Here is a 72,089-nt window from a genome sequence, read left to right on the forward strand (position 1 = left end):
TGATGATGCTATGATTACATTGGTGATAGCAAGATAAAGGTGATATGACGATTAGATGGATAGAATTTAAGAAGACGGTAAATAAAATTAATGATGAAGACGAGGGGTATGATGTTATGATGATGAATGATTGTGGGGTTGAAGAAGAAGGAATAGAAACATTAAATAAAATTTGAATCTACTATGAATCAGAAACTGAAGAATGGTGCAATGGTTAGAAGCGAGTATGGTTAACCAGGTGGTCAGGAGATCGAAACCAGGAACCTGCGAAATTATTCCTTTATTTTTTAAAAGCTGCCTTAATTAGTTTAAGACTTCTGCTGGGCCACGAAACTTCTGTTGGGCTGTCAAGTTTTCTGTTGAGATTAGGCCGAAGTGTGCTGTTGGGCCAAGCTTGTTTATGAGTTAGTTGTAGTCCACCAAATACTCGAGTTGGGCTTTGCACTACCCATCAGCTATTGGGCCGAATCAGTTGGGTAAGATCTTGGTTGATCGAGCTGTTTTAATTACTTAAGATAGTAAATGAAGATTTTGATCATAATGATGCATGATAATGATGATGGCATGATAAATGATGTTACCATGATGATAATGATGTAATCCGTTATGATGAATTGATTAGTGGAAGTAATAGAAAAGAAAGAGAAACAAGAAATCGAGTTAAAGGATTTTAGGTCTTGAATTAAATTAGAAATAAAAGGAATGGTGGAATGGTTCAGAGTGTTTCTGGGTTTTGAGAGGTCGCGGGTTCGAGTCTTGTTGGGAACATTTCTTTTTACTCAAAATTTCAAGGGTATACACTCTTAACATTATTTCTATTATTATTATTATTATTACTAGTAATTATTATGATCATTATTATTATTTAATGTTATGATTATTATAATTACAAGTATTAATGTTATTAAGTGTTATCATTGTTATTATTATTACTAATATTAATATATGTATTATAATTATAATTATGATCATTATTATTATTAGTAACATTATTATTATTATTGAACATAATACAAAATTATTATTATAAATATTATTATTAGTATCATTTTATGAATTTTTAGTATTATTATTGTTATTATCCACAAAAGTACTAGTGACAATATCAATATTATTATTAATATGATTATTAGTAGGATTATAATCAAACTTATCATCATAATTAACAAATAGATATTTTTATAATTATTAAGGATTATGTATTATTATCAAAAATTAATATTTTCATGACCATTACTAGTAAATTAATCATTTATTTAAAAACTACTGATATTATCAATATTATGAGTTTGATTAATGAAAACTATCATTAATATATTTATTAATAGAATTATAAATAATATTATGATTTTTATTAACATTAGTATCAACACTATTATCATATTACCTTGGTATTATTAAAGTACTGTTTTAACTAACAAATAATATATATAAATATATACATATATTTATTTATTACATATAACATAACGAAACTTAATATTTTAATATATTTATAAAATGCATATAAATTATTAAAATAGGAATTATGTCACTATAATAATATATACCTTTGTTCAATTACAAGTATAGATATTAATAAATATATGGATGATATAAGTTCGTGAATCCGAGGCCAACCCTGCATTGTTCAATATCGTCATATGTATTTTTACTACAAAATACAGTATTGTGAGTTTTATTATTCCCTTTTTAAATGCTTTCGCAATATATATTTTTGGGACTGAGAATACATGCGCTGTTTTTATAACTGTTTTACGAAATAGACACAAGTAATTGAAACTACATTATATGGTTGAATGATCGAAATTGAATATGCCCCTTTTATTAAGTCTGGTAATCTAAGAATTAGAGAACAGACACCCTAATTGACGCGAACTCTAAAGATAGTTCTATCTAGCCCAACAAGCCCCATCCAAAGTACCGGATGCTTTAGTACTTTGAAATTTATATCATGTCCGAAGGAGGATCCCGGAATGATGGGGATATTCTTATATGCACACTGTGAATGTCGATTACCAGGTGTTCAATCCATATGAATGATATTTTTGTCTCTATGCATGGGACGTATATTTACGAGAAATAGAAATATGAAATCTTGTGGTCTATTAAAATTATGAAATGAATATTTATGTTAAACTAATGAACTCACCAACCTTTTGGTTGACACTTTAAGGCATGTTTATTCTCAGGTAGGAAAGAAATCTTCCGCTGTGCATTTGCTCATTTTAGAGATATTACTTGGAGTCACTCATGACATATTTCAAAAGACGTTGCATTCGAGTCGTTGAGTTCATCAAGATTATGATTAATACAATTATAGTAAAATATATTATGAAATAGTATGTGTATTGTCAATGCTTAACAAAATTATTATTAGTCATATACATAGAGACAAAAATATCATTCATATGGATTGAACACCTGGTAACCGACATTAACAATATGCATATAAGAATATCCCCATCATTCCGGGATCCTCCTTCGGACATGATATAAATTTCGAAGTACTAAAGCATCCGGTACTTTGGATGGGGCTTGTTGGGCCCGATAGATCTATCTTTAGAGTTCGCGTCAATTAGGGTGTCTGTTCCCTAATTCTTAGATTACCAGACTTAATAAAAAGGGGCATATTCGATTTCGATCATTCAACCATATAATGTAGTTTCGATTACTTGTGTCTATTTCGTAAAACAGTTATAAAAACAGCGCATGTATTATCAGTCCCAATAATATATATTGCAAAAGCATTTAAAAAGGAATTAATGAAACTCACGCATATAAATATTGTAAAACAGTTAATAAAGCATTTGCATGTATTCTCATCCCAAAAATGTAATGAGTAAAAAGGGAGCAAATGAAACTCACCTAATGTATTTTGTAGTAAAAATACATAGAACGACATTGAACAAGTATAGAGTTGGCCTCAGATTCACGAACCTATAACATTTGTATATTTATATTAAAACATATAATCGTAACTGAACAAATACAGTATATATATTTTACTATAATAATCAGGTTTCAAACAGTTAATGAGTGAAATAATTAAATATATTTAATCTAAAAATTTGGGATTTTTAGGAACACTTTTATACACTAACTGTTTAAGCAATGGACACGATATAACAACCTTATTAATTATATCGACATATAACAGTAAAGTAGTCCGTGATTTATCTGTATCTTTTCAAATCTCCTTTTCAACTACCACTATCATTGTTAATTGATATTTTATTAAAATTATTATTATTATTATTATATTATTAAGTTTAGGGATATATTTATATATATATCTTATGCATATACATTTAGACTATATATAATCAACCATACACCCTACCATAGCATCGGCTACCATCACCGCTCTCCGCCACCCTAACCCGTCACCGGTCACCCTGTAACAAACCTATCACCACCATACAATCGCCACCATCTTTACCTTCCCCTCACTCTCTCTTCTCTCTCTCTCTCCTATCACGGTCCAAGAAAACCCCCACAATCACCCTCGTTTATACTGCTATTTAATCACACAACCTAAAACCACCTCAAATCATAATCACGATCGGGAACCACCTTCGTTAAACCACCATGACACAACCCTCACTCTCTCTTCTCTCTCTCTCTCTCTATCACTGCTATTACGTTTCTGTTTTCTACAACACTCGTAAATCATCACCAAATCTCCACCATCCGAGTAAACATCTACTAAAACTGTCTTCACGTACACATTTAATTCAAACCCAAGTTTAACCACATTAGAGACTACCTGCTGCTGCATTTCTTCTGTTTCAATTTTCAAGTAAATTTAATGAAGACAATGATGGTACAAGGTTGAGAAGACGAATGATGATGCTATGATTACATTGGTGATAGCAAGATAAAGGTGATATGACGATTAGATGGATAGAATTTAAGAAGACGGTAAATAAAATTAATGATGAAGACGAGGGGTATGATGTTATGATGATGAATGATTGTGGGGTTGAAGAAGAAGGAATAGAAACATTAAATAAAATTTGAATCTACTATGAATCAGAAACTGAATAATGGGACGATTCACGAACAATTGGGTGTAAGTAAAAATGTGTTTGTATATATATATATATGTATATATGTATATAAATAAATGTAAACAAATGTATATATATTAATTTGATATAATAAAATATAATTTAAACATTATAATTAAATAGGTAAACAAAGTATGAAATAATACTTTTGCAATATATATTATTGGGACTGATAATACATGCGCTGTTTTTATAACTGTTTTACGAAATAGACACAAGTAATCGAAACTACATTATATGGTTGAATGATCGAAATCGAATATGCCCCTTTTTATTAAGTCTGGTAATCTAAGAATTAGGGAACAGACACCCTAATTGACGCGAACTCTAAAGATAGATCTATCGGGCCCAACAAGCCCCATCCAAAGTACCGGATGCTTTAGTACTTCGAAATTTATATCATGTCCGAAGGAGGATCCCGGAATGATGGGGATATTCTTATATGCATATTGTTAATGTCGGTTACCAGGTGTTCAATCCATATGAATGATATTTTTGTCTCTATGTATGGGACGTATGTTTATGAGAAATGAAAATCTTGTGGTCTATTAAAATGATGGAAATGATTATTTATGATAACCTAATGAACTCACCAACCTTTTGGTTGACACTTTAAAGCATGTTTATTCTCAGGTATGAAAGAAATCTTCCGCTGTGCATTTGCTCACTTTAAAGATATTACTTGGAGTCATTCATGTGTACTGGACTTTGTTTAAATGACTGGGTTGGGCCAATTCATGAGCTAAAAGAATTTGCTTCATGGACTGCTTAATTGGGCTTGCTGTTCAGTGTTCTAGTTGGACTGAAACCCTACTTTAACTAAATGATGAGGAGTAATTATCAGAAAAATCGAAAGTGGATAGATGGTGAGAAATGTTTGTGTTAAGCGAGAGGTCGCGGGTTCGAGTCCCCTCCCGGACAGCTTATTTCTTTTTAATGCTTCGAAGGTATAATTTGATATTATTATTATTATTATTATTATTATTATTATTATTATTATTATTATTATTATTATTATTATTATTATTATTATTATTATTATTATTATTATTATTATTATTATTATTAATTGTTGATATTGTAATTATCATAATTATTAATTTAAGTAGCAATCTTCGCCTATATTTCCACAATGGTCCTTCAAGTTTACACTTTTTAAGAGGTAAAAATTGTAAATATATAATTTAATTAAAATATAAGAAATTAATTCCACCGGAATTTATAACGGGCCCTATCTTCTCGCTGGGTGCGAGTTAAATTTTTCAGAGACCACCGTTCAATTAAATTATATATGCATATGTAAATTATGTATTGCAGGGTACTAATCTACATTCTATAATCTATTTTTTATCGAAAATCCTTCATCTGATCGTACGAAATGAATCCCAAAACCAGTTCGAGTCCCACAGATTTCGATAGCTATTCCGATAGTTATTCCGACAGCTATTCCAACCTGGATATTCACCTAAATTCCGAAAGCGGTGCCACCGGAATGAATCAATCAATCAGTCATCCCCAATTCATTTGATGAGTTCGTAGTCGACTTAAACAATGGAGACGCGAAGAAGGCGATCCCTTCCACCAACCGAATTCACCTCTTGACAATGAACCTGAAGCGGTTACCGGCGAACCTGTTCGAGACACCATTTTCAGTCTCATTTCCAGGGTAACTCGACAAGATTATATTCTATCCACAATTCCGAACCTTATTCATCTGCTCGTTCCGATCGACAATCATCCTAGAGTAATAAGTCAACGAACTTCGCGATCAAAAAAAAAAATCAATTCGGAGAATATGGTGCAAAATGTACCAGCTTCAGCAACATCAACGGCACCAACAGTACCATTAGTAACAGCACCAGTACCATCAACAACCCATGCTTCAATATCACTATCTGTACCTCAAGCATAATCATCGTTCTACATAAACTATCTACGTCCTTCATGGCGATTACGTAATCTCTAATGTTTTAGATATTATGTACTCTAGTTCTAATGGTAAACCAAATGAGTTTAATATCATATTAACTCATTAAATCCATGATTATATCTGAAGAAAATATATATGTATATGTATTTTCATAAAGATTGTAATTAAAAATTCTTTTGTACAAACTGTTAATGTTGAAAATATTTTAACGAGTAGGTAATACCCGAGGAATATTTAGATTTCACATTAATAAGTTACACTGTACATTTTTCGAATCTGATTCAACGGTCAATTACCATCCTACTTACATCCACAAATATATGAATCTGATTCACCACAGAATAACCATTTTCATTCAGTTTCATATTTAGATTTTAATCTATCAGAATCCAACAAGTGGCATAATGAAGAACACATTTGACGAAATAAAAATTTGATAGAAACAAACAAATTAACTATGAAAATTTTTGTTAAGAATCCACGCTAACTGTTTCCAGCTAACTGTTCCTAGCTAACTGATTATATTTTATTTATCTCAGTTTATTTATCGCAATTTAATTATCGCAATTTAATTATCGCAATTTAATTTATCGTCATTTAATTTCTGTTATTTATTTTACGCACTTTAAATATCGGGACACGTATACAAGGTTTTGACATATCATATCGACGCATCTATATATATTATTTGGAATCACCATAGACACTCTATATGCAGTAATGATCGAGTTCTCTATACAGGGTTGAGGTTGATTCTATAATAATATATATACTTTGAGTTGTGATGGAGTCTGAGACATGTACACGGGTCAAGATATGTATTAATTAATTCGAATATTATATATTAAACTATATATGAATTATTGGACTGTTAATTGTGGATTATCGACTGTGGACTAATGACATTGGACAATTAAAATGAATTAAAATATTGATTATAACATATGAAACTAAACAATTCTTCAAGTTTGCCACTTGATTTCATCTTAACCCTCGTTTGTATCTTGATGATTACAATCTGCGTTCAAACCTTTCATGATTCTTGAAAACACCTCAATCGAGAGGATGAACCAACCGCACTTCATCTACAGAAGAAAAGATCGATGCATATAGTTACGCACCTGAAAACATTCGGAACTTGAGTAAACGTTTAACACGTGTCTGTGTTAGCTCCTTTGGCATTGTTATTACCAAAAATAACATTGCAACTCTTTTTAAAATTAGCCAATTTTATCACAGCTTCAACAAATCAACTTCAACTTCTATTCGAATCAGCCTTACTATAATCGCGATATATAAGTTTGCTTGTCGTCATCGTTACCGGAGAACCGTTTATATTTCACCACATTAGCAGTAAAATTACCAGCAACTTCAATGAATTTGGACTTTCTGAAAAATCATTATATTCATTGAAACCCCATCTTGTATTCATCTATACCCTGTAACAATAATTGCCATACCAATTACCGGGAATCAACAATCAGTATTTCGAATCTCGTAGCATTTCTACATCAATAGTTATATGTATACATATAACAATTATCTCCTAGAATTACGATCTTCAATTCTGAAATTTTGAAAAGACACCCAGTTTACGAATCGATACTCTGAATGTTGAAAAAGCTGAATGAAGCAGCAGAAACTGTAAGCAACCGTAAACGACCTTAGTCGTCGGAAGTTTGATGATAAAGAATAATATGTTGGAAAAGCTCAGAAACATTGGAACTGGAAAACAGATTGAGCTACCCATGAAGGAGACCAAGGACAAATACAAGGACCAAACCCTATATTCAAGGGATACAGGTAATTCTGGATCCGTTGAAATCTTTAGAGAACATCTTGCTCCGAAGTCATGTTAAAATCTTGCGAAAAACCTTTCCCCATCAACCATTGAACTTAGAAATTCCAAAATATTATCATCAATATCTTCGATATTTCTGAGGATATTTTCATAAATATTCTCGTCCGAAATTATATACCTCTTCGTGCTTCCTATGTATCATTATATTGGAAACATTCAATAGAAAATTTAGTACCGAAAAGCAGATTATGCGAAACTATGAAGAAAGTCGTGGACAAATCACAAAGAATAAGTTTGACTTCAAAGAATCTAAATGATTCAATGTCTGCTAAAGTCTTTAGTGAACATCTTGCTCCTTACTCTAAACCCTTGCAGACAATAGTTTCTATCATCTATCAATATTAGAAATTCCAAGATATCATCGTATCTTTCATTATAAATATCCTCCATATTTCTGGAGATATTTTCATAACTATTTTTACCTAAAATCATTAATCTCTTCCTGATATCAGTGTTACATCATATAGAAACTGTTAGTTTCTATACTCTGTAAACTTTCGAGCTTAAAATATGAATGTTATTGAAGTAATGTTGGGAACTGATGCATGAGATAGTATAATATAATGACACTTGATCAACGTGATTATATTAAAGTAAGTCATGCTGAGTTTCTAAATGGAACATGATGATTCACAGATTATAACGTCATCGTGTGTCATGTTACATAACTCTTTCATTTTGATTAACTTCTGGACATATTGATAATGCTAAAAACGAACATATAATTCATAGCATTATTCCTCAAGAAAGACAAGCTTTTAGTTGCAATTGTTCTATTTACAAGTAATATTCGTTTAAATAATAAAAGGTGAAGATAAAAGACAGATTCGACGAATTGAAGACGCAAACGACCAAAAAGCTCAAAAGTACAAAATACAATCAACGAGGTTCCAATTATTGATAAGAAACGTCTCAAAATTACAAGAGTACAAGATTCAAAACAAAAAGTACAAGATATTAAATTGTACGCAAGGACGTTCGAAAATCCGGAACCGGGACCAGAGTCAACTCTCAACGCTCGACACAACGGACTAAAAATTACAAGTCAACTATGCACATAAATATAATATAATATTTAAATAATTCTTATAATTATTTAATATATTATATTTATTTATAAAACCGTCGGCAGAAGAAAACAACCAAATGTGAGCCTCCCCAGCTGGCCATGCGATCGCATGGCCTTGAAGAGCAAAGCTCATGCGATCGCATGAGCTCCTTTTTCAGTTCACTGGCCTATAAATTCGCAGTTTGGTGAACGTAAAATCCATCCTATCTTTCTCTTCTCCATTCATACGTAATATTTATATTTATAATTTATATTTTAATTTTAATTTTAATTATAATTCTAATAATAAGGGTATTTTAGCGAATGTTGTAAGGGTGTAAGTCGAAATTCTGTCCGTGTAACGCTACGCTATTTTTAATCATTGTAAGTTATGTTCAACCTTTTTAATTTAATGTCTCGTAGCTAAGTTATTATTATGCTTATTTAATCCGAAGTAATCATGATGTTGGGCTAATTACTAAATTTGGGTAATTGGGCTTTGTACCATAATTGGGGTTTGGATAAAAGAACGACACTTGTGGAAATTAGACTATGGGCTATTAATGGGCTTTATATTTGTTTAACTAAATGATAGTTTGTTAATGTCAATATAAAGATTTACAATTGGGCGTCCCTATAAATAACCATTTACACTCGATCGGACACGATGGGCAGGGTATTTATATGTACGAATAATCGTTCATTTAACCGGACACGAGAATGGATTAATAGCCACTAGAATAATTAAAACAGGGGTGAAATTATGTACAAGGACACTTGGTATAATTGATAACAAAATATTAAAACCTTGGGTTACACTCAGTCGACATCCTGGTGTAATTATTAAACAAATTATTAAAATCTTGTTACAGTTTAAGTCCCCAATTAGTTGGAATATTTAACTTCGGGTATAAGAATAATTTGACGAGGACACTCGCACTTTATATTTATGACTGATGGACTGTTATGGACAAAAACCAGACGGACATATTAAATAATCCAGGACAAAGGACAATTAACCCATGGGCATAAAACTAAAATCAACACGTCAAACATCATGATTACGGAAGTTTAAATAAGCATAATTCTTTTATTTCATATTTAATTTCCTTTATTTTATATTTAATTGCACTTCTAATTATCGCATTTTTATTTATTGTTATTGTATTTAATTGCACTTTTAATTATCGTACTTTTTAATTATCGCAAGTTTATTTTATCGCACTTTTATTATTCGCAATTTCATTATCGTTATTTACTTTACGCTTTAAATTAAGTCTTGTATTTTTTATATTTTACATTTGGTTTTAACTGCAACTAAAGTTTTAAAATCGACAAACCGGTCATTAAACGGTAAAAACCCCCCTTTATAATAATAATATTACATGTATATATATTTGTATTTTTATAAAAGTAAACTAATATAGCGTTAAGCTTTGTTTAAAGATTTTCCCTGTGGAACGAACTGGAGTTACTAAAAACTACACTACTGTACGATTAGGTACACTGCCTATAAGTATTGTAGCAAGGTTTAAGTATATCCATTCTATAAATAAATAAATATCTTGTGTAAAATTGTATCGTATTTAATAGTATTTCCTTGTAAAATTTAATAGTATTTTATATACACCTCGCGAAACATCAAGTTATTTTTGGCGCCGCTGCCGGGGACTCAATCTAGCTTAAAAGCCGGAAGCGCAACGCTAATATATATAAAAAAAAAGATTTTTATTTTTAGTACGCTTTTGTAAAAACACGTTTTAAATATTCAAAAATATTAAAAGAAAAACAAAAATATAAATATTTTTTTAGAGTTTGGTAAATATTTAAGTTTTATAAAGTTTCTTTATTTCTATTTCTTTTAGTTTGTAAAAATATAAGTTTTATTTAATTAATAAATATATTTTATATTTTACAGCAAAAACAGAAAAAAAAAAATTAAAAATCGAGTCCGGTACTGTAGCAGACCACTCTGTGGCCCGAAACCCTAGCCCATGCGATCGCATGGCCGGATTGTTTAGGACTCATGCGATCGCATGAGCCCATCTGACAAGCCAGACTGCAACTGCATTAATTACGGAGTTTATTTTAATTATTATTATTATTAAAACCCTAATTAGGGTTTATTAGTTAATTAATATATTAATTTAGTTTTATTTATTATTTGTATTATTTAGTTTAATTAGTTTAATTAAATTGTAAAATTAATAGTTTTATAAAATAAATAATATAAAAACAATATTTTTATAAAAATTGTAATTTTTACAACTTTTTGTATATTTTTATATTTTGTCCCTTTTTAATCGTTTTAGCGTAATATTTGTATTTTTAGCTCATATTTAGTTTTAAACTTAGTTTTTGCCATAGTTATTTTTACTTATAGATTTTTAGGCTTTGCCGTAAAATCCCTTAAGTGTTTTTCTTTAGAATAAGATTTAGGTACTTTAGAATTTTGCGACGCCCTTTTAAGTTTTAGTTTCTTTTTAAGTTATTTCCATTTGGGATATAGTTTTTCCTGTAAGCTTTAATATTTTTAGACGACTTTTACCTATGTATCAATTATCATTCCAATTAGTAATCTCAATTTGCGATTATAATTTTATGTTAGTTGTAGTAATAAGGTTAGGTTAGTCAAGTGTTTTTAAGTGTTATAAATTTCTTTTATTTTTCCGTCACCTTTTATTTTTCAACCATTTTTCTTTTTCGACCTTTTTTCGACACGCTCTTTTTCTTTCTTATTTCTCGCTATTCTAGTTTTAGGACATAGATTTTTATTCTACTTCTTATCTAAATTTCTTAAAATTACGAAAATTTATTTTAAGTGGTTAAATTGATAGACATCAAAATTTTCTGGTTCGTAGTAATAGTTGGATTTGTACGTGGACCGGGTTATTGGAGCCAAACAGTCCTCAATTATATTGAGACCAAACGAATCCTGCCCCTCTGCTGCATCTTTTGGCTATTCGAAACGTGGGCAAAATCAGAAAAGTCTATTGATTGGATAACTTATTATAATTTTTCTTTCCTTTTAAAAAACTAATAGGATATTCAGTGAATGCACCGAGCAAGACGTTCACCACCTTTTGTACGTTCACCACCTGTAACTAGATCAAGACATTTAGCAAATATTACTGCCGTTGATTTTTCTTTAGAATCGTCATCCATTCGACCAAGTACTCCAGTTCAAATTTCCGATAATCCATTTTTTGAACCCGACCTCACAATTGAGAATCCGGAGAATATTCAGGAACGATTCGTAGATCCTGAACCACTAAACTTTCCTCCGGAACCACCAATAATTCAAACAGAGATTGTTGAGGAACGAACCATTAAATCAGAATCCTCTAGTGATTCTGATTCAACAAATTCAATTATGGAGAATCTGGAACCTTTAAGTATGGAAGACCGAATGAGAGCTAAACGCACTAGCCAAGGTCACGCAATTACTCATCCAGACATTAATGCGCCAGATTATGAAATCAAAGGACAAATTCTACACATGGTGACTAATCAATGCCAATTTAGTGGTGCACCGAAGGAAGATCCAAATGAACATCTACGTACCTTTAATAGGATCTGCACACTATTTAAAATCCGAGAAGTTGAGGATGAACAGATATATCTCATGTTATTTCCCTGGACTTTAAAGGGAGAAGCCAAAGATTGGTTGGAATCGTTACCTGAAGGGGCGATTGATACATGGGATGTTTTAGTTGAAAAATTTCTTAAACAATTCTTTCCTGCATCTAAAGCCGTAAGACTTCAAGGAGAAATTGTTACGTTCACACAGAAACCAAATGAAACTCTATATGAGGCGTGGACAAGATTTGAAAAGTTATTAAGAGGATGTCCGCAACATGGTTTAGATACCTGTCAAATAGTACAAATATTCTACCAAGGATGCGACATCACTACCCGTATTATACACAGGTTCAAAACGTACTTACTATGGGTATATACTAATAGGAACTAGCATGGGATTCCACTCTTGATTATGTCATGTATGACTAATCAATTTTAACTTCTATCATGAGCTAGTCAACTAACTAGAACTCCTTTTAACCCCACTCACCACTCACCAATTACCACTCATCATTCACTCCATTTCACTTCCAATTCTCTCTCAACACACACACACTATTATGAACGTATTTTTCCAGTAGTTAATCATCATCTTCATCAAAAATCACTTCAAGAATCAAGCTATAATCATCATAGGAAGAACACTTCAAGAACACTTCAAAAATCCCTTCAAGTTTACTAATTTACTTCCAAGCTTTCTAATCCATTCCAAGTAATCATCTAAGATCAAGAAATCTTTGTTATATATAGTAGGTTATCTTTCTTATTCAAGGTAATATTCATATTCAAACTTTGATTCAATTTCTATAACTATAAACTATCTTAATTCGAGTAAAAATCTTACTTGAACTTGTTTTTGTGTCATGATCCTACTTCAAGAACTTTCAAGCCATCCAAGATCCTTTGAAGCTAGATCATTTCTTGTCACTTCCAGTAGGTTTACCTACTAAACTTGAGGTATTAATGATGTTCATAACATCATTCGATTCATATATATAAAACTATCTTATTCGAAGGTTTAAACTCGTAATCACTAGAACATAGTTTAGTTAATTCTAAACTTGTTCGCAAACAAAAGTTAATCCTTCTAACTTGACTTTTAAAATTAACTAAACACATGTTCTATATCTATATGATATGCTAACTTAATGATTTAAAACCTGGAAACACGAAAAACACCGTAAAACCGGATTTACGCCGTCGTAGTAACACCGCGGGCTGTTTTGGGTTAGTTAATTAAAAACTATGATAAACTTTGATTTAAAAGTTGTTATTCTGAGAAAATGATTTTTATTATGAACATGAAACTATATCCAAAAATTATGGTTAAACTCAAAGTGGAAGTATGTTTTCTAAAATGGTCATCTAGACGTCGTTCTTTCGACTGAAATGACTACCTTTACAAAAATGACTTGTAACTTATTTTTCCGACTATAAACCTATACTGTTTCTGTTTAGATTCATAAAATAGAGTTCAATATGAAACCATATCAATTTGATTCACTCAAAACGGATTTAAAATGAAGAAGTTATGGGTAAAACAAGATTGGATAATTTTTCTCATTTTAGCTACGTGAAAATTGGTAACAAATCTATTCCAACCATAACTTAATCAACTTGTATTGTATATTATGTAATCTTGAGATACCATAGACACGTATACAATGTTTCGACCTATCATGTCGACACATCTATATATATTTCGGAACAACCATAGACACTCTATATGTGAATGTTGGAGTTAGCTATACAGGGTTGAGGTTGATTCCAAAATATGTATAGTTTGAGTTGTGATCAATACTGAGATACGTATACACTGGGTCGTGGATTGATTCAAGATAATATTTATCGATTTATTTCTGTACATCTAACTGTGGACAACTAGTTGTAGGTTACTAACGAGGACAGCTGACTTAATAAACTTAAAACATCAAAATATATTAAAAGTGTTGTAAATATATTTTGAACATACTTTAATATACATGTATATATTGTTATAGGTTCGTAAATCAATAGTGGCCAAGTCTTACTTCTCGACGAAGTAAAAATCTGTGAAAGTGAGTTATAGTCCTACTTTTAAAATCTAATATTTTTGGGATGAGAATACATGCAGGTTTTATAAATGATTTACAAAATAGACACAAGTACGTGAAACTACATTCTATGGTTGAATTATCAAAATCGAATATGCCCCTTTTTATTAAGTCTGGTAATCTAAGAATTAGGGAACAGACACCCTAATTGACGCGAATCCTAAAGATAGATCTATTGAGCCTAACAAACCCCATCCAAAGTACCGGATGCTTTATTACTTCGAAATTTATATCATATCCGAAGGGTGTCCCAGAATGATGGGGATATTCTAATATGCATCTTGTTAATGTCGGTTACCAGGTGTTCACCATATGAATGATTTTTATCTCTATGTATGGGATGTGTATTGAAATATGAAATCTTGTGGTCTATTGTTACGATTTGATATATATAGGTTAAACCTATAACTCACCAACATTTTTGTTGACGTTTTAAGCATGTTTATTCTCAGGTGATTATTAAGAGCTTCCGCTGTCGCATACTTAAATAAGGACGGGATTTGGAGTCCATGCTTGTATGATATTGTGTAAAAACTGCATTCAAGAAACTTATTTTGTTGTAACATATTTGTATTGTAAATCATTATGTAATGGTCGTGTGTAAACACGATATTTTAGATTATCATTATTTGATAATCTACGTAAAGCTTTTTAAACCTTTATTGATGAAATAAAGGTTATGGTTTGTTTTAAAATGAATGCAGTCTTTGAAAAACGTCTCATATAGAGGTCAAAACCTCGCAACGAAATCAATTAATATGGAACGTTTTTAATCAATAAGAACAAGACATTTCATAAACGTGGTCTATGGTCCCAAAGACCAGGATTTTGAGCTAATTGGGTATTCAGATGCTGATTTTGCAGGTTGTAAAATAGACAGGAAAAGTACTACTGGTGGTTGCCAGTTACTGGGTGGTAGGCTAGTCAGCTGGACGAGCAAAAAGCAAAATACTGTGTCCACATCTACTGCTGAGGCAGAATACGTTTCTGCTGGTAGTTGTACTGCTCAAGTACTGTGGATGCAAAGCCAGCTGAAAGACTATGGTGTTCATGTTATAAAGACTCCAATCTACTGTGACAACACAAGTGCAATAGCTATCACCAACAATCCTATGATGCATTCAAGAACAAAGCACATTGGCGTTCGATATCACTTCATAAGGGATCATGTTCAAAAAGGAGATGTGGAGCTACATTTTATTTCAACAAAGCCCTTAGATGAGACGTATTTTGAGCTGGGTATGCTTGAACTTTAAATAAAAGACAATTTTTGTTGGTGTGCTGGCTCTACAACATGTAGGGCAAACTAGTAAGTCATTCTTGATCACTTACTGCCTACATGTAAAACACTCAGTACAACAAGGTCTTTTATACTTTGGTTACTCAAAATGTTTTTAATTGAAATAATAAATAGCTCACAAAATTAAATGATTCCTTAAATCTGAAACTCATTTACTCCCAATGATTTAAATTAAATTCATGACATATTAAATGTATCAAAGTATTTTGTATTTAATACAGAACTTATTTTGTGGTTTTTAGATCATTTTTTTTTAATTAAAACATGCTGCATTTAATGTTGAATGGGAGGTATGAGTGTTCAAGCCATATATACGTCAAATCAACAGTCTGTGTCCCCTCGAGTGTGCCAGTCTGTCACATCTGCCCACGCGCCTGCTAATGGTAGTTGTCATTTTCTCTCTCCTACCTTTTTCACCCAATCATAACGGTTAAAAGAGTGTTTTATCTTCCATAATAACCCTCGGTTATTCAGTTTTCAAATTCACACTCTTCTCTCTAAAAATCCCCAAATCTTCAAATCAATTCATACATCCATCTTCTACGAAATCATCAATGGAAGAACAACAACAACATCAATCACCACCTGCTGCAAACCAGCCAGAGGAACAACAACCACAGCAACAACAATCGGTAGCACCACAACAACCGGAACAGTAACCACCACCGGTTATCGAAGAACAAGTGGTGTAGGGCCCTCTGTTCAACCTGCACCCAAGCCTTGTTAGGGCTGCAAATGCACCAGAACACTCTTCCATTCGCCTATCAAGAGGCAATGCTGCTCATGCCCTTTCAATTCCCAAATCTAAAGTCAACTTGGGATATGATACGCTTATCGATTACATAAGACAATCACCACTGGCTCGAGCTATTACCGGCGTACCTTCTCGTCTTTATCCGGATTGTTTGGCCAGATTCTGGTATACTGCCACCATGGCCACCACTCAACAGAACATTCCATGTATTCGTGACATGGTGACTGAAACCCTAGCATGCTCCATCACTGTTGATGCCATTCGACGTGCTCTCCAATTACCCATTGGTCCGTTCGTTAATTCACCAAAAAGTGATGAGTTTAGAAGAGATGTACTGGAGATTATAGGGTTTGATGGACCAGTGGCTCATACGCCCTTAAGGAAGCAGATGCCACCTCTATGGAACTATTTCTTTGGCTTGCTGACTCATTGCATCAGTCAGAAGTCCGGGAGCTTTGATCAGTGATCAGATTTGGAGCTGAAGATTGGTCATGGGATGCTGTTCAATTGAAATATTGATTATGCCGGTGAAATTTACTTAAAGGTAAGGGAAATGGTGCTTGCACCTAAACGTACACACTTAATCCCCTTTCCAAGGTTTTTGAGCCTTGTTTTTGAAAATGAGCTGGGTGAAGCTTACCAGCAGATTGCTGATGAATCATTCGACCTGCCTCCAAAACAAGGGGGAATGCCAAAAGATGCTCCTGCTGCTCCATATAATGTCCTGAAACCAGGCATGCTTGAGTATCTTGCTGCTCGAGGTGGAGTGAACCAACCGGCTGCCTCTGGTGCTGCACCAGCTAAGGGGGAGGGACCTCAGCGAAAGCCAGCTGTAAAAAGGAAGAAGCCAGCTACCTCAACTAATACATCCACTGTCTCACATACTGGTAAAGCAGTAGTTGTATTAGAATCTAGTGCTCTCTGATCATAAAGAACAGCCCTAGTCTTATATACTGACTATCCACTTCTAGTATTGGAATCCGTTGCTTAACTATTTCTTGGTAACAGGCAAATCCAAATGAGCAAAAGCTGGCTCCAGGCTCACCACAGGGGAGATTGCACCAGTCTCAACTGCTGCTCCTGCAAAGGATGTGGCTATGGAACCTGGTGCTTTTCTAGACCAAACAGCAGAAAATTCTAACATAATTAAAAATCTTTTATCTGCTGACTTGAAAAATGAAAGTGGAGTTAAAGGTATAACCTTGGCTCCCAAGCTGACTGGTTTTAAAACTAGTGTTAAGAAGAGTAGCAACCCATACTCTTCTAGCCAGACACTTCCACATTTTTCAAAATCGAACTTAATGCTATATCCTCTGCTGACAGTACAACCAGCAGAGCACATACCTGACCCTCAAAGCAAACTTGAGTTGGGTCCTCATCGTGTTGAACTAGCTCAGGATACTGCACAGCCATTATGTTACTCGGATCACGATAAGAGTCTCACTCCTACATCATTACCAGCCAGAACTCTTACACTACCTGGGTCAACATGTGTCGCCAATGAGTTAGCAGAGTCACAACTGTACTTACAGACACCTTATTCTGTCTCATTCGAAGGGCTGACCAAATCACCAGTCTGTCCCCAGAGACCAACATCAGATGCAATTGTTGAGTCAAATTTATTTGGTTCTACAGTTGTTAACATAAAATGTTCTATTGTTTCAGTTCTTAGCAGGGTAGATGAACAGGCATAGGGGGAGCAAGTTAAAGATGATATTATTCCTCCTGAGCAGATTGCTGCCTCTGCTACTGGTATTGGTGCTACTGTTTCTCCTACTGGTGGTGCTGATGCTAGTACTGTTGCTTCTACAGCTGCTGGTGATACTGCTCCCAGTATTGCTGCTTCCACTACTACACCTGAAGTGGAAGATGAAATCATAGTGGATCCTCCTGTTCTTAAAAAGGTAATTGACAATATTGTCAAGGATTTTCAACTTAATGAACCTGTCACTGAACCAGAGAGTGACATTGCGTCTGTTGCTGCTACCGATGCACAAAATGTTATTGTGGATGCTAGTACTTGTGCTACTTTTCCATCTGATGTTATCATGAAAGCTAGTACAAGTGCTACTTTTCCATCTGATGTTATCATGGATGCTGGTAAAAGTGCTACTTTTCCATCAGATTCTTGTTCACAGGGTAATACTGTTCTGGTGGGTCTTGATTTTGTTAATGCTGGCTATGTTGGCTATGTTCCCACAGAGCCAACGGTGGATACTGTTGCTACTAATGTTATTCCGGATGTTTCTGATCTTCAATCGAGACACTTTATTACTGTGGATTTCACTGGTAATCTACAGGTGTCTGATTCCACACCGTATACTTTCTTTAAAGATGCTGCAGATGCTGCTTCTTCACCTACTGCACAGTTACCTACCGCTGCTACTGGTTCTACGGAACCCGTTATGGATGCTGGTACCTCTGTTTCTGCCACTACTGACTCTTCTCAGGCTACTGTTTCTGCTGAGAAGAAACCTTATGTGTGCCAGGTGCCAGATCCTGATGAAGTTGTCCCTAACTTCATCTATCGGAGAGCATCTATTACTCCCAGAGTTGCTCTGCTGGTGGATCAGCTAACTATTGATCCTCAAACTGCCATAGTCTCAGCCAGCAAATTGCCTCGCGAAGAGCTGACTGAACTATTGTCTCAGCTTGATCGACCAGCTAGAGAAGAAGTTTATGAGAGGCTGGCTACTTTAGAACAGATCAACGAGCAGGCATATTATCATTTTTTTGACATGGCTCCAGCTGCTTCTCCATGGCCTGGTACATGGAGGCCTCTCAAGTTCATCAGAGATCCCTCTACTGGTAAATATGTTATGCAGCATATTCCTGATTCACCAGTACCTTTTGATTCATCAGCTTCTTCCTCATCATCTTCTTCTTCTGATGGTGATACTGATAAAGGTACTGGTAAGGATGAACCAGTCACTCATGATAATGTGACTGGTACCAAAGATAAACCAGTGGATCTTACTGATGATGCTGATCTTGAAGCTGACAAGGATACCAGTGGTTCTAAACCTTCGGGTGAAGGTAAAAATGATGGTGATCATGGTGACGAGTCAGATTCTGACCTTCCACCTCCACCACCCCAAGGAGGTAATCCTGTATTAACTGCTTCTGACCACCTCTCAACCAGATATGTTAAAATTTAATGCTGATGAGGTGGCTAACATCTCCACCCTAGTTGTCTATAAGACACTAGCCGAGGTTACACCTGATCTACAATCCACTATTTGCACTGCTATTGTTGATAGTGTGACTGAAGCCATACGTAAGGCTGGGCAAATTACCACTTCCAATATTGAAGCCCAGCTCTAACAAGTATGTGCCTTTGCAGATCTTGCGGTGGCTGTCATTGTCAAACAACATGAAGAGGAGGAGAACTTAAAGAAATGAATCATCTCTCACAATGAGTATACTGAGGACATTTCCCGTCTTCAAGCTGATTTAGATGCTGCTAATCGCAGAATTCTTTTTCTTAATGAAGAAAATACAGTGCTACATGAGAGATTGGATTCACAGGAACAACAAATGGCTAACATGATTCCTGCTTCTACCTATGTTCAAATGGTTGAAAATATGCATGGAATGGCTACCCTACAGGGTGATGTTAGGGCCATTGTTGAGCAGATGGCTATGGGTGTTGCAAGGAATGAAGTTAGGTCTTCCAACCTCCTTCTTCGACAATTTGGCGTGGATCCTGGTGCCCATCTTACTCCTGAAGTTGCTGACTGAAACAATTTTGCATTCTCTGTTCCAGATTCAGATAGTGACCTTGATGCACAGGTCTCCCCTGTTCACCTTTCTGCCCCTGCTGATGAAAAAAAGGGGGAGAAGAAATCTAAAAAGAAACTCAAAAAGAGAAAACAATCAGAAGGGGAGCATGAGCATGAAAAGGCTCCAAAACAACCAAGGAGAGATGGTGATGGTGATGGTGGTGATGGTTCTACTGGTCAAGACTCTGGCACTAAGCCCAACAACGCTCATACTGAAGCTGGTGTATAGGCAGCTGGTGAATCTCAACCCAGTGTGTCTGCCACATCAGTGGATGATATTGGTTCTGGCAGTAAGCCCAGTGATGTTTCTGCTTTGGCTGTTGCTGAAGCTTTTGTTGTCACTCAAACTATTGAAAGAAGAATGAAAAGAAAACTGGAGAGACATCAGAAGAGAAAGCAAGAATTAAATGATGCCTTCAATGTCAAATGGGATGCTTATGTTGCTCTTAAACGCCACAGAATTGAGCATAGGAGATGGTTGACCCCGAAAAAGAGGGACATTGATGATGACCTGATTGGCATTGATAAATTCAAAAAAGATGCACGAAAACGAAATGCCAAATTCATGGTCAAATACGACAAAAAGAGGGCAAAGCTGTATGCTGAGCGAGCAGATAGGATCAAACGGATGACTCTAAAAGAAATGACAGATTATCTTGCATCTACTGAATCAAGGGGAGGAGTTAGAGCTGACATTTTTATGAAGTGGTTAGATGCTATGTTAGAAACCAGCTCATCTTCTCGCCCAACATCCTCTGCACAGCCAGCTACACACCATAAGCCAGCAGAAACAATCAATCTTGATGATGATGATACTCAGGGGAAGCATCTTGCTATCGTTCCCTACCTGCCTCCACTTGAGCCAGTATCAACACAAGAACCATCAGCTGAACCCATGCCCATAAATAAACAAAGGGTGAAATCTGCTCCTAGGGACAATCAGCCCCTAAGGAAAGGACCTTTATTTGAGGCAGCTGATGAAGATACTGAGGTGGTTGTACCAGCTGATACTAATCAGTCAGCTGGTACTGAAGACACAGCAAGGAGTGTTGTGAATGAAGACCCAGCTAGAAGTGTGCTGCTGGGTGTTACAAGTGTTGAAGACCCAGCCAAGGTGGTTGAGCTGGGTGCTAATCAAGATGATGATACTGTTAATCTTGCTGACTTTACAGTCTGGGGTAGTGGAGATCATTTATTTGTTCAATCACCTATCTCTCCCTAGACCCTCACTTATTTTAACTGAACAAAGGATAATCGTGTCAATCAGTTTCCAGTGAGTTCATCTGGCATAGGTGAATCAATCATGTATCCTCCATCTTCCCCAAAACGTCATGGTAAACCCAGAACTTGGAAAGATGATTCAGTTACCCGTGGTGAGCCAGACTTATTTAAAATGAACCCAGATGAAAGACATGCTTACCAGCTGGAGATCACTGTACAGGAATTGCTTGAGCAAAGACAAGCTGCTATCAATGAAAGGATGATCCAAGTTAGATTGCTGCATCATCCCCTTGATCAGCCACTCTACATCACTGCCTTGACTTATGGCATTGAAATTGGTGTATACTTAAACAACAGTGGTCAAAGGCTCTCTACTGATGAGGAGAAAGCTCAATTTCAAGAGGCTCGCTAGCTGGGTATGGATCTAAGGGAGTATCGTGCTGCCCTGAGAACTGAAGAGGGTAGCAAGATGATTGAAACAGCAAAATCCCTGAAAATCACTGCCGACGATTATTTGTTGGGCCTACAAGCTGAAATTCAAAGAAGGGAGGCTGCTGATGCTGAACTCGCTGAGAGGGTAAGGCTCCAGGATATAGAAGACAAATTGGCTGCTGATAGAAAGCAAGAGGTTGAGTCCCTAGAATTAGCCAAAGCCATTGTCAAAGAACAGGATAAGGCATTTGATAAGATGGAAGCTGCTGAGAAAGCACCTGCTACTGCTCCTATAGAATCTGTTCGTACCAGTGAATTTCCTGATCATTATTATAGGAGTAGGTATGGTGATGTGATGAATAGAAGATCCAATCCCAGCAGGATCATCAAAGTAAACAGAGGGTCAAAAAGAGCGTTCAATGTTGTAAGGGAGAATAAAGTTCAAGAAAGAATAAACTATGAAGAGTTAAGATCCCTTGGATTTAGTGAATGGATGGAGATCTTGGAGTATTTCATTGGTAAAGGTGAAAGTGCTATAAAAAATACACTTAAATCTGAACTCCAACAGCTCTTCAAGAAAGAAACAAGGTTTGGGAAATCACCAGTGGTGAATGTAGATGAAGTCCTCTCTCAAAAACCTAAAGGAAAGCAATCCACTGGTGAAGGACTAACCAGAAAAGGCCCCATCATTCTACCTCCCCATATCCCTGTATTTGACCCTGCTGATGTACCTTATCTGTTCCCTGAAGCCTGGAGAATCAAACAAGAGGAGCTATCTGAAGAAGAACGAGAAAAAGATAAAGATAGATAGTCTCATATATGCTCAAATTGTATCTTTTGTTTAATTCACTTTTCATTCTGCTGTTATTGTAATTACTGTATATATTGTGTTGTAATGAAAGTGAAATGAGTTTATCTTCCAAATCATATCAAATTATAAGATATGGATAACTCAGCAAAAGATCCCAAAACAAACTTAAAAAGGGATAAATTTACTGCCTAATTTTATTAGGTCCCACCGTGCTGACTTTAGTGTTTTCTCTACATGTCATAGGTTTTATCATCATCAAATAGGAGGAGATTGTTGAGTCTCCAAAATAATTAAGAATTTAGTTATGACAAAACTGTAATTTATTTGCACTAAAGTGTTATGTGCAGTCAGCACAAGTTTGTTCATGTATAGACAGCAGATATTGCTGTGTCGAGTGTTTAGTTTGCTGCTCAGTCTACTAGCACAAGGTAGACAGTGTTCTTCAATCAGCACAGGATGTGTACTCAGCAAATCAAGAACATGAAGTGGCTCAGCAATGAAGAACCAGCACAGCTGGAATGCAGCTCACTACACAAGACAGATATGCTCCATTATAAGCATAGTCGTTTCCCGAGTGGTATACATCAATGGTACTATTCAACAAAAGTCAAAGACAAAGTTGAACAGAAAAGGACACGCGTCGGTGGCTGACAAGTGACCTTACAAGACCACGTGAGAATGCAGAAGTTTAACGCATGTGCAGACATGGGTTATACTTTGTCATCACCTAGGGAACAAAACATTCTATTTGTTTAATCAAATAGTGGTGCCAAACCGAATTGGGGTGTTCCTGCAAATAGCTACCAAAGAGGAAAGAAGAGAGCATGCTCTCTGATATAGTTGTCTCCACAAGTACAGACATCCTATGTACCAGTGGACAATAGAACCATTACACGGTTAATAGGACTACTATAAATTGTTGTATCCACTATTGTAACAACTAGTGGTGTGGGTTTATTTTATAGAGTCAAAACGTGTAATAGCTGTTAGTTTACCTCTTAGCTATAATCTAGGTAATCTGTATCAACCAACTATCATTCCGCCAAGGATAGTTATGATTCTTTGTGATTCAATCAATAAAGAATAACTGTTGAAAATTACCTGTGACTCTATTTATTTGCATGCTTGAATACTAATCGATTTTAACTGTTTAGTTAATTGAAAAGAAATTGTATTAACCCCCATTCTACAATACTCATGTTGTTATCAAGGGACCAACAGTTGTCTTATTGCTCGACTTGACGCGTTTCAAAGGAAAAGTTAACATATAGTCAACTAGTTCATGCAAGTCAACAAAAGTCAACCAAAGTCAAACCAAAAGTCAAACTTAGTCAAAGTGGTCAACTAAAGTCAACATCAGTAGTTTCATGTCAAATGTTGGTCACCATGTCAATCCTAAGTCAACTAACACGTTTCAGTTCATAATTTGTCACGTACGCGATCACAGATTATCGTCTAGCATAAAGTTCATGTACAAGTTGCAAACGATGCACAATATCTCATAGCACATAAATCATGGTAATATGGAAATCTCCCGATCTCAACTAGACCTATAAACATTTCCAGAAAGAATAATCAGGGTCTCATACGATATATACAAGTTGGGTTTCAAAATGGGTGTATTTATGGTTCACTAAATCAGTTTCAAACTGCGCACCAATCTCGTAATGGCTATAACCGGAGCTAGGACCATGAAATTAATGCAAGGTTAGTGGAAATGGTTCAAGGACAAGTCAAATTACCATATATCCAAAAATGAGACATTTTTGTTTAGCCAACTGGTACAGTTTATTCATGCAAGTTGAACATTCTGTTTCAGCTCAATTCAGCAGTTACCAAAACTACGGCCTTAGTGTGCACAATGTATAAGGTTTTAAGGTTTGAAATAAACTAGAATTCTATCACATAACATACAGAGATTTAATATCCAGAAGTCCAAGGTCTCAAAAGGTCCACAACTCATGCTATAAAGCTATAGGTGCATACGTTACAGATTTGGACAGCATACAGGTTTCCATTTCGGCACGCACATTACTCAAGCTTCACAAATCCAAATAACTCAAGACCTAGATGAAAGGTTAACTAAAACATATGAAATTTACAGATATGCAAAGACCTAATTCAATATCTCAATTTAAATGAATTTAAAAGTCAGTTTTATGATACCGAGCAAATCAGTTTTATCATGTACATTCGATTAAGCATAACGTGAGCATTATTAATCCAAATAACATGATATCCTAGTCTAACTTGAGTGTTTTTAAGTCCTATATCCATTTACGATCAGTATGAAATTCAATTTCATGCACATTTTTCCAGAATTCGACATAATAACAGATTCATCAACAAAGCATCAATCAATCATAACTTAAGCATACGGTAACGAAAATACGCGAATCCAAAGCCAAAAATTATTAATTTTTCGAGAGGATTCCAAATATGTAATAATATTTAACATTAAAGAAAGTTAAGTTTCTGTAATCATGCAAAACAAATTCGTGATTAACCCTAATCACATCAAATAATCGAATTAACGCAAACAATAAACAATAACGCGTATCGATTTGAGCAATAGACCACTTGCACTATAAAACACTAACAAAATCAGATCTATACAATTAGGGTTTAGAGAAATATACCTTAGATCACTAAATCGTTAATATCAACGCGTAGCTATCGATGTGAATTGCAAGACTCGTGAAGAACGTTTAATCTAAAAATCAATTTTTGATGGTGATGTTGGTGTGGTTGTGGTCGACGAACAAAGGGAGAGGGAGGGAGAGCAGTCGACTGAATTAGGGATTTAATTAGGTTTAGGGAGTCTAGGTTTTTATATATATAGTTTCCATATTAGGGCCTAATGTACACATAATTAAGTTAAGAAGCCCAAAAATCAAAATAAAAGGGGTGGGGTGGGGGTATTCGACCGAATGGGGCCCATGGGGGGGGTTGTTCCCGGGCTCGTGTTGTCCATTAACGTGTAATCATGGTTCGTTTCAAGTGCCGTTTAGACGTACTGAAGGCCCAGAATGCTAAACTGATCGTTAAAACCCAACCAATCGTTTAATTTATTAAAAATACCAATAAATTAAATAATTTAAAAAGTTAATAATTATTAAAATAAACCCAAGCGTTTCGTTACTCGAAAAGTAGTTTTTGCAGTTATTCAAACCGTTGCGTTTTCATCATGTTTCATTAACCGGAATAAGTTTATTAGTTAATATTAACCCATATTAATTCACGTAACCCTCTAGGGATCAAGTATGCATTTAATACCCTTAAGCACATATAAAATCAAGTAAACACCGTTAAAATGATTAACAGACAGTTAACGGAAGTGACAGAAAAAGCAGGGTTGCTATAGAAAAAGAATGTCGAAGCTAAATCTAAGTTCTGGGCATCTGGAACAGTAGCAGGTCGCGTCGCGACAACGGAAGCCGCGTCACGACTTAATGCTGGAATTGGTGGTCTGAGCTGGGTTCAAGCTTCGGCAATGGAAACATGCTTTGGGCCGCGTCGCGGCCTGAGGGTACCGCGACGCGATGTAAGCCTGTAAAAAATGTTTCGCTTTTCGGTTAACGGGTTCGAGTCGTTTCAGATTTGACTATAATCGCACCTTTAGGTCAAGAACCACCTCTGAACTTAACCTTAAAGCATCCACTTACATACATATTACATATATATCCATGTGCAATACTATTAAACTCGCCTCGAAATCACGTGCAAGTGACACGTAAGCACGATCTACATCATCCCATCCAAGCAAGTAATTACCTATTGATCACATAGGCATACAACACATATCAAAACCCATTCTCTATAAGAGAACCTGTCCCTACCATCACTTAGCCTAGGAATTATACCTTGTCACCAAAACCCACCCAAATTGACACTAAAATTGACACAACCATTACCACTTCGGGTGGTAATTCAAACCCACATAAACAAACACAATTCACCTAGTACATTATATCACAAATAATAAGTTAAAGATTTCTATTTTGCTAATTACCGCATAGATAACACAAGAACCGTCCATAAAGTCACTAGGCACCAAAGTAACCACTAGCTTAATTTCGACTCAATTAAGCTTTCAACCAATTCTCAAATCATGAGGGTCTTTACTCATTACAACTACAAGTGGTAATTCATACCCAATAACTCTATAACATTATTGACACTTACACCGTGCCCAACCAAACAATAACACTTTAAGAAAATTTTACCAAATTTAACCATTTGTACAGCCCCTTAGTTACAACAGATTTTGACTTAGTTAATACCTCTTTGGTCAACAAAAGTTTATTCATTGAAAATGATGCTTAAAGAACTTTTCAAAAAGTGTTCACACGCCCCAAACGGAGCTACGGTTTAACAGATATGACCTTTATAAAATTCATCATCAAATTCGACTTTTAATCCCATAAAATGTACCTTACAAAGTTGAGTTAGGATTTGAATGAAGTTAAAAACTTCATTTAAACACTAACTCAACCAAAATAAATACATACAAAATCATAATTCATAAGAAACTCATGAGAAATAAAGTAAGGATTCTTACTACTAGTGAGGATGACGAAGAGAAGATGATTCCTCTTGTTATCTCTACACCCAAGGGTTTAGTCTAACCCTAATTGCATGAAATCACTAGCTTCAAGTTTCAATTTGATGGAAATCAAAACTCTCTTTTTGCTCTTTTCTATCCTGCTCGTCACCACTCTACTTCTTTCTCTAAACTTCGGATTATTTTTTTATCTATGAATGAGAAACAAAAGTAGCTTCTAGACTTTATATTTGAAGTTTGAGGATTTCACACCTTTAGTCCCTAACCTCTAGTGACTTTACACTTTTGACCCCTTTAAATATCATGGATGTTACAACTCTCTCTCACTTATATTGGATCATGCTCCCGTGATCCAAGCCACTACCATAAAGTAGGTATTGCAACACTAATTCTTCAGCTATTACACTAACTCTAACACCCTTTTGTGTTTATACTTAACAAACAAGTTCTCAAACCACACCTCAAACACTCCACTTAGAGTATACTTATCATCTAACGACGTACACATTTACTCATCGGAATACACTTACAGAATGGGAACATATATAAGAGGTATTATGGATCCCCACAGGTTCCTTGGTAACTTCAACTGATACCCTAATCAACTAACTCTGTCAGAATTAAATGGTCCCCAAAACCGTGAACCAAACTTTCCCGTCACCACAATTGAATTATTCCTTTCCATGGTTAAATCTTAAACATCACCATACTTCCCCTCTTGGAGTACTAATAGTCTCTTCAACTACACAAATACGATATTTCCTCTCTTTGATTCATATCAGTACAATGTCGTTACACCTATGCTCTTAGATAAATCACACCCCGTTTACACAGGGGTTTTCCTCTTTTCCTCTCAACGAATCACATAAGGAGGCCTTCCACTACCCTTATGAAATCTGCCACACGACCTACAATATGCCCACCAATGCCGGATGGGCATCTCGCCTTGACCATCCGTTGGCGATGATATCACCATTCCATCACTATTGAATTCTCATAACCCTCATGGTATTTACTCTAGACTCAAACATTTAACCGAGTGTCTCCATCCGAGGCAACCAAAACTGAAACTCCTCACCTAACAATCATCCTTATAGTGAAGTAATCCACTAATGATTCCAACGAACACGCTTCCCAAATGATGGAAAATTTGTAAGTTCCTCGACACCCGACACACAGTCACCCGTTTATCTCCATAAGGGATTCACGAAATCCCAATTCACGGTACGAAAACATTCTTAGTGATATGCTCACACCTCCCTTACAGAATATCAAGTGATAACAATATCACATATGTCCTCCTCCCACATATTAGTGATACTCAGTCACCTAACTTACGAGGACTTACACTTCAATTAATTCCACTACAATTGACTCCACGCCTAAGAACCCCGAAATCGTATCACGACGGTCGAAACACCCGACCTCGAGTTCGCTATAATTTTTGTATGTGTACATGTGAAAAAAACAAAATCATATATTTTATTATACATATAATTTATAATTTTTTTTTCAAACTATTTTATGATGATTAATCTTACTTTACATTAACATTCATATGTGATTCAATCTAATCATAAGTGAAAATTGTGAAAATCTATGTAATTTAAAATATATGACATCATGATAACAAAAACGAATAATTCAAAAATCATTTTTTATAAGAACATTTTTTATAAACACATTTTTATAAGTAGTATTTTTAGGGTATACGTGAGCTTTAGAATAATAATAATGAAAAAGTCATTAATAAAATATGTAAGATTATTTTTAACCCTGTCTGTGATGTCACAGGTAAATGGTGCACTTTTTGGCCAAAAATGTAATCTGCATGTGACGTGGCAATGTCAGGTTTGACCCTCATTAAGACCATTTTTAACCCTGCATGTGACGTTGCAGGCAGGTGGTGTATTTTTTAGTGACGTGACAATGTCAAGAAGTGAAGTTTTTTAATGGGGAGTGTTAAATTTGAGTGTCAAATTTGTGATGGATGATGTGGTAAAATATTATTGGTAGTTGTGTATAAAATATATTAATTAATAATAAATAAATATTAATGCTGAAATCTGATTGGTCCATACATCCCTGACGCCTACTTTTTTTTCCGTCGGTGACGAAACGTATTCATTTGTATATGGTGGTCTTTGGTTCGAGTTTCCGAATTTGTTTGGGATAGGTGGTCTTTGATTCGGGTCCGACATAGTGTTTTTTTAGGGTTTAAAGAAAAGATATGGAAAGAAGTTGAGAAAAAAAATGGAATGGATGAAGATGAATAAAAAAGAGGGGTTATTTATAGAATGAAAATAATTAAAATTAATTAATTTTCGAAAAAAAGGAAAAAGGTCAAAAAAGCCGTTGTGATGCCGACCAACCATGCATCGACACGTGTCCCAGACGTTGTGATTTCTATCCGTTAGTATTTCGAGAGACGCCCCTGAGGCGTTACACCTGACGCCGCGTTATAGGCTTCAGAGGCCGTCACTCAATGCCAGCGCGTATGACGGCGCCCCTCTGACGCCCCGTTAAAACTGGAATCATGTTGACATGAGCGTTAAAAAATAAAACGAATAAAAAAGTGTTATTAAAAATGTTATGAACACTTACCGGTTATCACCACAAATTTAACCAATCATGTGTTTACTCTTTCATCAGTGTTACTATAGTTTATAATGAAACCATTATTAGAAACATTATAATTATAATTTACAATGAAACCATTATAAAAAAAATGCTAACCACAGCTTTAAAAACATAAATAATGGTGACGTCGTGAAAGAGGAATACTTTTTGAGTTATGACGTTGACATTACAATGATGGGGGAATGAGGTAGTTGTAATGAGGCGTTTGTTGAGAGGTTGTAGAAAATTTGTGGGTGAAGTGATAAAATTTTATTAGTATTTGTGGGTAAATAATGGAAAGTGTGAGAGAGTAAATAAGTGGAACCAATAAGCAATCGCCACCTCACCATCACCTTCCTCCCCTCCAGCGTTTCAAGATGACAAACGCCGCGAGAGAAACGCCACAAACGCCCCATTACAGGCGTTTGTGGGGCGTTTGTGATGACATGTAGGTTGGGTAGCTTTTGCTATCTTTTCTTCCATTTTTATTTTTTATGCTCCTTATGTTTTGGGGCATCCCGACAATTATATACCTGCTAATCCGATGCCCACCCGGCCTCATATTGTAGCGGGATGGTATTTCCTACCAATTCATGCCATTCTTCGTTGTATACCTGACAAAGCGGGAGGTGTAGCCGCAATAGCACCAGTTTTTATATGTTTGTTGGCTTTACCTTTTTTTTTTAAAAGTATGTATGTATGTACGTAGTCAGTGGCGGAGTCAGAAATTTTTTTAACGGGGGCGAAATTTTTTTTAAAACGCACGGATTTTTTTTGGGGCAAAATATGGAGGTTTTGAGGTAAAAAATATAGGCTTTTTTTTATAGCAAAATTTGAAGGTTTTTAGGATAAATACGAAGGTTTTGAGCAAAATATGGAGGTTTTGGGCAAAATATGGAGGTTTTGGGGTAAAATATGAAGGGTTTGGGGCAAAAAAACTTCCACCGCGGGCAAAATCTAGAAACCGAAAAAATTTGCACTAAAAATTACAAATCCACTGGGGGCGGGCGCCCCACCTGCCCCTTCATAGGTCCGCCCCTGTACGTAGTTCATGTTTTCGCCCGATTCACCAAGGAATAGTTTGGTTGCTTTTGGCGGATCGTTTACTACTAGGTTGGATCGGATGTCAACCAGTAGAGGCATCATTTGTGACTATTGGACAAATTTTCCCTTTTGTTTTCTTCTTGTTCTTTGCCATAACGCCCATTTTGGGACGAGTTGGAAGAGAATTTCCTAATTCTTACACGGATGAGACTGCCTTAAAAGTGAAAAATTCTGACACCCATCATTTTCGAGTGAGTATCACACCAAGAATTTACAAGCCTTTATTTGTACGAGCTGTACGTTTTCTTTTTCTTACGTGACTCTGATGAAAGAAAGAATTCGGGAACAAGAATAAGAGTAAAGGCCTTCCTTGTCATTGTAGTAGGCTTGTTTGCAAGAGAAAAGAAGCAGCTTCAACAATGCAAACAGACCTGTGAGAGTAAGCATGAGAAGCCAGTCTGTCTGCAATTGAGTTGCCTTGTCTATAGATGTGAGAAACCATCATGCCAGAAGACAATAAATTGATGCATTCTCTGATCAAGTAAAGCACATGTCAAGGGGTGGAGTGGATATAAGACCAAGGATGGAGTCCACCATAACTTTGAAATCAGATTCGATGTCATTCACTTGGATGCCAGGTCCTGAGAATTTGAGTACGTTGAACGAGATAACAAAAACGGCCCATGAATATTAACGAATAATATAAGCTATACAAGAAAACGACAACTAACATCATATATTGAAATAGAAATGGGAAAAAAATATGATTAAACAGTAAACAATATCGTGTCCGAGTTCAAGTCACGATTAAATCCTACATAAATTGCTTAGTCTCGCGTCTTGGTTATATTGTGATTGGCATTGTATGCATTAATTATATTGTGTAGCCTAAACCAAGTAAGCAAAGAAGTTCATTGTTTTAGGAATTGGCTATAATAAACTGAAATTGCTATCTTTTTTTGCAAGAAGATCTTGAAAATTAAACTATACACAATTTGCATACCTAAAATAACATCACTGTGCGCTATGCACATTTTGTATGAATTTTGAAGGTTAATGTATCTATCATCTTAAAAATTAGCATAAAAAAGATCATTGTGAATCAATTTTGAAGTTATATATATCACAACAAGGTGGATTTATAACATGGGATTATCACCAAAAAGCCCATTTTTTTATCTTATTTGCGTGAGAGCCCAAAAAATAAAAAAATTGACAATTTGCCCTCGCAAGGAGCAAGGTGCCTCTTGCTCCCTTGTGCCTTGCGTCCTTGCGACCTTGGTTGCACTTGGGAGCAAGGAGCAAGGCACCTTGCTCCCTTGCTCCCAGGTGGAAGCAAGGACGCCAGGTGCTTCTTGCTCCCTTGCTTCCACCTGGGAGCAAGAGAGCAAGAGGCACCTTGCTCCCAGGTGGAAGCAAGGGGAGCAAGAGGCACCTTGCGTCCTTGCTTTCACCTGGGAGCAAGGAGCAAGGTGTCTTGCTCCTTGCTCCCTGGTGAATCCAAGGTCGCAAGGACGCAAGGCGCAAGGGAGCAAGATGCACCTTGCTCCTTGCGAGGGCAAATTGTTAATTTTTTTTATTTTTTAGGCTTTCACGCAAATATGGTTAAAAAATGGGTTTTTTGGTGATAATCCCTTATAACATGTGTTATGTTTGGGACGGTCAACTTATCTTCATAACCTAATGTATCTGGATAAGCTAATGTTTTCTGTTTGTGTCCCACGCCGTTGGGTTTGTAAACAAAGAAATCCTATTGGGGTTTGATTTTCTTTAGTCTTACACCAATTCTAACCATGACGTCTTCCTCAACACTTTCTCCCACATCAGCTGCTATCTCCTCTCATAACACAATATTGCGTTAATATATCAAGAAAGAGATTATATTGCTGCTGTGACACCGCTAATTATATATATATATATATATATATATATATATATATATATATATATATATATATATATATATATATATATATATATATATATATATATAGGGCGGAAGCAGTTATTAATTAATTTCAATTTACACTTACCAGTGTCACGTGACAACATACAAAATACATATTTTAAACGGAATAGACGCAAATGTATAATGTTTACAAAAGAACACATTTCAACTAAGTAAAATCACATCAGAGTTGACTTCTGTCAAACATAACATTCACCATGCCCGTCTTCTCCCCAAAATGCATCACTTACAAAAGCTAACAACCTGCAGAGAGAGGATGGAAGGGAATTAGCACGAAGCTAAGTGAGTACAACTAACTACAGACAATAGTATACATGAACCGTCATACTAATCATATCACAAAGTCTAACACATAAACATCACCCAAGTGCCGTCTACAGAGACTCTGGCGGCTCGGCCAAACCATTAACCACAAGTTGATCAGACTGGGGCTTACTAGAAATTCCTCCACCACCGCGTATATATATATAATCCACACGCGACGGACGTGTCATTCACATATATATATACACCTCGATTGTCTAGGCTACCACATGAGGAACCCAACCCGCAGGTTGATCTCTCCTACCGAGGCTACCACACAAGAGGGACGCACTGGGCTCCAGTAGAAAAGCATCAACTAACATGCAGTCATCACAACATACTAACTAACTGTATCAGTAAGTATATCAAATAAGCATGGCAATCATAATATAACATGCTACTCCATACTATATACTCCAGTTAGTCCCACTCACCAAATACCAACAACCAGCTTAGATAATCTACTACTGAGCGATTTCCTTATCCTTATCACCTGAACATAAGGAAAATCAAGTTAGTTACTGTCCGTTAACATCAAACAACACAGTACAGAAATTTTTGTATAAAAAAGCGCTCGCTAAAAATTTCTTCTTAACACTTGTGCATTTTCAAAATTTACATCCTGATCATCAATAAATAAACGGGCAGCATAACAGCTAGGAAACAGCTAAATTTCACTATAATGCATCACTGATCTACATCCGTACGGTTGCACACGCATCCGTATGGTTACAGCCTCCATCCATACGGTTACAATATGCAACCGTGCGGTTGCAAGTTTCTGGCCCGGTTGCACAACACTGCTGCATCTGTACGGTTGCACTTGCATCCGTACGGTTACACCACTCAATCGTGCGGTTGTATTCATCGAGCTACAGCAGCAGAAACTGACGGGTTTCGCACCAAAATCACTCAAATCTTGATTTCTACATGTTTTGACACCAAACGAAGCTTATAAAACGTTTATAGCAACTAAAGAAACATAAACCACGATGTTTTACACCAAACCAACATCAAAATCACAAGTTTTGACCAAAAATGCACCTTTACCAAAAACCTAACAAAAAATCATTTTAATCACAGCTTACTACACGAAATCAAGAGATTTTTACCTTGTTTGAATCACAAAATCAGTAACAATTGATTGCTAAACTCAATGTGTGTGATGACCCGGAAAATTTCGACTAATTTAAACCAATTCTCTATATGTTTTAATATTATGTAAACCGGTATACACACACACACACACACACACACACACATACACACACACACACACACACACACATATATATATATATATATATATATATATATATATATATATATATATTATAAGATGTACAAGTAAAACACTAATTGCTACCGTAAAAACGACTTTGCTATAGTGAAACACTATTTGCTACAGTGAAAACGACTTTGCTACAGTAGCTACCGTGAAAACGACTTTGCTACAGTGAATTGCTACAGTGAAAACGACTTTGCTACAGTAAACACTATTTGCTACAGTCGCACTATTTGCTACAGTAAACACTATTTGCTACAGTAAACACTATTTGATGTCGACGAACTAGCAAACAAAAACGGATAAGGCGGCCATGCGATCACATGACAAAAACACTGAAAACTCATGCGATCGCATGAGCTACAGTAAATGGAAAAGTATTATAAATACACCAGTTTGCGCTACGAACATATTCATAATCATTCTTCTCTGTAACCGATCAATTATATTTATAAATTATAATTTATAATTTAAGTTTAATAATAATAAGGTATATACGCGGGTGTTTTTAATTCGGGTTTCAAACCGTTTTAAACTAAGGAAATATTGGGTATTGCTCGGGGTGTTGTTCTTAAATCCAAGGCCAACCATACAGTCGTCTACCATCATTACGTCTACGCAATTTGCCTACAATATTGAGTCTCAATATTGAACCGTGAGTTTATAGTCTCCCTTTTTAAATACTTTAAATATTTTTGGGCTGAGAATACATGCAATTTATTTTAAACGCAATAAGACACAAGTACATACTAAATTCTACACTGAGTTAAACCGAAAATCCCTTAGCTTTGGTAACTAGTAGCTGCCAGTACATAGGATATGGACTGGTGGGCGCGAATAATTGTATATGGATCCATAGGGCTTGACATCCCCGTCCGAGCTAGAGTGCTAGCCTTTTAACGGACGTATGTTATTTGAGTTTATGACACGTTGCTTTGCGTGCGTGTATTAAAACGAATGGGGTAATTATCATTATAGCGTTAAGTTTAGTTACCAGGGTGCTCTGTTACGTAGAATCTATTGATAAAGTTTTGATGAAATCTTGTGGTCTATCTTTATATATTTATGACTCGAGCAATTAAACCTATAACTCACCAACATTCGTGTTGACTTTTTAGCATGTTTTATTCTCAGGTCCTTAGACTGCTTCCGCTGTGATGTGTTTGTTGCCTGCATGGAGTCTCTCATGCTTTGTATAAAGTTTATTGCATTCGAAATAAAATTGCGTTGTGTAATAAATAATTTGACTGTGATGTCAAACTGTATGATAAAAACTTATGTATTTTAGGGATTTGCTTATACCTAAGCACTCACCCACATGTTTATAACTTTCTATGTTTAGAAAGTCACTTATTTTAATGAATGCAATATTTTATCAAAACGTATCATATAGTGGTCAAAACCTCACTATGGAATCAATGATTAACGTGCCGCGTCAATAGCGATTTTGACGGGTCGCTACAATTTGGACTCAATCAAGATTTCAAGAGATTAGAGTTTGATGGGTGTGAGAGTGTAGGTACGGGTGTAGAGAAGAAAAGTCTGGAAAATGGTAGAAATGAGCTGAATCTTGCTTATATATTTATGCTAAATAAAATACCCCATCACACACGGGTATTTACCAGTTATCTAATAACTTTCGTACATCATTTGGCAACCCAAACGAAGTCCAAAATAAACAAACAAACCTGTTCTGTGACCCTTGTCACAAACTGGTCCTAACCACATCAATAAATAATAATAGATATTAAATAAAAATAAAAGCATATAGTAACACAATACTAACTTAAGGGCAATATAGTAATCTTACAGCTAGGCCCGATTGAGGATGTTACAAATCTACCCCCTTAAGAAGATTCCGTCCTCGGAATCTGGTCAAGATCAAACAACTGGGGATAGCGCGCCCTCATTAACTCCTCAGTTTTTCACGTCAAGTTAGAACCTAAACTGTGCCGCCACTCTAATAATATCATAGGAATCTGCTTCTTTCTTAACTTCGTGACTTTCTTGTCTATTATTTTAATTGGCTCTTCTACTAATTTCTTGCTTAAATCCACTTTCAAATCTTTCAATGGGAGAATCTGATTTTCATCATCTATTTTACACTCTCTTAGATAGCACACATTAAACGTATTGTGAATTCCTGCTAACTCTGAAGGAAGATCTAAAACTACAGTTTGATCGTTCAAAATTTCTTTGATCGGAAATGGTCCAATAAACCTCGGCGCTAGCTTACAACGTTTACCAAATCTGATCACCCCTTTCCACGACGAAACTTTCAAATATACACGATCACCTACATTAAATATCACCGGACGTCTGCGCGAATCAGCATACATCTTTTGTCGATCTCTAGCTGCTTTTAACTTCTCGCGTGCAATTTCAACCTTTTCTGCGGTTAACTGAACAATTTCGGGACCTGCAAATTGCTTCTCACCTGCTTCTAACCAACACGTAGGAGTTATGCATTTGCGACCATACAACATTTCATACGGTGGCATTCCGATACTCGAATGATATGAATTGTTGTAAGCAAACTCTATCAATGGAAGATGCAAATCCCCAGAACCACCATATTCTAAGACACACGCTCTCAACATGTCTTCTAATGTCTGAATCGTTCGTTCACTCTGACCGTCTGTTTGTGGATGATAAGTTGTACTTAGATTCACACGTGTACCCAGATTCTGTTGTAAACTATTCCAAAAGTTTGATACAAACCTAGTATCTCTGTCGGAAACTATCGATAACGGCACACCATGTCGACTAACTATTTCTTTCAAATACAACTCTACTAAATCACCCAATGAAGCGGATTCACGAGTAGCTAAGAAGTGAGCACTCTTTGTCAGACGATCCACTATCACCCAGATCATTTCATGTCCCTTCTGGGTTCGGGGTAACTTGGTTACAAAATCCATCATTATATGATCCCATTTCCACTGAGGAATTTCTAACTGTCGTAGAGACCCATACGGTTTCTGATGTTCTGCTTTAACTTGCACACAAGTATGACGTTTTTCAACGAAACTTGCAACATCTGTCTTCATTGTCGGCCACCAATACAACGTTTTCAAATCTCGATACATCTTAGTACTACCCGGATGCACTGTCAATCTCGATTTATGCGCTTCAGTAAGAATTAAATCCCTAAAATCTCCAAGCATAGGCACCCAATTTCGGTCTTTATAGGTCTTTAATCCTCTAGAATCATTGCATAGGTCAAATTTTCTTTTGGTCATTTGCTTAGTCTTTAGGTTTTCATCATTCAATGCTATGAACTGAACGGTTTTCAATCGATCGATCAAGTCTGAAACTATCTCAATTCTCATAAATCTCACATTTTTGATGGTTTTCTTTTGACTCGGAGCATCTGTGACCACATTTGCTTTACCCGGGTGGTATTTAATCTCACAGTCATAGTCTTTAATTAATTCTTGACATCGACGTTGACACATATTTTATTCTTTCTGCGAAAAGATGTACTGAAGAGTCTTATGATCTGTATAGATTTCACAATGTGTACCATACAAATAGTGTCTCCAAAGCTTCAAAGCAAACACAACTGTAGTTAATTCTAAATCATGAGTGGGGTAGTTCCGTTCATGATCCTTCAACTGTCGTGAAGCATACGCTATGACTTTATTTCTCTACACCAAAACACAACCCAGACCCGTGTGTGACGCATCACAATAAACCACAAAATCTTCTGATCCTTCTGGTAGAGCTAAGACCGGCGCTTGACATAACAACTGCTTAAGAGTCTGAAAAGCTTTTTCTTGTTCATCACTCCATCGAAAGGCTACACCTTTTCTGGTTAACATATTTAATGGACCTGCTATTTTGGAAAAGTCTTTGATAAACCGGTGGTAATAACCTGCTAAACCCAGAAAACTTTTAATTTCTGTCGGTTTTTTCGATGAGTTCCAATTCATTACGGCCTCTATCTTAGACTGATCTACTTTAATACCCTATTCACAAATTACATGACCCAGAAATTGTACTTCCCACAACCAAAATTCACACTTAGAGAACTTAGCGTACAACTGTTTCTGTTTCAGAAGTTCTAACGCCAACCTCAAATGTGTAGCATGATCTTTCTCGGTTTTTGAATATATCAAAATATCATCTATGAAAACAATCACAAACTTGTCAAGATACTGACGACACACCTGTTCATTAAATCCATAAACACTGCTGGCACATTTGTTAACCCAAATGGCATAACTAGAAATTCATAATGACCATATCTCGTTCTGTAGGTTGTTTTCGGTATGTCGGCCTCTGTAACACGTACCTGATGATACCCTGAACGTAAATCAATCTTTGAAAAGTAAGAAGCACCATATAACTAATCGAATAGATCATCTATTCTCGGTAACGGATACTTATTATTTATTGTTCTCTTATTCAAATCGCGGTAATCTATACACATACGAAGCGACCTATATTTCTTTTTCACAAACAACACTGGAGCACCCCACGGTGAAGAACTTGGTCTAATAAACCCCTTATCTAACAGTTCCTGAATCTGAGACATCATTTTCTCGAATTTCTGACGGAGCTAATCTGTAAAGAGCTTTTGCAACTAGTGTAGCACCTGGAACCAAATCGATTTTATACTCTACTTCACGTACTGGAGGTAACCCTGGTAGATCATCTGGAAACACTTCTGGAAATTCTTACACAACGGGAATATCGATCACCTGCTTCTTTTCTTTCTTAACATCGATCACATAGGCTAAGAATGAATCACACCCTTTCGATATCGCCTTCTGAGCTTTCATTAGGGAAACCATAGGAAATTTAAATCCACTGCGCTCTCCCCTAGCTATCACTTGGGATCCATCGGCCAAACGGAAAGAAATCATATACTTATCACACTTAATATTAGCCCTATTAGCTCTTAACTAATTCATGCCTATGACTACATCAATGCTAGGTATAGGTATCAACAAACAGGTTAAAGGGAAGGAATGGCTATCGATTTCAATGGTAATTCTAGACACAGATGATGTGCATGGAACCATTTTAGCATCAGCTACTTCTATTCCCAAAGGCGCATCTAACCTCCTAACAGGGAACTTCAACTTATCACAGAAGCCTAAGGACATATCGATTCACTCCTGAATCAAACAACACACGAGCTGTCAAGGAATTAACCAAGAACATACCGGTAATGACGTCATCGGTAGCGATTGCAGCGTCTACCGTCATCTGAAACGCTCTTGCCTCTGCTGTTGGAGGATTCTTTCTCTTCTGCCCGGTGGTAGAAGTAAAAGATCCTCCAGAAGTTGCTGACCTCGCCCCTGACCCTGCCCCAGAACCGGCTCTTGACTCAGATGGACAATTTACAAATCTCTGCCTCTCTTGATGGCAAATCCAACAAACATTAGACTTAAAAGAACAAGCTGTTGATTCATGACCTAACACTCCACATTTCAAACACCTTCTGGTCTTTGGAGAACACGGACCGACATGGGTCGACTTGCAAACATTACACCACCCTAACTGACTTGAACCCGATCCACTAATACCTGACTTACTTTTCTATTTAAACCCGCCTGACTTCTTACCACGAAATCCTTATTGCTTATTTGATTGCTGAACAGACTGACTACCTGTTTGACTTTCTGATTTTCCCCCAAAAGATCCACCTTTTGAACTTTCTCTTTTCGCTTCCATTACAACACTTTCAGTAACCTTAGCCATCTCATGAGCCTGCACCAATGTGGTTGCAAATCTCACAACGGTTCTATACTCCGGCTTAATCACCCGCATAAAATGCTGAATCTTATCTTTCTCAGTCGGTACCCACTATTGAACGAACCTTAGCTTAGATGTGAAGTCTCTGAAAACCTCATCAATCGTCATACTTTCTTTCATCTTCATACTCAGAAACTCGGTTTTCAATCTTTCCATCTCATATTCAGAACAATACTGCTTGCGCACCTTAGCAGCAAATTGTTCCCAGGTAATCTAACTGATCTGTTCTTTGGGTAGGTGTGCAGTAATAGAATCCCACCATTCCATTGCTTCACTCTTGAGAAGCCTACTAGCAAATAACACCATAGATTCAGGTTCACAAAAGCTTGCTTCTAATGCCCGCTCCACTTCCCTTAACCAATTGAACGTCGCTATAGGGTTAGTGTGACCGCTGTACTCTGGAGGTTTGCAGTCTAGAAACTGTTTATATGAACACTTCTTTCTCATCTCGGGAACTTGAAATGGGTATATCATCTGATTTGAAAATAAATGGTTAAACAGAAATGGCATTTGGAGGTTTTGATAGGTGTTTTGTGGAAACTGTGATTGGGAACTGCCACCGGCTTGAGTATAAAATTTTGAAGGAAAAGTTATATTTAACGCAGTGGTATTAGGGTTCCATCTTGTTCGATCTTGTTCCAGTTCTTTAATTTTCTCCTAAGCTTATAGTAATTGACTTTGAAGGTTTATAACTTCTTGTGAGGTTTCCTCTTCCGATGACACATGCCCATCTTCATCGAGAGCTCTTAAAGTACCAGTTCCAGGGACAGTGGGGCCAGTAGCGTTTGCTTCATTATCTGTCATTACTACACTACCACAACACTCACACCAAGGCTTAGTATAAACTCTGTTAGTACTAACAACTAACACATAACTTGTCCTAATACTCACTTAATCCATCCCCAGCATGTTATGTTTGACATGACTCTACTAAGTTTGAGAACATGACATTTAGATCACAATGCACATGCTGCCAAACTAAGCTCTGATACCAACTTGTGACACCGCTAATTTTTTTTTATATACAGCCATACAGGGCGGAAACAGTTATTAATTATTTTCAATTTACACTTACCAGTGTCAGGTGACAACATACAAAATACATATTTTAAACAGAATAGACGCAAATGTATAATGTTTACAAAAGAACACATTTCAACTAAGTAAAATCACATCAGAGTTGACTCCTGTCAAACATAGCATTCACCATGCCAGTCTTCTCCCCAAAATGCATCACTTACATAAGCTAACAACCTGCAGAGAGAGGATGAAGGAGAATTAGCACGAAGCTAAGTGAGTACAACTAACTATAGACAATAGTATACATGAACCGTCATACTAATCATGTCACAAAGTCTAACACATAAACATTACCCAAGTGCTGTCTACAGAGACTCTGGCGGCTCGGCCAAACCATTAACCACCAGTTGATCAGACTGGGGCTTACCAGAAGTTCCTCCACCACCGCATGTATATATATAATCCATACGCGATGGACACGTCATTCACATATATATACACCTCGATTGCCTAGGCTACCACATGAGGAACCCAACCCGCAGGTTGATCTCTCCTACCGAGGCTACCACATAATAGGGACGCACTGAGCTCCAGCAGACAAGCATAAACTAACATGCAGTCATTACAACATACTAACTAATTGTATCAGTAAGTATATCAAATAAGCATGGAAATCATAATATAACATGCTACTCTATACTATATACTCCAGTTAGTCCCACTCACTAAATACCAACAACCAACTCAGATAATCTACTACTGAGCGGCTTCCTTATCCTTATCACCTGAACATAAGGCAAATCAAGTCAGTTGCTGTCCGTTAACATCAAACAACACAGTACATAAAGTTTTGTATAAAAAAGCGCTCGCTAAAAATTTCTTCTTAGCACTTGTGCATTTTCAAAATTTACATCCTAATCATCAATAAATAAACGGGCCGCATAACGGCTAGGAAACAGATAAATTTCACTATAATGCATCACTGATCTACATCCATACGGTTGCACACGCATCCGTACGGTTACAACCTCCATCGGTACGGTTACAATATGTAACCGTGCGGTTGCAAGTTTCTGGCCCGGTTGCACAACACTGCTACATTCGTACGGTTGCACTTGCATCCATACGGTTACACCATGCAACCGTGCGGTTGCAACCTGCAACCGTGCGGTTGTATTCATCGAGCTACAGCAGCAGAAACTGACGGGTTTCGCACCAAAATCACTCAAATCTTGATTTCTACATATTTTGACACCAAACGAAGCTTAGAAAACGTTTATAGCAACTAAAGAAACATAAACCACAATGTTTTACACCAAACCAACATCAAAATCACAAGTTTTGACCAAAAATGCACCTTTACCAAAAACCTAACTAAAAATCATTTTAATCACGGCTTACTACACGAAATCAAGAGATTTATAACTTGTTTGAATCACAAAATCAGTAACAATTGATTGCTAAACTCAATTTGGACTCAATCAAGATTTCAAGAGATTAGGGTTTGATGGGTGTGAGAGTGTAGGTACGGGTGTAGAGAAGAAAAGTCTAGAAAATGGTAGAAATAAGCTGAATCTTGCTTATATATTTATGTTAAATAAAATACCCCATCACACACAGGTATTTACCAGTTATCTAATAGCTTTCATACATCATTTGGCAACCCAAACGAAGTCCAAAATAAATAAACAAACCTGTTCTGTGACCCTTGTTACAAACTGGTCCTAACCACATTAATAAATAATAATAAATATGAAATAAAAATAAAAGCATATAGTAACACAATACTAACTTAAGGGAAATATAGTAATCTTACAGGTAGGCCCGATTGAGGATATTACAGCTGCACATCACCTCACAGAGGCGTGTTCAGTGCTTGATGGCTTCTGATTGGCTGCTGTGTTCAGTGCTTGATGGATTCTGATTAGCTGCTTCAAAACTATCTGTTGAAATATGCTGTAGTAATTTAAATTTTAATGCTTTCTCTCCTCCTTCCTCACCACTTCCTCCCATAACACAATATTGCATTAATATATCAAGAAAGAGATTATATCGCTGTACATCGCCTCAAAACCTTCACCATCACGCCACCATCGCGCCCTAGTGCAGCGTGATGGGTGGAGAAAATTGTTGGCGCCAGGGCTGGATCACGGAGGCGTGTTCAGTGCTTGATAGCTTCTGATTGGCTGGCTGCTTCAAAACTATCTGTTGAAATATGCTGTAGTAATTTAATTTTTAATGTTTGATGTGTAGTAATTTTGATGAAGATGGAAAAAAATAAAAGAATTTAGGGATTTGGAGAAATCACAAGGAAGAAGACGATACATCATAAAATTTTACACATTTATTCCCTAACGTTTATAGATGTTTACAAAATAGTTTTTTAAAATACTAAAAATACTATTAAACCCTAAATGATATGATGTAAATATTATATATATATATATATATATATATATATATATATATATATATATATATATATATATATATATATATATATATATATATATATATATATATATATATATATATATATATATATATATATATATATATATATATATACTAAATATACTTTTTAATAAAAGTGATGTTTAAAATTTTTTTAATATGTTATAATTAGTAAAAATAATAATAATAATAAAAATAATAATAATAATTCAAACAAAATTAAAATGTGGGACCAATTTAACCCATCACACAACCATCACGCCTACCACTACAAACTCCATCACGTCATCATGACATCACCTTTGTCAAATCACCACTATACCCCACTAATGACGTACGTCATGCCACAACCGATCACGTGCTGCGTCACGTGTAACGCTTGACGTCCAGCCTACTAAACCCAAGGCAAGTTCTATATCCAAGTAGACATCACGCGACCGGTGGCATGCCATCCTCACGGGGTTGACTTGATGTTGCTGAGCTGGACTGTATTTTTACATATAAGGAACGTGGAGGATGTGTAGTAGGTTGTAGGCATGATTAGAAGGTTCTAGTGATAGTTATGGAGAGTGGGCACTATTATAGTGGTTATTATGCATAATCATCAATTATCTATCTATAAACATCTGCTTTGACCCTCATTTGAAGGCTAATCAGTATCACACACTCTAATCTTCTTTTCATCCCTACCTTGGAGGCTCGGTAAAAGAAAAACAACACCACAACTTTCATATCCCATTTAACCGGAGGAACCCCTTCCAAAGGTTAGATTTTCCTTTTTATTCACCTACACTCGAACCAAACAATTTTGGTTTGATCATTTGGCGCCATCCGTGGGATCGTTTGATCGCTCTTTCGAACAAGATGACAGGAGGTTCCAATCCACCACCAACTGAGAACTTTGACAAAGAACCATATGACCCTTTGAAGCCTAATGACGGTAGCGCCTATGAAACCCCGAATGACTCCATCAAACGCACCAGATTGCAGTTTGACGGTGACGAATATGAATCCGATCGAATCGACGCGGAGGAGATGGAAACTCCAGAAGGATTCATAAGTTAGCTCAAGCCCATCAACGGTGAAGAGGCCATGCGCTTTCTAGCGAAGGGAGGATTTTTCGTGCCCTCACTCCTGACCAAAGGCAGCGAGAAACCAACTGGCATGTCCAAAGCCCCGTCTCGCAGCTCTACATGCTCGGGGTCTGAGACCGGTAAGAGTTCTGGCAAAACCAGGGAGGAGGCCCGTAAGGACTTGATTCAGAACTTGATTCTAGCCGCACCAAAGTCCATGAGTGCTCAAGTCGAACAGCCCGGCATGGCGAACAACCTGCTGGAACAACTGGTACATCATGATGTGCTTGAGAAGTTTACCCGAGAAATAGCTACTCATCCGTTGCCCACAGTCCTCACCACCCCCTCACGCTAGGGATGTATGACGACATCATGGATCCAGAGGACTTTTTACAACAATTTGAACATGCTGTCAAGACACAGCATTGGGACAATCCCACGGCGTGCCATATGTTCCCGGGACAGCTCCAGTCCATCGCGAGGGAGTGGTTCACCAATTTACCCGCTTTAAGCATCACCAGCTTTGCAGACCTTAGAACTAAGTTCGTTCAATGTTTCCAGAACTTTAAGCGTACCGAACTGACTCATTTGGATGCGCACAGTATCAAGATGAGGCCGCGGGTCTCTGATGAATTTCACCACACACTTCACGGCGGAGTGCCAGAAAATTTATGATTTGCCGAAGTCGCAGCAGATTTCTGAGTACATTATGGGGATCTATCAGATCCGACATTTATCTTTAGTAAAAATGATGCGGCGTAAGTTACCAAAAATATTTGTTGAGGCAGTAAAGATGGTGAGAGATTATGTACGTTCAGAGGAGTTCGCTGACGCCGCCATTGGGGATCACAAATCAACGGACCGAAGCGATAAAGATGATAAAGGTAATGGTAAGAGCCACGTGAGCAACAAGTATAAAGGAAGCGGCAGCGGTAGCAGTGGAAGCTACGGACTTGCTAGTCAGAAGTCTAATAGCCGCCGCAACTACTGCCCGTATGAACGGTACAGTTCCAAAAGGTTGTCACCTGAGGAGGAAAGTCTGATAAAGTCATTATCCAAAACGCCAAAAGAAATTTTGGCAACGGAGGAAGTAAGCAAGCATTTCCTGCCTCCAAAACCAATGCAGCCGCGTTTTTCTATTGACGAAAATAAATGGTGCATTTTTCATGAGGATAAAGGTCATGGCGTTGACGACTGCAGGGAACTTATGAAAGAGATAATTGAACGATTAACGCTTGGAGAACTTGACCACCTAAAACCGTCGCATGTCAATACTCCCGGAACAATCAAATTCGCTTGGTAACGGGGAAAAGAAAAGGCTCCCGAGAAACATATTCACATGATACAGATGTGGCACTCTGGCCACATTCGAAAAGCGAAAGTGTTGGAAGAATGGTCATGCGCCCCTATCACGTTCCCCGCTTTCTGGCGGGTCTGCCCTACTGACCTGTCCGTTACGATAACTGCAACGGTAGGATGCTGCAAGGTTTATAGAATTTATGTCGACATGTGCAACGCAGTTGATGTCTTGCACGAGCACTGTTTCTTGCAACTACCCCAAGACATATGGGATAAGTTGTAGCCGCCACTTCATCTCGTCGCTGGATTCACAGGTGAAACTACTTGGCCCCTTGGTCGGGTAGATATTGACGTTACATTGGAAGAAAACGAAAAGCGTTGAACGGTGGCTCTAAACTTCGTGGTTGTCAAAAGTCAGTCAAAATACAACATCATCATGGGACAGGAAGCACTTTGTGAGTTTGACGCAGTTTTATCCACCGTGCATGGAATGATGAAATTCCCAACCCCGCTGGGCGTTGCAACCATTTTTCAGATCGGGTATCGATTGTAGGTTATGTTGAACCACCGCAGCAGCAGGCAGTGCCGATTGAACAGGGAGGAAACGTTATTATCAACCACTCTTTTCCTAAAAAAAGTTATACAGATTAGGAACACATTGTCCAATGAAACGAAAAGCGCGTTATATGAACTTTTAGCAAACAACGCAGATGTGTTTGCATGGCAGGAATCAAACATAACCGGGGTGCCACGTAGCATCGCAGAGCACCGTTTAAACACCAATCCCAACCTGACTCTGGTACGATAGAAGAAACGAGGCATGGCGCCGGAAAGCAACATTTTCCTCAAAAACGAAGTGGAGAAATTGGTGCAAGCTGACATATTGAGGGTGTATATATATATATATATATATATATATATATATATATATATATATATATATATATATATATATATATATATATATATATATATATATTAAGTACCAGACGTGGATTGCTAATCCGGTACTGGTCAAAAAGGCGAACGGATCATGGAGGATGTGTGTAGACTTCAAAGATATCAACAAAGCTTGTCCCAAGGAAAATTATCAGTTGCCAGAAATTGTTTGGAAGGTAGAATCATTGGTCGGCTTCCGTTTCAAGTGTTTCCTCGATGCTTATAAAGGTTATCACCAGATCTAAATGGCAGAATGCGACGAAGATAAAACTGCGTTCCACACTGATCAGGGTATTTTTTGTTCCAAGAAGATGCCTTTTAGGTTAAAGAATGCAGGCGCGACGTATCAAAGGGTAATAGACACCGCGTTCAAAGAACAGATTGGTCAAAACATTGAAGCATACATTGATGACATCGTGATCAAAAGACATACCGAAGCGGATCTTTTGAAGGACATTCTGAAGACGTTCGAATCGTTACAAAAAATTAACATGAAACTAAATCCAGAGAAGTGTAGTTTCGGATTCGAAGAAGGAAAATACTTGGGACACGTTGTTACGACACGCGACATCAGGGCAAACCCCAAGAAAATCCAAGCCATTGACGAAATGGTCACGCCAAGAAGGAAAAAAGAAGTACAAATCCTAAATGGCAAGCTTGCGGCGCTGTCTAGGTTCTTGTCAAAGGCAGCAGAAAGATCATTACCCTTCTTCAAAGTGCTAAAAGAAAGCGTCGGCCGGAACTTTAATTGGACACCCAAAGCGGAACAGGCCTTTCAGGAGATGAAGACTCTAATCAGGACGTTGCCGACACTAACCGCCCCGGTACCGGGTAAAGTAGTCATTTCAATTTATTTTTTACAAGTTCTTTTGTAAAAATGAATCTTTTGACGCTGATGTATCAAGCTTTCAGGAGAAACTTTGACAATTTACCTGGCAGCGGGGGACGAAGCGATCAGCTCGGTACTCATCGCGAAGAGAGGCGGCACGCAGATGCCAGTTTGTTTCATGAGCAAAGTGCTGCAATACGGTGAAGTCAATTACAAACCGATTGAGAAACTTATTTTTGCATTAGTCCATACAGCGAGGCGGTTGAGACGGTACTTCTAGGCGCACCCGATGCTGGTGCTAACCGATTCGCCTATCAAATAGGTACAGTATGATGACTGAGGCCAGAACATCGTGGAGGAATTCTAACCAATTTTTCATGCAAGTGTTAAATAAACTGGAGGTTTCTGGCAGGTTAGCAAAGTAGGCAATTAAACTCGGTGAACATGAAATTAATTACGCCCCCGTACCGTTGTTAATGGCCAGATCATGGCAGATTTTATGGTCGGATTTATATGCTTCGCGCCACCAAAGTCGGTCGTTGAAGAAGTACCCAATACCGTTACGTGGGAACTATTTACTGACGGAGCGTCAAGTTCTGATGGCGTAAGCACATGACTAATTTTGATAAGTCCCGAGGGGGAGGTACACACATACTAATTGTGTTTCGAGTTCCCCGCCTCCAATAATGGATCCGAATACGAGGCGCTTCTGTCTGGTTTAAGGATGGCTGAAAAGATGGGGATAAAGGCCCTGATAGTCTCGATTGATTCTCAGCTCGTATCGAATCAAATGAATGGGACGTTTGAGGCTAGGGATCTGGCTATGCTAAAATATTTGAAATTGGCAGAAGAAATGGCCAACAAATTTGAACTTTTCTCAATCACGCAAGTACCTCGGTCCATGAACAAAAATTCCGACGCACTCAGTAAACTTGCAACGAGCGTGTTCAGTCACTTCGCCAAGGACGTTTGGGTGGAGGTCCTAAGTTAAAAATCTACTGACGTGGTACAAGTATCAACGCGCTTCGATAACAAATACGCTATACGCATAATTAATTTAAAACATAACGAACACTGGCATGTACTAATTTTCTTGCAACGTAATGTATTACAGAAAGTGGCCCCTATGGAGGAGGTCGAGACATGAAGGAGTCCAATCACTATGTATCTCAAGCACGGGACGCTGCCAATTGATGGGGCGGCGGCGAGAAAGATTCGTATGAAAGTACCCTCGTACACGCTAAGGGATGATATCTTCTTCAAGAAATCCTTCACCGCACCGCTATTAAGATGCATCGGTCCGAATGAGGCGAAAATAATTGTAAGGGAGGTACATGAGGGGACTTATGGCATGCATGCAGGGTTTAGGACCACTGTGGGAAAGATAATGCGGTTGGGGTATTTTTGGCCGTCGATGTACCGCGACACAAAAGAAATCATTAAAGCTTGTGCTTTATACCAACGTCATGCTCCAAAAATTCACATGCCGTCGCATGAGTTAATACACGTCACATCTGCTTGGCCCTTCTACAAATGGGCAATTGATTTGGTAGGACCTTTCCCAGACGGAAAATACTTGGTCGTTGCAATTGATTTCTTTACCAAGTGGGTTGCCAAACCCTTGAAAAGCATAACGGGAAAACAAATTGTGAACTTTGTTTGGGAGGAGATAGTGTGCCGTTTCGGGGTGCCACACGAAATTGTAAGTGACAACGGCAAGATGTTTGCTCATGACCCGTTTCGCTCCTGGTGCGACGGGTTAAATATCAAACAAACTTTTAGTTCCGTTGCCATCCGCAAGCAAACGGGCAAGTCAAAGTTACCAACGGAGACATTGTTGCGGGGATTAACGCAAGGTTAGACACGGATAGGAAAGGTTGGGCTGATGAGCTCCCGCAAGTCTTGTGGGCGTTCTGAACCACACCTAAAGGCAGCAACAGAGAGATGCCTTTCAGCCTTGTTTATGGTTCCGAAGCGGTAATACCGGCAGAAATCGCCGTTCCAACCCAGCGCGTTTTAGAATTCAATGATGAGTCCAACGTTATTAACTTGAAAGAAAATTTGGATCTGTTGGAAGAGTGGCGTGAAATCGCCGCTATCAGGGAAGCGTCTAACAAGCAGAAAATTGCCAAGTACTATAAACAACGTGTAAAGGAACGTACTTTCCGTCCCAGCGATTATGTGTGGCGAAATAATAATGCTAGCCGGGTTGAAGATACTCAAAAATTGGGACCTGACTGGGAAGGTCTGTATGTGATTGTCGAAGCTCTTGACAACGGAGCGTACAACTTAAAGACGCATGATGGCAAGTTCGTGCCACGCACATGGCACGTGATATCGGGAAAAACTCACGTTTTTACCCCCTAAATTGAGCCCCAAAACAATAAAGATTAAAACTTTGTCGGAAAAATTATCGTTTTTTCGGTTGATTTTGTAGATCAAGTAATTACAAAGGCGATGCAAAAAGAATCAAGTAAAACGGAGCTAAAACGAATATTTTAGAGCGAAAACGGTGAAAGACAAGAAATCAAGTTACGATCCAGTGAATCATCTAACGACTCGGCCTAATCCATCTGGACCAATACATTACAATTGATTACATCGCGAGGTACTTGACCTCTATATGATACATTTTACATACATTACAATTTGTTTTTAAAAGACAAACTTTCATTTCATCGAAAGTTGACGGCATGCATACCACTTCATAATATACCCAACTATAATTGACTTAATAATAATCTTGATGAACTCAATGACTCGAATGCAACGTCTTTTGAAATATGTCATGAATGACTCCAAGTAATATCTCTAAAATGAGCAAATGCACATCGGAAGATTTCTTTCATACCTGAGAATAAACATGCTTTAAAGTGTCAACCAAAAGGTTGGTGAGTTCATTAGTTTAACATAAATAATCATTTCCATCATTTTAATAGATCACAAGATTTTCATTTCCATTTCTCATAAATATACGTCCCATGCATAGAGACAAAAATCATTCATATGGTGAACACCTGGTAACCGACATTAACAAGATGCATATAAGAATATCCCCTATCATTCTGGAAAATCCTTCGGACATGATAAAAAACGAATTCGAAGTACTAAAGCATTTGGTACTTTGGATGGGGTTCGTTAGGCCCAATAGATCTATCTTTAGGATTCGCGTCAATTAGTAGATCGGTTTACTAATTCTTAGGCTACCAAACAAAAGGGGCATATTCAGCTTCGATCATTCACCCATATAATGTAGTTTCAATTACTTGTGTCTATTTCGTAAAACATTTATAAAAATTTCGCATGTATTCTCAGCCCAAAAATATAAAGGGTAAAAAGGCAAATGAAACTCATAGTACTGTATTTTGTAGTAAAAATACATATGACGACATTGAACAAGTGTAGGGTTGGCCTCGGATTCACGGACCTATATCATTTGTATATTTATTAATACACATAATTGTAAGCGAATAAATTTTATATATATAATAATTTATTAGTTGTATTCATTTTTATATTAATGATATACATATGACTCAAATATTCTTTTTGTATATGAAAATATTGATTTTGTTATGTTATGTGTCTTAATATATTTTTATATATATCAGTTGTTTGAAAAGATAGTTATTATAAAAACACTAAATACAATAATTATAGTACTGATAATGTTATTAATAATACTTATATTAATAATGTTAATGATTTCAATAATTATATATATGATAATGATACTAATATTGGTGATAAATATAATAAATGTATTATGATAGTAATAATAAAATTAATAATACTTAATGTTAATACTTAGTGATAACACTAATAATAATACTACTTGTTCTAATAATCATATCCTAATATTAGTTATAATAATGATGATTTTATTAATCATTTTGATGCTAATAATAATAATAATAATGGTAATACTAATAATAATAATAGTGATAGTAGTAATAATAATAATAATAATAATAATAATAATAATAATAATAATAATAATAATAATAATAATAATAATAATAATAATAATAATAATAATAATAATAATATTTATAATAATACTTAGGTTACTAATGATAATAATAATGCTTATACTAGTAGTAAAATGATACTTTGATAATTTTTAAATATAATGATACATTACTTTAATTATGTAAGGATAATAATAATAACAGTGTTAGTAATAATAAGTTTTAACATAAACTTCGTGATAAATTTATAACCAATATCTATAGTTCTTAACACTTAAAATTATAACTATTTTCATAATTATAATAACAATAATAGTAACATTAATAATAATACTTAATACTTGATATCTATAACAATCTTATTATTAATGGTAATCTTGATAAAAAAAATACTTTTGTTAATAATAATAATAATCTCAAATTGGTATTTAAAAAGAATAACATGATAGTTCGTTTAATCATGACTTAATTATATTTATTTTTATAACCATATCTTATATTGTCGTAAACCTAATCGTACATATAATTATATTTCTCGGTTATATATATATATATATATATATATATATATATATATATATATATATATATATATATATATATATATATATATATACCTTAAATATATCCATTATCGTAACCATAACTATATTCATTTTATTCTTCCATAAATTAGGCATTTTTTATATCATAAATAAAAACACGATAATAATAATAATAATAATAATAATAATAATAATAATAATAATAATAATAATAATAATAATAATAATAATAATAATAATAATAATAATAATAATAATAATAATAATAATAATAATAATAATAATAGAAGAAATAGACTACCTTCAAGAAAATCGCCCAAAAAGAATTACTGCCTCACCAGGGAATCGAACCCAAGACATCTCGACTACCCGAACACCCTCTTAACCGTCTGTTCCAACTTGTCTTTCTGCTTTTAATTCCCACTTAAATTTTATTAAACCTATATCTCCTTCTATCCTTCTTCTTCTTCTTCTTCCTTCTCCTCAAATCAGTCGACCAGAGAATTTATAACTACATTTTATAGGTTTAAGTAGGACTTGGGTTCGGATGAAAAACGATTCGTTTGTGGAATATCATGTCTTGCAGGTCACAAGAAATTCAAACAGCATAAACAGTTCGAGAAAAAAAATAAAGAAGATGAACTAAATTCTTAATTGAAACAGAAACATTAACACGAACATGAATTTCACGAAGAACAAACAAGTTGACTTTTTGAAAACAAACTTTGACTCGAAAATTCGAGTTCGTTAGAAAGAATTGGGATTTTAGATTTTGTAGATAGTTTAAAGTGAAGATTTCTAACATCATTGCATTTATAGATTTTGGAATTGATTTGAAATTCATGGTATTGCATAAAAGTATATCGAACAGAGCCGGTTACCTGATAGTTTTTCCCTATTTGATTTAATTCAACAATCTTTGGTTCTGTAAAAGGTAATTGTAGTTGTTATAGATAATGTAGGTTTATTCTTAACACTTTTTACTGAATTGCATCATTTATAAAATCAAATTGCTCGACATAATTTGTTTTTCAAGGACATAAATATATTAGAAAAATAAAAAGCAGAAATTGATATCTAACGAATTTTGGACTCATCCTGGTGATTTGATTCTGATGTGTACGAATATTAGACAGAAATCAATTTAACTATTGCCTTGAGAACGATTGAAAATAGATTACAACCTTTTCTGTAATTATCTATATCTTTAATCGTATTTATATTTTTATATTTATTCATAATACATATAAATATTTATTTATATACATGTATCTGTATCTAGTATACGTATATGTATTTAATTATGAACTGTACATACTAGTATTCTTATATTTGTATTTATATCTATAATTGTATATCTTTTATTGTTATATATTTATATGTATAAATTATCATTATTCTTATTAATAAATGTAAATATAATAATACTACTCTTAAATATTATAAATAATAGTAATACAAATATAATTGTACTAGTAACTAGTAATAATATTATTACTAATAATAATAATATTAACTATAAAATTTATAATAATGGTATTAATAATATTAATAATATTAATTATAATAATACTATTGATAAAGATAAAGATAAGAGTAATTATATAATAATAATAATATTATTATTGATAATACTATTAATAATATTAGTAATAATATAACCTTTTACTTATATATATATATATATATATATATATATATATATATATATATATATATATATATATATATATATATATATATATATATATATATATATATATATATATATATATATATATATATATTTCATATTAAAATTACTAATATAGATTTTTAATATTGAAAGTAACAATAATATTACTATAACAAATATAATTTATAATTATTTATTATATTAAATATTAATATTACATATTATTAAGTATGTAATATATATATATATATATATATATATATATATATATATATATATATATATATATATATATATATATATATATATATATATATATATATATATATATACTGAATAATTTAATATTCAATATGGAATTTATATATATATACATATTTTGTTAACAACATAATAACTTTATATATTATTTTGTATTTTTTAATTTCAAATTATTATATATACTTTTGTTTATATATATATATATATATATATATATATATATATATATATATATATATATATAGATATATAGATATATGTATTTATATATATATATATACACACTTATTTATATATCTATATATATTTACTTGTAACTACTTGTTCGTGAATCGTCGGTAATGGTCGAAAGGTAATTGAATACATGAACATAGTTCCCAAAATTTTCGAGACTCAACATTATAATCTTTGCTTATCTTGTCAAAATCATATAAAGATTAAGTTTAAATTTGGTCGGAAATTTTCGGGTCGTCACAGTACCTACCCTATAAAGAAATTTCGTCCCGAAATTTGAGTGAGGTGGTCATGGCTAACAATAAAAATGTTTTCATGCCAAATATGAGTTGATAAAATTTTATCACCATTGCGAAGAATAGGTAAGATTAAGAGCACGAGTGAAGTTATCACTAAAGAGTGAAACGAGTAAATACAGGTTCATCTTAATAGGTGACGTAGTCACAGTTGACTTCCGGAATTTAAGAAATTTAGAGATAATCTTTGAAATCTATATAAGATTTGGTCCTTCATTAAATAAGGAAATTAGGATCCTCTTCGATTAAATGCGATAATCTGTTTCGATTGCTCTGTCTGATATTTCACTATAAATTAACTTCTTCTGTTCCATTACTTTTACCACTCCTATAATCAATTCCCAAATTCAAAAGATTGTGAAAATGTTTAATCCAGTTCTGATCCGAGTCCTTATCCTTACTATCGCAACAATCATTCTCCTTTTCCAACTTCCACCGGAGGAATCTGTTTTCTTCTTCTTCGCCCTTGGGGTTATAGTGTTTTTAATTATCCCGTGTCTTTATGTTGCGATAAACATTGACATATACGATTTGTAGTTTATATGTTATTATCGGGCTTTATATCCTTCTTAAAATTTCGGAGCTTCATGCTTTTGTTTTCTCTTTCTGACTTTAAATAAAGCAAGTAATGGTCCAGAATTTATAAGTATGAAGTTTTGAATTATCATAATATACAAGGTAGAAAGGAACGATAGTAGCACGATTTGATTTGTCAAATTTCCTGAATCACTGAGAACAGAACTATCAAGAATATACTTTCTTGATAAGTTCAGAAGTTAAACAGAATGAAAGAGTTATGTAACATGGCACATGATGACGGTACGGTCTGTGAATCATCATGTTCCATTAGAAACTCAGCATGACTTACTGTAATATAATCACGTTGATCAAGTGTCATTATATTATACTAACTCATGCTTCAGTCTCCAACACTACTTCAGAATTCATTCATAGTTTATACTTAGATTTTACAGAAATTTCCAATATAATGTATTACAGATAGCACGAAGAGTTATATAATTTCGGATGAGAATATTTATGAAAATATCTTCAGTAGTATCGAAAATATTTATGATGATATTTTGGAATCTCTAAATTCGAAAGTTGATAAGGAAAAATTTTTCGCAAGATTTTAACATGACTTCGGAGCAGGATATTCTCTAAAGACTTCATTTGGATCCAGAATTATCTGGATTCTTTGAATATAGGGTTTGGTCCTTGTATTTGTCCTTGGTCTCCTTCATGGCTAGCTCAATCTATTTTTCAGTACCAAATTTTCTATCGAGCGTTCCCAACATTCCATTCTTTATTATCAAACTTTTGGCCGTTTAGACCATCTACGATTTTACTGTTTCCTCTGCATTTAATGCTACCATATCTGAATCATCGGTTATCAGTCCGAGGTGATTTCAAGAGATTTATGTTTTTAGATGATTAAACGTTGATGGTAATATGGTGGAATATAAAAGGTTCCCCGGTAACAATAAAAGAGCACGCACATATATCAAGGTTATAAGATGGTTGTTTCGAATGAAAAGTCGAAATTGACTTGCTGGAGCTGTGACAAAATTTGTACTTTGAAAGGAATTACCAAGTTATTTTGGGTAATAATAACACTAAAGGAATTAGCACAGATACATGTTATACATTTACGCAGGTTCCGAGTGTTTCCAGGTGCATAACTATATGCATCAATCTTTTCTTCCGTAGATGAAGTGCGGTTAGTTCATCCTCTCGATTGAGATGTTTTCAAGAATCATGAAAGGTTTGAACGCAGATTGTAATCATCAAGATACAAATGAGAATTAAGATGAAATCAAGTGGAAAACTTGAAGAATTGTTTAATTTCATATGTTATAATCAATATTTTAGTTCATTTTAATTGTTCAATGTTGGTAGTCCACAGTTAGCAGTCCACAGTTACTAATTCAATAATTCATATATATAGTTTAATATATAATAATCGAATTAATTAATACGTATCGTGACCCGTGTACATGTCTCAGACTCGATCACAACTCAAAGTATATATATTATTATAGAATCAATCTCAACCCTGTATAGCTAACTCCAGGATTACTGCATATAGAGTGTCTATGGTTATTCCAAATAATATATATAGATGCATCGATATGATATGTCAAAACCTTGTATACGTGTCCCGATATTTAAATGCGTAAATAACAGTATTTAAATGACGATAAATAAAGTGCGTAAAATAAATAACAGAAATTAAATGACGATAAAATTGCGATAATTAAAATTGTGATAATTAAATTGCGATAAATAAAATGTAATCAGTTAGCTAGGAACAGTTAGCGTGGATTCTTAACAAAATTTCTCATAGTTAATTTGTTTGTTTCTAACAAATTTTATTTTGTCCAATGTTTTCTTCATTATACCACTTGTTGGATTCTGATAGGTCAAAATCCAAATATGAAATTGAATAAAAATGGTTATTCTGCGGTGAACAGATACATATATCTGTGGGTGTAAGTAGGATTGTAAATGACCGTTGAATCAGATTCGAAGAATGTACAGTGTAACTTATTAATGTGAAATCTAAGTATTCCTCGGGTATTACCTACTCGTTAAAATATTTTCACCATTAACAGTTTGTACAAAAGAATTTTTAATTACAATCTTTATGAAAATATATATACCTATATATTTTCTTCAGATGTAATCTTGGATTTGATGAATTTATATGATATTAATATCATCTGATTTATCGTTATAACTAGAATACATAATCTCTAAAACATTAGAGATTACATAATCGCCAGGTAGAACGAAGATAAATGATGTAGAACGATATGTAGAACGTTTATTATACTCGAGGTACATAATGAGATGTTGAGGCGTGTGATGTTGAAACTTGGGTTGTTGGTGATATTGGTATTGATGTTGGTGGTACTGTTGGTGCCGGTGATGTTGCTGAAGCTGGTACGTTTTGCACCATATTTTCTAGATTGATTACTCAAGCACGAAGCTCGTTGACTTCTTCTATTACACCGGGATGATTGTCGATTGGAACAAACGGATGAATAAGGTTGGGGATTTTGGATATCATATAATCATTGTGAGATATCCTGGAAATGAGGGTAAATATGGTGTTTCGGACTGGTTCATTGATAAGTGCTTCAGGTTCATCGCCAAGAGGTAAATTCGGATGGTGAAAAGGATCGCCTTCTTCGCGTCTCCATTGATTATGTCAACTACAAACTCATCAGATGAATTGGGGATGTATGATTGGTTGATTCATTCTGATAACACTGCTTTCAGAGCTTAGGTGAAACTCCATATCGGAATAGCTGTCGGAATCCGAGGAATTCGAACTGGTTGAGGGATTCATCTCGTACGATCAGATGAAGGATTTTCGATAAGAAATAGATTATAGGATGTAGATTAGTACCCTGCAATACATAATTTACATATGCATAAATAATACTAAAATCCCATAAGTTACGGAGGAATCTACGGAAGCTGTCAGGCAAAGGTAACAATAACAGATACGCTAAGATATGAATTTATCTATACACTGTCTATGCAATAGAGGCAGTAAGACGTGTCTAGACTTTAAGGATGATAAGAAAATAATTTTCGACACTAAATGATAAGCAAAACTTTTGACATGCAGACACTGTCGAAGTCCAGACCCACTAATGTATCTAAACAACTATCAGTTAGACACACTAATGCAAGACCTGGTTCATTAAGACCACCGCTCTGATACCAACTCTAACGACCCGTCCTAATCCATCTGGACGAATACATTACAATTGATTACATCGCGAGGTACTTGACCTCTATATGATACATTTTACATACATTGCAATTTGTTTTTAAAAGACAAACTTTCATTTCATCGAAAGTCGACGGCATGCATACCACTTCATAATATACCCAACTATAATTGACTTAATAATAATCTTGATGAACTCAATGACTCGAATGCAACGTCTTTTGAAATATGTCATGAATGTGAAATGTCCCGTTCTTATTGATTAAAAACGTTCAATATTAATTGATTTCGTTGCGAGGTTTTGACCTCTATATGAGACGTTTTTCAAAGACTGCATTCATTTTTAAACAAACCATAACCTTTATTTCATCAATAAAGGTTTAAAAAGCTTTACGTAGATTATCAAATAATGATAATCTAAAATATCCTGTTTACACACGACCATTACATAATGGTTTACAATACAAATATGTTACAACAAAATAAGTTTCTTGAATGCAGTTTTTACACAATATCATACAAGCATGGACTCCAAATCTTGTCCTTATTTAAGTATGCGACAGCGGAAGCTCTTAATAATCACCTGAGAATAAACATGCTTAAAACGTCAACAAAAATGTTGGTGAGTTATAGGTTTAACCTATATATATCAAATCGTAACAATAGACCACAAGATTTCATATTTCAATACACATCCCATACATAGAGATAAAAATCATTCATATGGTGAACACCTGGTAACCGACAATAACAAGATGCATATATAAGAATATCCACATCATTCCGGGACACCCTTCGGATATGATATAAATTTCGAAGTACTAAAGCATCCGGTACTTTGGATGGGGTTTGTTAGGCCCAATAGATCTATCTTTAGGATTCGCGTCAATTAGGGTGTCTGTTCCCTAATTCTTAGATTACCAGACTTAATAAAAAGGGGCATATTCGATTTCGATAATTCAACCATAGAATGTAGTTTCACGTACTTGTGTCTATTTTGTAAATCATTTATAAAACCTGCATGTATTCTCATCCCAAAAATATTAGATTTTAAAAGTGGGACTATAACTCACTTTCACAGATTTTTACTTCGTCGGGAAGTAAGACTTGGCTACTGGTTGATTCACGAACCTATAACAATATATACATATATATCAAAGTATGTTCAAAATATATTTACAACACTTTTAATATATTTTGATGTTTTAAGTTTATTAAGTCAGCTGTCCTCGTTAGTAACCTACAACTAGTTGTCCACAGTTAGATGTACAGAAATAAATCGATAAATATTATCTTGAATCAATCCACGACCCAGTGTATACGTATCTCAGTATTGATCACAACTCAAACTATATATATTTTGGAATCAACCTCAACCCTGTATAGCTAACTCCAACATTCACATATAGAGTGTCTATGGTTGTTCCGAAATATATATAGATGTGTCGACATGATAGGTCGAAACATTGTATACGTGTCTATGGTATCTCAAGATTACATAATATATAATACAAGTTGATTAAGTTATGGTTGGAATAGATTTGTTACCAATTTTCACGTAGCTAAAATGAGAAAAATTATCCAATCTTGTTTTACCCATAACTTCTTCATTTTAAATCCGTTTTGAGTGAATCAAATTGCTATGGTTTCATATTGAACTCTATTTTATAAATCTAAACAAAAAAATTATAGGTTTCTAGTCAGAAAAATAAGTTACAAGTCATTTTTGTAAAGGTAGTCATTTCAGTCGAAAGAACGACGTCTAGATGACCATTTTAGAAAACATACTTCCACTTTGAGTTTAACCATAATTTTTGGATATAGTTTCATGTTCATAATAAAAATCATTTTCTCAGAATAACAACTTTTAAATCAAAGTTTATCATAGTTTTTAATTAACTAACCCAAAACAGCCCGCGGTGTTACTACGACGGCGTAAATCCGGTTTTACGGTGTTTTTCGTGTTTCCAGGTTTTAAATCATTAAGTTAGCATATCATATAGATATAGAACATGTGTTTAGTTGATTTTAAAAGTCAAGTTAGAAGGATTAACTTTTGTTTGCGAACAAGTTTAGAATTAACTAAACTATGTTCTAGTGATTACAAGTTTAAACCTTCGAATAAGATAGCTTTATATGTATGAATCGAATGATGTTATGAACATCATTACTACCTTAAGTTCCTTGGATGAACCTACTGGAAAAGAGAAAAATGGATCTAGCTTCAATGGATCCTTGGATGGCTCAAAGTTCTTGAAGCAAAATCATGACACGAAAACAAGTTCAAGTAAGATCATCACTTGAAATAAGATTGTTATAGTTATAGAAATTGAACCAAAGTTTGAATATGATTATTACCTTGTATTAGAATGATAACCTACTGTAAGAAACAAGGATTTCTTGAGGTTGGATGATCACCTTACAAGATTGGAAGTGAGCTAGCAAACTTGAAAGTATTCTTGATTTTTATGAAACTAGAACTTTTGGAATTTATGAAGAACACTTAGAACTTGAAGATAGAACTTGAGAGAGTTCAATTAGATGAAGAAAATTGAAGAATGAAAGTGTTTGTAGGTGTTTTTGGTCGTTGGTGTATGGATTAGATATAAAGGATATGTAATTTTGTTTTCATGTAAATAAGTCATGAATGATTACTCATATTTTTGTAATCTTATGAGATATTTCATGCTAGTTGCCAAATGATGGTTCCCACATGTGTTAGGTGACTCACATGGGCTGCTAAGAGCTGATCATTGGAGTGTATATACCAATAGTACATACATCTAAAAGCTGTGTATTGTACGAGTACGAATACGGGTGCATACGAGTAGAATTGTTGATGAAACTGAACGAGAATGTAATTGTAAGTATTTTTGTTAAATAGAAGTATTTTGATTAGTGTATTGAAGTCTTTCAAAAGTGTATAAATACATATTAAAACACTACATGTATATACATTTTAACTGAGTCGTTAAGTCATCGTTAGTCGTTACATGTAAGTGTTGTTTTGAAACCTTTAGGTTAACGATCTTGTTAAATGTTGTTAACCCAATGTTTATAATATCAAAAGAGATTTTAAATTATTATATTATCATGATATTATGATGTACGAATATCTCTTAATATGATATATATACATTAAATGTCGTTACAACGATAAACGTTACATATATGTCTCGTTTCAAAATCATTAAGTTAGTAGTCTTGTTTTTACATATGTAGTTCATTGTTAATATAATTAATGATATGTTTACTTATCATAATATCATGTTAACTATATATATAACCATATATATGTCATCATATAGTTTTTTTACAAGTTTTAACGTTCGTGAATCACCGGTCAACTTGGGTGGTCAATTGTCTATATGAAACCTATTTCAATTAATCAAGTCTTAACAAGTTTGATTGCTTAACATGTTGGAAACATTTAATCATGTAAACATCAATCTCAATTAATATATATAAACATGGAAAAGTTCGGGTCACTACAGTACCTACCCGTTAAATAAATTTCGTCCCGAAATTTTAAGCTGTTGAAGGTGTTGACGAATCTTCTGGAAATAGATGCGGGTATTTCTTCTTCATCTGATCTTCACGCTCCCAGGTGAACTCGGGTCCTCTACGAGCATTCCATCGAACCTTAACAATTGGTATCTTGTTTTGCTTAAGTCTTTTAACCTCACGATCCATTATTTCGACGGGTTCTTCGATGAATTGGAGTTTTTCGTTGATTTGGATTTCATCTAACGGAATAGTGAGATCTTCTTTAGCAAAACATTTCTTCAAATTCGATACGTGGAAAGTGTTATGTACAGCCGCGAGTTGTTGAGGTAACTCAAGTCGGTAAGCTACTGGTCCGACACGATCAATAATCTTGAATGGTCCAATATACCTTGGATTTAATTTCCCTCGTTTACCAAATCGAACAACGCCTTTCCAAGGTGAAACTTTAAGCATGACCATCTCTCCAATTTCAAATTCTATATCTTTTCTTTTAATGTCAGCGTAGCTCTTTTGTCGACTTTGGGCGGTTTTCAACCGTTGTTGAATTTGGATGATCTTCTCGGTAGTTTCTTGTATAATCTCCGGACCCGTAATCTGTCTATCCCCCACCTCACTCCAACAAATCGGAGACATGCACTTTCTACCATAAAGTGCTTCAAACGACGCCATCTCAATGCTTGAATGGTAGCTGTTGTTGTAGGAAAATTCTGCTAACGGTAGATGTCGATCCCAACTGTTTCCGAAATCAATAACACATGCTCGTAGCATGTCTTCAAGCGTTTGTATTGTCCTTTCGCTCTGCCCATCAGTTTGTGGATGATAGGCAGTACTCATGTCTAGACGAGTTCCTAATGCTTGCTGTAATGTCTGCCAGAATCTTGAAATAAATCTGCCATCCCTATCAGAGATAATAGAGATTGGTATTCTATGTCTGGAGACGACTTCCTTCAAATACAGTCGTGCTAACTTCTCCATCTTGTCATCTTCTCTTATTGGTAGGAAGTGTGCTGATTTGGTGAGACGATCAACTATTACCCAAATAGTATCAAAACCACTTGCAGTCCTTGGCAATTTAGTGATGAAATCCATGGTAATGTTTTCCCATTTCCATTCCGGGATTTCGGGTTGTTGAAGTAGACCTGATGGTTTTTGATGCTCAGCTTTGACCTTAGAACACGTCAAACATTCTCCTACGTATTTAGCAACATCGGCTTTCATACCCGGCCACCAAAAATGTTTCTTGAGATCCTTGTACATCTTCCCCGTTCCAGGATGTATTGAGTATCTGGTTTTATGAGCTTCTCTAAGTACCATTTCTCTCATATCTCCAAATTTTGGTACCCAAATCCTTTCAGCCCTATACCGGGTTCCGTCTTCCCGAATATTAAGATGCTTCTCCGATCCTTTGGGTATTTCATCCTTTAAATTTCCCTCTTTTAAAACTCCTTGTTGCGCCTCCTTTATTTGAGTAGTAATGTTATTATGAATCATTATATTCATAGATTTTACTCGAATGGGTTCTCTATCCTTCCTGCTCAAGGCATCGGCTACCACATTTGCCTTCCCCGGGTGGTAACGAATCTCAAAATCGTAATCATTCAATAATTCAATCCACCTACGCTGCCTCATATTCAGTTGTTTCTGATTAAATATGTGTTGAAGACTTTTGTGGTCGGTATATATAATACTTTTGACCCCATATAAGTAGTGCCTCCAAGTCTTTAATGCAAAAACAACCGCGCCTAATTCCAAATCATGCGTCGTATAATTTTGTTCGTGAATCTTCAATTGTCTAGACACATAAGCAATCACCTTCGTTCGTTGCATTAATACACAACCGAGACCTTGCTTTGATGCGTCACAATAAATCACAAAATCATCATTCCCTTCAGGCAATGACAATATAGGTGCCGTAGTTAGCTTTTTCTTCAATAACTGAAACGCTTTCTCTTGTTCATCATTCCATTCAAATTTCTTCCCTTTATGCGTTAATGCAGTCAAGGGTTTTGCTATTCTGGAAAAGTCTTGGATGAACCTTCTGTAGTAACCAGCTAGTCCTAAAAACTGGCGTATGTGTTTCGGAGTTTTCGGGGTTTCCCACTTTTCAACAGTTTCTATCTTTGCCGGATCCACCTTAATACCTTCTTTGTTCACTATGTGACCGAGGAATTGAACTTCTTCCAACCAAAATGCACACTTTGAAAACTTAGCGTACAATTCTTCCTTCCTCAATACTTCTAACACCTTTCTCAAATGTTCACCGTGTTCTTGGTCATTCTTTGAGTAAATAAGTATGTCATCAATGAAAACAATGACAAACTTGTCAAGGTATGGTCCACACACTCGGTTCATAAGGTCCATGAACACAGCTGGTGCATTAGTTAAACCAAACGGCATGACCATAAACTCGTAATGACCGTAACGTGTTCTGAAAGCAGTCTTTGGAATATCATCTTCTTTCACCCGCATTTTATGATACCCGGAACGTAAGTCAATCTTTGAATAAACAGACGAGCCTTGTAGTTGATCAAATAAGTCGTCGATTCTCGGTAGTGGGTAGCGGTTCTTGATGGTAAGTTTGTTCAACTCTCGGTAGTCGATACACAACCTGAATGTACCATCTTTCTTCTTGACAAACAAAACAGGAGCTCCCCACGGTGATGTGCTTGGTCGAATGAAACCACGCTCTAAAAGTTCTTGTAATTGGCTTTGCAGTTCTTTCATCTCGCTGGGTGCGAGTCTGTAAGGAGCACGAGCTATTGGTGCAGCTCCTGGTACAAGATCTATTTGAAATTCAACGGATCGATGTGGGGGTAATCCCGGTAATTCTTTCGGAAATACATCGGGAAATTCTTTTGCAATGGGAACATCATTGATGCTCTTTTCTTCAGTTTGTACTTTCTCGACGTGTGCTAGAACAGCATAGCAACCTTTTCTTATTAGTTTTTGTGCCTTCAAATTACTAATAAGATGTAGCTTCGTGTTGCCCTTTTCTCCGTACACCATTAAGGGTTTTCCTTTTTCTCGTATAATGCGAATTGCATTTTTGTAACAAACGATCTCCGCTTTCACTTCTTTCAACCAGTCCATACCGATTATCACATCAAAACTCCCTAACTCTACTGGTATCAAATCAATCTTAAATGTTTCGCTAACCAGTTTAATTTCTCGATTCCGACATATATTATCTGCTGAAATTAATTTACCATTTGCTAATTCGAGTAAAAATTTACTATCCAAAGGCGTCAATGGACAACTTAATTTAGCACAAAAATCTCTACTCATATAGCTTCTATCCGCACCCGAATCAAATAAAACGTAAGCAGATTTATTGTCAATAAGAAATGTACCCGTAACAAGCTCCGGGTCTTCCTGTGCCTCTACCGCATTAATATTGAAAACTCTTCCACGGCCTTGTCCATTCGTGTTCTCCTGGTTCGGGCAATTTCTTATAATGTGGCCTGGTTTTCCACATTTATAACAAACTACATTGGCATAACTTGCTCCGACACTACTTGCTCCGCCATTACTCGTTCCGACACCATTTGTTCCTTTCGTTCTATTAACCCCTGGTCCGTAGACCTCACACTTCGCCGCGCTATGACCATTTCTTTTACACTTGTTGCAAAATTTGGTGCAGAACCCCGAGTGATTCTTTTCACACCTTTGGCATAGTTGCTTCTGATTGTTGTTGTTGTTGCGGTTATTATTGTTGTTGGGATGATTGTTGTAGTTGCTGTTGTTGTTGTTGTTGTTGTTGTTGGGCCATTTGTTGTAGTTGCGATTGATGTTGCGATTGTTGGGATAATTGTTGCGATTATTGTTGTAATTGCTGTTGTTGTTGTATTGGTGATTCTTATCACCGTTTTCCTCCCACTTTCTTTTGACTTGCTTCACATTGGCCTCTTCAGCAGTCTGTTCTTTAATTCTTTCTTCAATCTGGTTCACTAGTTTGTGAGCCATTCTACATGCCTGTTGTATGGAGGCGGGCTCGTGTGAACTTATATCTTCTTGGATTCTTTCCGGTAATCCTTTCACAAACGCGTCGATCTTCTCTTCCTCATCTTCGAATGCTCCCGGACACAATAGGCACAATTCTGTGAATCGTCTTTCGTACGTGGTAATATCAAATCCTTGGGTTCGTAACCCTCTAAGTTCTGTCTTGAGCTTATTGACCTCGGTTCTGGGACGGTACTTCTCGCTCATCAAGTGCTTGAATGCTGACCACGGTAGTGCGTACGCATCATCTTGTCCCACTTGCTCTAGATAGGTATTCCACCATGTTAACGCAGAACCTGTGAAGGTATGCGTAGCGTACTTCACTTTGTCCTCTTCAGTACACTTACTTATGGCAAACCCCGATTCAACCTTCTCGGTCCACCGTTTCAATCCGATCGGTCCTTCGGTTCCATCAAATTCCAAAGGTTTGCAGGCAGTGAATTCTTTGTAGGTGCATCCTACACGATTTCCTGTACTGCTAGATCCAAGGTTATTGTTGGTATGTAACGCAGCCTGTACTACGGCTATGTTTGAAGCTAGAAAAGTACGGAATTCCTCTTCATTCATATTCACGGTGTGTCGAGTAGTCGGTGCCATTTCCTTCAAAATAGTTAAATGGAACAAGTTAATCATACAGAATATTAAGAGTAGTTAATAGTATTTCGTAGCATAATATGAACTCATTTATAAAAGCTTTTTCTTCATATTAGCGTTTTATAAGTTTAAATTCGGGTAGTACCTACCCGTTAAGTTCATACTTAGTAGCTAATATACAATTCAACTACTACAATTCTATATGAAAAACTGATTATAATAATATTTCGCGTTCAAACTTTTATACAATATTTTACAAACTTACAATACCGCTTATTTTACATAAAGCATGAAATATAGCACACAATAACTTTGATACAAGATAGTTGTGAAGACAATTCTAGCTAGTACACAAGTCGTTCAGCAAAGGCAATAAAGACACGTAATTCATACGTCCAGAAACAAGTCATGCATTCTGGTTTTACTAGGACTACTTCCCATCCTTGGTCTTGTGTAACATAACCGTTATGGCCGTTGATAAGACAGCGTGTTGTAACGTCATCAAAGGGACGAGGGTTACGTAATGTCCAACAGTCCCGTAATAATCTAAAAACCTCATTTCTTACCCCAATTACCGACTCCGTCACTTGTGGAAACGTTTTGTTTAATAGTTGTAGCCCGATGTTCTTGTTCTCACTTTGGTGAGAAGCGAACATTACTAATCCGTAAGCATAACATGCTTCTTTATGTTGCATGTTAGCCGCTTTTTCTAAATCACGAAGTCCAATATTCGGATATATTGAGTCAAAATAATTTCTTAACCCGTTGCGTAAAATAGCATTTGGGTTCCCCGCAATATATGCGTCAAAGTAAACACATCGTAACTTATGGGTTTCCCAATGTGATATCCCCCATCTTTCAAACGAAAGTCTCTTATAAACCAAGACATTCTTGGAACGTTCTTCGAATGTCTTACAAACTGATCTCGCCTTAAATAGTTGTGCCGAAGAATTCTGGCCGACTCTAGACAAGATTTCATCAATCATGTCTCCGGGTAGGTCTCTTAAAATATTGGGTTGTCTATCCATTTTGTGTTTTTAAACTGTAAAATAGACAAGAGTTAGATTCATAAAAAAAATACTTATTAATACAAGCAATTTTTACATATATCATAAAGCATAAGAACACTATATTCCATATATTACACCACACGAATACAACTATCTTATTCCGACTCGCTCGTTTCTTCTTCTTCGGTTTTGGTTCGTTTTGCCAAGTTTCTTGGGATATATGATGTTCCCCTAATACGAGCCGTCGTTGTCCACATTGGTTTAGAAAAACCTGGTGGTTTAGAGGTTCCCGGGTCATTGTTACAACTTAAGGACTTCGGGGGTTGACGATACATATAAAGTTCATCGGGGTTGGAATTAGATTTCTCTATTTTTATGCCCTTTCCCTTATTATTTTCTTTTGCCTTTTTAAATTCAGTTGGGGTAATTTCTATAACATCATCGGAATTCTCGTCGGAATCCGATTCATCGGAGAATTGGTAATCCTCCCAATATTTTGCTTCCTTAGCGGAAACACCATTGACCATAATTAACTTTGGTCGGTTGGTTGAGGATTTTCTTTTACTTAACCGTTTTATTATTTCCCCCACCGGTTCTATTTCTTCATCCGGTTCCGATTCTTCTTCCGGTTCCGATTCTTCTTCCGGTTCCGACTCTTCTTCCGGTTCCTCTTCGGGAACTTGTGAATCAGTCCACAAATCATTCCAATTTACATTTGACTCTTCATTATTATTAGGTGAGTCAATGGGACTTGTTCTAGAGGTAGACATCTATCACATAATATCAAACACGTTAAGAGATTAATATATCACATAATATTCATATGTTAAAAATATATAGTTTCCAACAAAAATGTTAAGCAATCATTTTTAAAGAAAACATGGTCGAAGTCCAGACTCACTAATGCATCCTAACAAACTCGATAAGACACACTAATGCAAATTTTCTGGTTCTCTAAGACCAACGCTCGGATACCAACTGAAATGTCCCGTTCTTATTGATTAAAAACGTTCAATATTAATTGATTTCGTTGCGAGGTTTTGACCTCTATATGAGACGTTTTTCAAAGACTGCATTCATTTTTAAACAAACCATAACCTTTATTTCATCAATAAAGGTTTAAAAAGCTTTACGTAGATTATCAAATAATGATAATCTAAAATATCCTGTTTACACACGACCATTACATAATGGTTTACAATACAAATATGTTACAACAAAATAAGTTTCTTGAATGCAGTTTTTACACAATATCATACAAGCATGGACTCCAAATCTTGTCCTTATTTAAGTATGCGACAGCGGAAGCTCTTAATAATCACCTGAGAATAAACATGCTTAAAACGTCAACAAAAATGTTGGTGAGTTATAGGTTTAACCTATATATATCAAATCGTAACAATAGACCACAAGATTTCATATTTCAATACACATCCCATACATAGAGATAAAAATCATTCATATGGTGAACACCTGGTAACCGACAATAACAAGATGCATATATAAGAATATCTCCATCATTCCGGGACACCCTTCGGATATGATATAAATTTCGAAGTACTAAAGCATCCGGTACTTTGGATGGGGTTTGTTAGGCCCAATAGATCTATCTTTAGGATTCGCGTCAATTAGGGTGTCTGTTCCCTAATTCTTAGATTACCAGACTTAATAAAAAGGGGCATATTCGATTTCGATAATTCAACCATAGAATGTAGTTTCACGTACTTGTGTCTATTTTGTAAATCATTTATAAAACCTGCATGTATTCTCATCTCAAAAATATTAGATTTTAAAAGTGGGACTATAACTCACTTTCACAGATTTTTACTTCGTCGGGAAGTAAGACTTGGCTACTGGTTGATTCACGAACCTATAACAATATATACATATATATCAAAGTATGTTCAAAATATATTTACAACACTTTTAATATATTTTGATGTTTTAAGTTTATTAAGTCAGCTGTCCTCGTTAGTAACCTACAACTAGTTGTCCACAGTTAGATGTACAGAAATAAATCGATAAATATTATCTTGAATCAATCCACGACCCAATGTATACGTATCTCAGTATTGATCACAACTCAAACTATATATATTTTGGAATCAACCTCAACCCTGTATAGCTAACTCCAACATTCACATATAGAGTGTCTATGGTTGTTCCGAAATATATATAGATGTGTCGACATGATAGGTCGAAACATTGTATACGTGTCTATGGTATCTCAAGATTACATAATATATAATACAAGTTGATTAAGTTATGGTTGGAATAGATTTGTTACCAATTTTCACGTAGCTAAAATGAGAAAAATTATCCAATCTTGTTTTACCCATAACTTCTTCATTTTAAATCCGTTTTGAGTGAATCAAATTGCTATGGTTTCATATTGAACTCTATTTTATAAATCTAAACAAAAAAATTATAGGTTTCTAGTCGGAAAAATAAGTTACAAGTCGTTTTTGTAAAGGTAGTCATTTCAGTCGAAAGAACGACGTCTAGATGACCATTTTAGAAAACATACTTCCACTTTGAGTTTAACCATAATTTTTGGATATAGTTTCATGTTCATAATAAAAATCATTTTCTCAGAATAACAACTTTTAAATCAAAGTTTATCATAGTTTTTAATTAACTAACCCAAAACAGCCCGCGGTGTTACTACGACGGCGTAAATCCGGTTTTACGGTGTTTTTCGTGTTTCCAGGTTTTAAATCATTAAGTTAGCATATCATATAGATATAGAACATGTGTTTAGTTGATTTTAAAAGTCAAGTTAGAAGGATTAACTTTTGTTTGCGAACAAGTTTAGAATTAACTAAACTATGTTCTAGTGATTACAAGTTTAAACCTTCGAATAAGATAGCTTTATATGTATGAATCGAATGATGTTATGAACATCATTACTACCTTAAGTTCCTTGGATGAACCTACTGGAAAAGAGAAAAATGGATCTAGCTTCAATGGATCCTTGGATGGCTCAAAGTTCTTGAAGCAAAATCATGACACGAAAACAAGTTCAAGTAAGATCATCACTTGAAATAAGATTGTTATAGTTATAGAAATTGAACCAAAGTTTGAATATGATTATTACCTTGTATTAGAATGATAACCTACTGTAAGAAACAAGGATTTCTTGAGGTTGGATGATCACCTTACAAGATTGGAAGTGAGCTAGCAAACTTGAAAGTATTCTTGATTTTTATGAAACTAGAACTTTTGGAATTTATGAAGAACACTTAGAACTTGAAGATAGAACTTGAGAGAGTTCAATTAGATGAAGAAAATTGAAGAATTAAAGTGTTTGTAGGTGTTTTTGGTCGTTGGTGTATGGATTAGATATAAAGGATATGTAATTTTGTTTTCATGTAAATAAGTCATGAATGATTACTCATATTTTTGTAATCTTATGAGATATTTCATGCTAGTTGCCAAATGATGGTTCTCACATGTGTTAGGTGACTCACATGGGCTGCTAAGAGCTGATCATTGGAGTGTATATACCAATAGTACATACATCTAAAAGCTGTGTATTGTACGAGTACGAATACGGGTGCATACGAGTAGAATTGTTGATGAAACTGAACGAGAATGTAATTGTAAGCATTTTTGTTAAGTAGAAGTATTTTGATAAGTGTATTGAAGTCTTTCAAAAGTGTATAAATACATATTAAAACACTACATGTATATACATTTTAACTGAGTCGTTAAGTCATCGTTAGTCGTTACATGTAAGTGTTGTTTTGAAACCTTTAGGTTAACGATCTTGTTAAATGTTGTTAACCCAATGTTTATAATATCAAAAGAGATTTTAAATTATTATATTATCATGATATTATGATGTACGAATATCTCTTAATATGATATATATACATTAAATGTCGTTACAACGATAAACGTTACATATATGTCTCGTTTCAAAATCATTAAGTTAGTAGTCTTGTTTTTACATATGTAGTTCATTGTTAATATAATTAATGATATGTTTACTTATCATAATATCATGTTAACTATATATATAACCATATATATGTCATCATATAGTTTTTTTACAAGTTTTAACGTTCGTGAATCACCGGTCAACTTGGGTGGTCAATTGTCTATATGAAACCTATTTCAATTAATCAAGTCTTAACAAGTTTGATTGCTTAACATGTTGGAAACATTTAATCATGTAAACATCAATCTCAATTAATAT

At 35.3% G+C, this 72,089-nt stretch overlaps 1 protein-coding gene and 1 non-coding gene across 2 annotated transcripts; one reads left to right on the top strand and one right to left on the bottom strand.

Annotated features, from left to right (window-relative positions):
- Positions 1 to 12,669: 12,669 nt before the first annotated feature.
- LOC139903518 (small nucleolar RNA R71) lies at positions 12,670 to 12,776 on the bottom strand. Its single transcript, XR_011778332.1, has one exon. It is a non-coding gene; the product is annotated as a small nucleolar RNA R71 (small nucleolar RNA).
- A 37,219-nt stretch (positions 12,777 to 49,995) lies between these two features.
- Positions 49,996 to 53,221, top strand: LOC139900429 (uncharacterized). The gene is made up of 2 exons (XM_071883200.1): positions 49,996 to 50,356; positions 53,154 to 53,221. Exons 1-2 carry the CDS (start codon positions 49,996 to 49,998, stop codon positions 53,219 to 53,221), a joined length of 429 nt encoding a protein of 142 aa, XP_071739301.1.
- The last annotated feature ends 18,868 nt before the right edge of the window (positions 53,222 to 72,089 follow it).

The sequence above is a fragment of the Rutidosis leptorrhynchoides genome, chromosome 3, assembly GCF_046630445.1.
Source record: "Rutidosis leptorrhynchoides isolate AG116_Rl617_1_P2 chromosome 3, CSIRO_AGI_Rlap_v1, whole genome shotgun sequence".
Taxonomy (NCBI): Eukaryota; Viridiplantae; Streptophyta; class Magnoliopsida; order Asterales; family Asteraceae; genus Rutidosis; species Rutidosis leptorrhynchoides.

Excerpts from the sequence above, each read along its gene's own strand:
- LOC139900429 (XM_071883200.1), top strand. The coding sequence starts at position 49,996 with ATGCCTTTCAGCCTTGTTTATGGTTCCGAAGCGGTAATACCGGCAGAA. Across the intron at positions 50,357-53,153 it reads CAACTTAAAGACGCATGATG|GTCACAAGAAATTCAAACAG; the intron begins GCAAGTTCGTGC and ends CATGTCTTGCAG.